Here is a 72,089-nt window from a genome sequence, read left to right as displayed (position 1 = left end):
CTCCAATTCATGGGAAGCCACTTCAGAGGAAAACCAGGGTCATCCAAGAACATCTTAGGAAACGTGCAGGTTAGACATCGAGAGAGAGAGTAGAGAACCCCTATTCAGCATGGCCAGAGAGACCATGAACAGAGCAACAACTTGTCCTATTGGAAAGGAGCATCTGGTTGATGCCCCAGTTGACGGCTACATCCGGGATGGCATATCAGTATCATTCCAAGAGCCGTTGTGATTTGTAGTGGCCCTTGGAACACACCTTGAGAAGGATTCAGAATCCCAAGTAGTTGACATATTCCAGAGCTTTCTTTCTTAGTTTTACTCTGACTTTGAAGAGCTCTTCCTTAGCAGTCTGGATGTCACTTCTCTTTCGTACGAGTCTTTCTGGAGATGTGCTGAGTATCTTCTTTGTCCTGTTCCTCTAAGAAGTGGCGTGTCAAGAGGACAGAGGGTGGTCTCTGGAGTTGGGGTGGACCTGGCTTTGAAGCCCAAGTGTCTCACTCAACCAGCTGGGTGACTCAGAGACCTGGTCTCCTTTCTCTGAACCTCAGTTTCTTCATGTGTGAAACAAAGAGAATAATGTCTACCTGAGATGCATGATGGAAGGATCAAATTTAATACATACAATGGATCCAAGATGGTGCTCACTTTGCATTTTGGGGAAAATCTTGAAACATTTCTCACTCTGGATACTCCAGTCCCCAAGATCACAGACCACTTTCTGTTTGTACAGCTTCATTCATTCAGCCATTCATGCACAACTGCAAGGGATGGCTGTATTGGTGAATCACATTGTCCTCATCTTGGCATTCAGATCAAGTACGAGGCCACCCTTGTTGACATTCCTGAGTTTAATTTCGTTCTTTGCTCGGGTTCCTTCCAGCTAGGTTCTTGGGCCTTTACACCATCTTCTTTTAAAGTGGTGCATGTTTGGTTATGATAAATGAATTCACGGCCCTTCAAGGGCAGATCTAGGCATTGACACTGAAAGTAACCCAAAGCCAAGCGTGAAATTACACTCAGGAATGTCAAGAAGGATGCTTTTGCACCTGCATCTGAATGTCAAGGTGAGGACAACGTTTTTTTGTATCAGGTCATAGCTGGCAAGGAGTATAGAATGCAGAGAGAGCAAGGGGGTCATTTGAAATTGCTATCCTTTTCAGATTTTATGTCCCCATCTGGATTGTCCTGCTGAGAAGTAGGCTGGACACTCAGACCTGGAAACCCATGCCAGACAGCTAAGTCCTAGCGGTCAGCTCTTAATGGTGTTTGGCAACACTGGGCCCCTTTGGGCCGAGGGTTTGGTGCCAAGAGTTATTGTGATTTACTCCCCTAACCTCTTTGGGTGCAAAATGGTTTTGATTAGATGCATACCATGTTTATTAAGCCTTGCACAAGGCAGGCTGGGGCTCCGCTAGGCTGCCATAAAAGGGAGAGAGATTTACATGGCTCCCTGCAGGATTCGTTTAATCTCTTGGGGATTTACTGACCTTCAATTAGAACTGTTAAGTACTGTTTACACGGTCTCTAATTCATACAAGACCAATGGAAGGTTGAATTTTACTTTCATTAAGGACCTATGAATCAGGAAAACAAAAAAATAAAACGTCTTTGCCAAGCAAGATGTGATTTGGATAAAAACAAAAAATGGAAAACAAACGCCATTAGGATTTGAAAGCCTTCGTTTGTCATCATTTAGGAGTGGCCTGATACTAAAGAGTTGATACAGTTTTAGGATGAGTTAAAAAAAAAAAAAAACCTGATTTGAGATTATTTGCACGAGGATTAGCTGTACAGTTTTAAATCTCTTTTTTACAGAGAGCTGGGAAGAGATAGATCCTTGAATTCTTTTCTATTTTTCAAAAACCAGGATTCCCTTTAATTTACCAGAAGGGAGAGTGCAATTTATCCTTCATAGGGGCCAATTCTGCACACAGAAATTGCTTTTAGCTGTGCCTGCAACTGCAGTACATGGACTCCCATTGGGTATATATAGGATACCAGGGCTAAATACAACCGTGAAACATCATCGATGTACATTATTCAAGGATTTGGGGGAAAACACATTTTAAAAGATGTTGGGGAAAAAACACGACAGCGTTGCGTCAGAAGTCACACACTCAAATGCCCACCTGGGACAGGCAGTGTGAGAGCGAGTGAATTAGCCTCACTGGGCACTAGTGAGATAAAGTGACGAACTCATACTCCATCTAAAGAGACACCCAGTGCTCAGCTCCAGGCTCAGTAAATACTGTTGGACGAATTGCTGGAAGGTGTTCACTCTTCCTCCTGGCTTTGGGACTCATTCCTGAAGGAGAACCCTATGCAAAATGTTCAGAACCACAGCCTCCTGCCAGGAGAAGTGATTTTAAACCCTTTGATATGTCCTGGGCATTGCTTCCAATTTCTGCCTTGGAAACAGAACCCTTAAGCTATGACAGCCTCGGGTTTTGCAAAACAAATTCAGCAACAGGGTAGCATGATAATCACCATAGTCACAGCCAGCAATGATCTTGTCTGCATCGTGTCACTGAAAGCCCCCACTGTCCCGTACTGGGGGTGTGATTATCCTTGATTGACAGATGGGGAAATGGAGGCTCAGCAAGGTGGAGTCCCATGCTCAGGTCACATAGCCAGGAAGTAACAAACGAAGGCTCACACTCATAGCCCAGAGCCCGTGTTCTTGGCCATGCAGAGAAGGGGTGGAATTCGAGTGCTTCTCTTTATCATACAACGTCGTATCCGTTTAGAGTGGAAGCTGGGAGTGGATCTCTGTACCTCCACGCACACATCTATCCATGGTGTCTCCTCCTGTGGAATGAGTTATTCCCTGAAAGATGTGGAGTTTGGGGACCAGTAATGGAGAAAGAGCCCGAGGAATCATAACAGCATTTTCTACTCCCCGAGAACCACTGGTGAGGCTGACATGAATCTCCTTTTCTCACTTTCCAGAGAACAGAAGAATTTCACGTTGGTTGAAACGATGAGTTGGATCAACAGCCACTTTGGTGACCTGGGGATGAGTTTAACACTTGCCCAGAAAAATTAGAGGGTATTTGACTGAGAAACTCCCACACGTCTACCCTCGGTGGCTTAAAATCTCTGTCTTCGATTGGATTTTTCCAGAAGTAACTAGAATTTGAGGATAGATAGTTTAATGGGGAAGTGATTCCAGGAAGTACTGGTGGAGAAATAAGGAAATGAAAAGAGTATATTAATAAATGAGTTACAACCATGAGGTTGGGTTGCCCGATAAAATAAAAGACATCCAGTTACATTTGAATTTCGGATAAACAAGTAATTTTTTAGTGTAAGTATGTCTCATACAATACATGAGACATACCTATGTTGTTATTCATTGCTTATCTGAAATTTGAAGTTAACTGGGCTTGCTGTGTTTTATTTGCTGAATCTGGCGGCCCTGCACTAGAGACTTTTGGGAGATGATGGAGAACATACTTCAGAGCTGTCCCACCTGAGCAGCAGGGAAGCAGGAACATTTGTCCTCTATCTTACATGCGTCATCGGTTGAGGGCTACTCCTGGGCTCCTCAACTCCCTGGCACTTCTGGCCTGCCCTGCACAAGGCTGAACTTGCTCCTTGGGGTAGAGAAAGCCCCAGACAGGAAGACATAGGCGCTTGCACCCCTGAGATGAGGGGGAGGGGAACGAGGTGCTTAGGCTACAGAATTTAAGGAGGCACTCACTCTCAGGGTCATGCAAAGGTAGAGTCAGCGTCATTCCCCTCTCCTTGGCCTGGCATTGGCCTGTAGTACGAGGCCTTTGGCAACATGGAAACCTTGAGTAGTGAGAGGTTGGGGCAAGACATTAACAGCATCTGCTCTGGTCTTCCGTGAGCCTACAGACGAGGACTGCAGCATAAAGGACGCCAGGTAGGAAATTCTGTTGCCTTCCCAGAGTTTTAAGGATCTGGGATCCCAAAATTTTCCTTTGGCTCAGGGATCCCAAAATTTACAGAGTGCCTATTTCACGCATGAAAAGGAAAATACTCTGGCCTTTGCCACTGGGTTCCCAGGTCTCTCTGCTTTTTACTTATTTATTCATCATTCATGTTAACTTTCTGTGGTCCAGTTTTACCTAGCACGTCGCATCTCTTCTGTAATGATCATGTAACGATTGTCTAGTCCAGGAGGTGGAAGTGTAAGCCTTTTGGAGGAGCCCATTTTTTTCTTGGAAGAGCTGATACACAGGAGATCAAGCTGAACTGACAAAGAAGAATATGAAGAAGGAAGGCTTGCCCAACCTCAGCGACCAGAGATTCCCTTCGTCTGCCCTCTCTGATGGCAATATGGTGTATGGCGACAGGAAATAAGACCTCTTCTCCACTCCCTTCTTTCTCGAGCCCTGCTGTTCACCTATTAACGTGTACTGAGTATCTGCTCAGTTCTGGATGCTGCACTTGGTCATTTTATCCACAGCAGAGGTGTCAGCCTATTTTAGGCTGTTTTCTATTTTCTATATTTCTATCTAAGTGTTTCTATGGCCTGTTTTCAATTCTCAGGAGAAAGTGCAGTTTCCTTGAGTAGGTTTTCTGTCATCCTACACTGTCAACAAATTCTTCATGTTTCAAGCCCTCCTATACCTTACATAGCTCTATTTACTTATACTGTGTTATGTATATGGTATAGTGGTTTCCAGCATGAACTTTAGACAGAAATGGGTGTGAATCCTGCCCCCAGCCGTTGCTAGATGTGAGATCTAGAAACTGGGCAGAGCATTTAAACTTTCTGTACTCTGTTGCATGCCTATAGAGTGGGGATGAGAATGGTATTTATCATATAGGGCTGTATAAGAGTCAGAAGACGCCAAGTCATGCTACAGTAATTACCAATCTCTCAATCTCAATGGCTTGAAACAACACAGGTTTGTTTCTTACTCATGCAACATGTTGTTTGCACACCAGCAGGGGCTCCTTTTCTATCATCCTCACCCTTGGACTAAGTGTAACCAAAGAACATTGACAAACACAGAAGATATTTCCACATAAATTGGATTAATGAGTTAGCTCAACACCCATTGTGTTGACCTGATAGTGAGTTTAGCTCATTTCTAGATAATTCTAAATGGGATTCGCAAGATCTAACCTCAATGGATTAAGATTGCTATTTCAGAGTGGGTAATGCCCAAAGCAACTGGGATTGGAGTGCAAGTAGTTTTTTGGGGAAGTGATTCCAGGAAGCACAGGTAGAGAAGCAAGAAAATGAGCAAGGAAGGGAGAGGAGCCAGTACGGGGCATGTGAGTGGGCAAGGATGAAGCTCTGGGCAATTGGGCTCAATCCCAATGGTGACCAAGGCCCCACCAACTGGAGTGACACTTTTCATGGTGGCAAGGGGAAGATCATATGCATCAGGACCATGCACTGGCAATTAAATACTCCAGTCAGGCAGTGACAGGATCATCTTCTCCCACACTCACTTGGCCAGAATGAGTCACACGGCCCAACCCAAATGCGAGAGACAGGGAAGTGCAATTGACCAAGGGCAGAAGGAGAACCAGGCATATTATTGAAGAACACTTACGTCTGTCACAGTTTGTGAGATTCAGGGACATAATATCTGCAAAGCATATAGTATAGAAACTGGCATAGAGTGAATGCACAATAAATGTTGGTTGCTCTTTTAATTATGATGATGTCTTCCCCACTAGATTATGAACAACGTAAGGGGAGGGACTTTGTTTTCTAATAATACTAATATTTATTGTTGAATACTTTTCATGTACTGGGCACTTTGCCAAATAGCGCCCTCATAACAACTGCATGAGGTAGGTAACTATTATTTCCAATCCTATTTTACAGATGGGGAAACCAAGTCTTAGTGGGATTAAGTGAGCTGCTCAGGCTCAGGTAGCAAGTAAGCGGCAGCACAAGGATTCAAAGCCATGGCAAAGCTCATGCCTTTGGCATCATACTCTAGTGCCTCCTATCTTTGTGCTGCCAGCATCTAACACAGTCCTTAAGCAGAGACTCCATGAATATTTGCAGAATTGACTGGAGTAACTTTTTTTAACCTTATAAGTGCATCAAAGACCTTCCACCTACTCCTTCCTTTAGCATGCATTCTCCCCAAAGATGGCAAAGTGCCCAATCGTTCTACACTCTTGGCCAAAACAACCTTCCTCCTGCCATTTAATTAACCTACGTGATTCCGAGATCTGGCATTCCTCATTATCGGTCCTTTGCCTCCTCTTCTTTTCCTGTCAAACCCAGAGATTTCTTTGGTGCCCTGGTATTATAATGCAGGACACATCTATGGGTACCAGGACTCTTGATGTAAAAGTTGGGCAGAATGTTCTAGAACTTTCCAAGGCTATTAGAATAACATCTGTAAAGTTTTAAGCGTTTACTGTCACCTAAAATTGCCACTCCTTTAGGATTCTAATCTTTTTCCTATTCTAGCCATGTTAAAAAAGAAATGGAATTTCATTTTGGGGGCCCTCTGGGAATCTGACAACCTCTCCTTCCTTTTATTCAGTTAAAGGCTGAAAATATCAGCTGGCTCTTATCTGACTCCTTGTCTATTAACATTATGTTCTGAGGAAAGCCCCCTCCTATTCTGCAGTTTTTTTTTTTTTTTTACTTATTTTGGTGGTGGTGGGGGTCATGGTAGACAAATAAAAATAATTCTGAGGTTATCTGAGAGCTGACATTCCGCACAATAGCAATAAGAATGTTTTCCAAATTTAAAACTCTGATGGAGGAAGTGGGTTACAATAGGAGCAACCTTTGACCCTGATCAGTCATAATGGTTTCCTGGATTCAGGGATATTATGGGCTGGAGCCAAAGGTTTCAGCAGAGAGAGCACAAGATGTGTTAAACTTAGAACACAATGTGCGAGTTCCGGGTGGGGATGTTGGAAGAACATCTTTCTTTATTTCCGGTGAAAACGATTCCTTTCCAAACAAGGACTAGGATCCTTCTCACTGTCTGGAGAGTACCTGTGTATTTGTTCTGCTGCTGATTTGAAGAGGAATTTTGCATTCTTTGAGATATTGATGAATCTAAAAATCTTTATTCTAGAGATCATTTCTAGGGATTATTCACCTCCAAAATATTTATTGAGTGACTGCTGTGTGCCAGACACTGTTCTAGATATCAGGATATAGCAACAACAACAACAAAAATCAGCCCAAAAGCCCTATCTTTGTGAAGCTTCACTCAGCAGCACAGTTCTTCAACCTTGATACTACTGACATTTGGGGCTGGAAAGTTCATTGTTGTGGGGGCTGTCCTGTGAATTATAGGATGTTTAGCACCATCCCTGACCTCAACCCACTAGAAGCTGATAACACTCCTCCCTGGTTGTGATAATCAAAAATATCACCAGATGATGCTACATGTCCGGGGGGGCAAAAATCACCCTTGGTTGAGAACCATTATCCTATAGGAGGGAGACAGACCATAAACTATGAACTAATAAACAGGTAAATAGGCAAATTACACAGTCTTTTGGAGGTCAGTAAAGAAATGCAGTAGGCTAAGGAGGATTGAGTCTCGGCAGTGGGGTGGGGACACGAGCTTGCTGTAATTTAAATGATGTAGTTGGGGAAGAAGTCCTTATTGAGAAGGTGACATTTGACAAAGACTTGAAGGAAGCAAAGAGGTGAGCCATATGGCCATGGAGGAAGAATATTCTAGAAGGAGGGAACAGCTGGTGCAAATGCCCTGAGCATGCATGGTGGTCTCAGAATTACCAAGAGGGTCAGTATGGCTGGAATGGAGGGAGCTAGGGGAGAGTGCTCACAGAGGAGACAGAGAGATGAAGGGAGGAGGTTCAGAACATGCAAGATAGAGCTTTGTGGCCATTGTCTGATTTTGAACAGAGGCATGATAGGATCTGTCTTTTTTTTTTTTTAACAGGACCACTCTGGCTGCTGCTGGGTTGAGGACAGGCTGTAGGGGAGCAGGAAAGAAGTAAGCCATAGCAAATCAAACTTGGACTCCAGGCGACTTAAAGAGGACAGTCTCATTTTGGGCCTGGCCAGACATCTATAGGCTTCTACAGACATCTTCTTCCCTTACATTGAAGACGCATACACAGTGGTCAGTTGTAGCTGCCCATCGAGGGAACCTGGAGCTTGCATTTGCCTTATTTCCCTTGAGAGCTTTTCTTGTTGGACTCTTCCCCAGATGACGTCCTAATTTTCATTTTGGAACCATCATGTTCTAAGTGGCAGACCAGAGGCCCAGGTAATTATAATAGTTAATAACATATGATAGAAACAATGAGCTAACAGTTCCCAGGCACTTATTATTTGCCAGATGCTGTGCTATACTCCTGTTATGCACATCTCATTGAATTCTGGCCACACCTGGGAGGTGGGGTACTCATCTCACTGTTTCCCCCACAGTTCAGATGAGGAAACTGAGGCTTAGAGTGTTTAAGTGACTTGCCCAAAGTTGCAAAGCCTTAAACATCATTGACTGGTGTGTGAGAGGGATGCAGCTGGCTGATGTGGAAGGCTGAAGCCTCATGATTGCCAGGGGTCCCAGCTCCACGTTCAAAACCATCCCCTGCCTATCCCGGGACTCATCATGGAGATGTTAGAGAGAAGTGACAGAGGAAAATGTGAAAACCCCTCTCCCAAAACTCTAAATCTTGTCAGTCAGAACCAGACATGGTGAGCTGTGGGGATAAGGCAGCTTAGCGCTAACTCTCCCTCAACCCCGTTTGGTGGGTGGGGCTGGAGAGCGCTGGAATTAATAGCTTAGGCTCTGGCATCTACAGACTCAGGTTCAAATCCCAACTCTACCACTTTGGAGCTTTGTGATCTGGGTCAGTTCCTTCACCTCTCTGAGCTTCAATTTCCTCATCTCTAAGACTGGAATAATAACAGTATCATAAATGCTGTTGGTGCCCCACCTGCATCTCCTTGCCCCCTCCTACCCCCAAGCCATCTACAGTTTAGGTGGGCAATTCCCAATATGCTGATGTTCAGTCCCTCTGCCCAAGAGCTTTCCCTGATAGCAGGCATGTGCTCATCCCAGGACAGGGTAGATCAGAAGTACCAGGCAGTTGATACCCTCAGGGATAACCTCAACCAACGAGGAATGAGATGTGATGGATGAAGAGACTACTCCTTCACTGGGACAATGTGAGGAGCACTCGCACAGCCCCTCAGGCTGGTCCACAGCTCGATTCTGCCCCAGTTACCCTCAGCATTAACTGCTCACGAATGCACCCTTTGTTTCTGCTTTCCTCCCTGTCTCTCTCCGCCTCCCCGTGCTTCCTGGAATCACTTCTTAAATGAACTATTTGCACCTAAATCCTCCTCTCAGGATCTGTTTGGGGGAGAAAACCAGACCTCCTTAAGATTGTTGTGATGGGTATGAGAAAGTGAATGTCAAGTTCTTAGTATATTGTCAGATACGTAGTAAACACTAAAAAAAATGCCAGCTATGATGATGATGATGATGATGGCAATGAAGGTGATGAGGATGATGAAGGCAATGAAGATGAGGAGGAAGAGGAGTAGGAGTAAGAAGAAGAAGGAGAAGGAGAAAGAGAAGGAGAAGAAGGAAGCGATGGAGAAGAAGATGATGATGATGATGATGACCATGACGAAACTAAGGCCCAGAAGGGAAGAGACAAGTGGCGACTTGTGGACGAACAGGTTAACAGGCGATGGAGAGCTAGAGCAGCTGCTCACCCAGATCCATAATGGAGCCATCCCCTGACCACGTTTTCCCCACCACCTGAGTTCAGGGAGATTCCTCCCCATGGTCAGTGTTCTCCGGGAGACGACCTGTCCCCTATTCCTCCTGAGTAGTTGACAGTCAGTGAGTCAGTGAGTTCTTGCCAAGCACCAATTCTGTATAAGACGTGATGGGACAGACCAAGAATTATAAAATGTGGGCCTTGTCTAAGCTCTTCCTTCATAAGGAAAAGCCAAATCTCCTTCTGCTCTCAAAGGTTCTTGCTATTTCGCTCTTGGACTTCACTTCAGATCCCGCCACTGGACAGATGGACACACAGCCTCGGGACCAGTCTGAATGTACTGTCTTGAGCCTGTTATTCAGCTTCCTGTGTGGGGTGGTTTATTTCCTGTCTTGATCATTTACTTCAGGACTCCCTGTTCTTAGATCAAAAGCCGTGGAAGTTTCCCAGTCAACAAACGCCATTCACGATTTCCAACTGCAGAAAGTGTGCTGAATTCAACTCCAATACTCGCCTGGCCACTGGTGAAGGGATTGAAGTCATTTCTTTAGAAGGATAGCAGAGCAATGTTAGCATCTGCCTGATGAGCTCTAGAAGGTCAGAGCTAGGACGTACCTTAGCAGTCTTCTCTTCTGACCTTCCCTCATTTTACAGTAGGAGAATCAAGGCACAGAGAGGTTAAGTTACCAGAAGATGCCACACAGCTAGAGGGTAACATAGCCCAGAATAAAGCTCACTTCTCTGGACTCTCACTCCATTGTTTTTCTTGCTCTATTATTACCCAGCTCTTGTAAATCAAGTTGCCAGAAATGCACCAGGAGCATCTTTTGGTCGAGGACAAATCTTTTCGTGAGGCAAACAGTTGCTTCCTCATTCAGCTCTTTCGTAAGTCTTGGTTTTCATTTATCAAGTTAAAAAAAAAAATCAGAACAACTCTATGCTTTAAAATAATGAAACTGTAAAGAATTTCTATTTAACTTCAATGTCACGAAAGCATGAAAAACTACATGTTGAAATGAAAGGCAGATTTTCCATTCTAAATAAAATGTAATTCAGCTAATTGATTCGATTGAATCTATGCATTCTGAAACTTTATTTATTCTAAGCACAATGGCCAACCTGCTGAGCTATGCCAGGAGGAAGGAAAGACAAAGAGAAGAGAGAAACTATAGGGAAGAGAGAGAGAGAAAAAATTAGAGCATAAATATATCAAAACTCTCCTCTTTCAGACACTAGAGAGAGCTCACAGAGAATTCAAAAACCCACATTTTTGGCACCCACCTGAACCTCAAAATTTTTCATTTAGGTTTGTTTATTTATATCTTACCTTATTCCTCCAAAAAAGAAACAGTGCCCTTCAGACAAGATTATGAATACACAGCACTTATCCATCATTTATCACGTGCCAAGGACTGAATGTACATTATCCCATTCAATTTGTTTACCATGGTAACTCTAGGAGGCAGGTATTCTCATTCTCATTTGTAGTTGAAATGGTGGCCCCCGAAAAAGATATCTCCACCTGGAATCTGTGAATGTGAGCTTATTTGGGGAAAGAATCTTTGCAAATATAATAAGTTCAGGTCCTGAAAGGAGATCTTCTTGGATTATCTGGGTGGGCCCTAAATCTAACAATGAGCGCCCTTCATGAGAAGAGAAGATGCGGACATGGAGGTGAAGGTCGTGAGAAGATGGAGGCAGAGGTTGGGGTGATGTGATTACAAAAGGAATGCCAAGGATCGCCGGTGGCCACAAGAAGCTAGGAGAGAGGCATGGAACAGGGTCTTCCTCAGAGCCTCCAGAAGGAACAGCCCTCCTGACACCTTGATTTAGGACTTCTGTCCTCCAGAACTGAGAGAGAATAGATTTCTGTTGTTTTAAGCCTCCCAGTTTGTGGAAATTTGTTACATCAGCCCTCGGGTACGAATACACCGTTTTATAGCCTAAAGTACCAGGACCCAGAGAGGTTTAATCACTTTTCCAACCATACACTCCAAAGTTCTGTAGCTGAGACTAAACTTCACAAATTCATAGCTGATCCCAACACTAGGCTGGATTTTTAAAAACAGTATAAAATGCATAAAGAGATGCATGAAAAGGTGTTCCCCAAATACTAGTGGTAGCGCTCTTAACATGCTGGGGTTTCAGGTGACTTCGACTTTCTTCCATTATTCTTTTCCACACTGTTCAAATTTTCTACTATAAACAATAGTGACTACATAATTTAAAGAAAAAAATTAAAGGAATTTTTCTTGGAGGTGACGCACAACAACAGAGAGTGTTAACTGTAAAAGGTAGCACAGAAATGTAGTAAATAATTACTACAATTGTGTGTATGGGTCCTTACTGCAACCTCATGAGGTAGGTCTGGATATACGCCCATTTTACAGATGGGAAGTCTGAGTCTCAGAGTCAGGAAGTACTGCAGCCAATGCTTTTAAGTCTCCTTTAAAGAGTATTTCCTTCTCCTCACCATCCCTTTGGACCTTTCTTGGGTCTAAATTATAAGCCCTATCAGAAGCACACGTTTTTGCTCTTTCTCAGACTAGTTAATATTCAGGTCACCAAAGTGCTCCCAAGTTATGGAGGGACAGAGGGACAGAAGATGTCTTCTTTTTTCTTTATTTCCCAACCCATTCACTCTTTCTGAGTGGAAAACTTGGAAGTTCCCTAGTGCTAAAGACTCTAGTCTGGGTATAAAGAGAGAAGACAAAACCTGAGATCCAATTTCCACTCTTTGCAGAGAACCTAGAGGAAGCCTTGTTCTCTGAAACTCGTGAAGGAATGCGGGTTTATTTTACTGACAAGTTTAAACCAATTGTCAGCAATTTAAAGCTATAGTCTAGATGTTAGTAGCTTGGGACTGGCTTCTCTACAGCCATATTTTAGCCAAGAATCTAGAGGGTTGAATCTCTTATTTTTTAATTTTCGGTTTGTCTTGGCTCAGTCACATGTGAACTCTGAAGGTTCTAGAACACCAACTGCAGAGAACTGGACTCGGAGAACACCTCAGCCATAACCACCGCTCTCTGAAATCTCACTCTGCGCCCGGCGCTTGGCCATACACTTGACAGGCATCATCTCACGGAGGCCTTTGAATAAACCTAAGTGATAAGCACTATCATCTCCAATTTCCAGACAAGAGAGCTGGATCTTAGTGGGTCAAGGAGCTTGGATGTGGCGGAACCTGAGCCAGAAATATCTGTCCTATCTGTTCTATGGAGCTGCCCCTCCACACCTGCACATTCAGAGCCACGTGAAGATGAATTAGAATCACACAGATGACATGTTCCTCTTAAATATCCAGCAGCTGTGGGCTTCAGAATCTCCGTTATGCCCAAAGGCATTGGCAATGTCCTGGGAAAAATAGTTCAAGAAAAAGTAACAAAGGCTAATGGTATTAATAATCCATGTCAAGACTGAGTGCTTTGTGGACCCCAGGCTACTCCTCATAAGGGTATGACCTTGAAAAAGTGGTTTCCCTCCCTGGGCCTCAGTTCCCCATTGATACTTGAGAGGATTGTTCTAGAATCACCTGGAGAATCTTTTACAAAATATAATTTTCAAGATTTGTGTTTAACTTCTAAATCCAAATCTCCTGGGGAGAGCCTCACTCATTAATTACTTAATTAATTTAGTTGATATTTATTGATATTTACTGGGTACTTGGCTGCTGGAGATGAAATGATGTATTTGTCGGGGTTCCATCAGGAAACAAAATAGCCCACTCTGATTAGGATAATTCAAGGAGTTTCATAAAGGGGCTAAGACAAGGATGTGATGGGATATAGACGAAGCACAAAGAATAGTGCAGTACCTGGGAGCTACAACATTGGGGCCTTCACAATCTCTACACCTGAAGGAAGAGGGGAGTGTTACCTGAATCTGGGGAGAGATATGGAGAGAAGGCCTCCTTGGAAGAACTGTGACCTTCATCTAGAATGGGTTTTCTCAGCCTTGACACTGTTGACATTTGGGACTGGATAATTCTCTGTGGAGGGGGCTGTTCTGTGCACTGTAGGATGCATAGCAGCATCTCAGCCTCCACCACAGGATGCCAGCAGCATCCTCCAGACACCGCCAAGTGTCCCTTCGGGGCAACATTGCTCCCAGTTAAGGACCACTGAGGTAGACGTGCAGTCAGTGTGTAGCGACCTCACGGAACAGAGGTCTAATCTCCCTAATGTCCCACTCCCCTTTCCTTTCTGTCTCCCACCAGGGCTTCCCATTGGCCAAAACTCAACCAGAAGCCAGAAGGCCAGGAAACTGATGCTCCAACAAGGCAGCTCTGAGGCCGAGAGCAGGGCGTAGAATGGTGGACAGCGGGTGGAAAGGCCAACAGACAGAGCGCAAGAGGAAATCCAATGGGTAAGACCCATCTCCTTCAGGAGTTTACAGTCTAGTGGTGATGGGGCTGCAGGAAGAGGCAGAGAATAAACAGATACGGACAAAGGGTAATGTCTGAGCATGATTAGTAATACGAAGACAGACAAAAAAGCAGCCATGCAACAGTGAATGGCTGAGCACTCTGAAGAGGTGACGATTAAGCTAAGATAGGAACGATATGACGGGGCCAGCCTTGTAAATACTGGGGGACAGGGATACTCCAGGCCAAGGGAACAGCATGTGCAAATGTCCTAAAATCTGCATTTATTCATTTATTGGTTTGTTTTTGCAGGATTTTATTGGGATGTGATTTATACACAGTAAAATATGAAGCTGTTAAGTGGACTGGTTGAGGGATTTTTATAACCATATTTGCTCCTGTAACCACCATCCAGATTAAGATATAGAGCATTTCTGTCTCCCCAAAAGGTTCCCTTATGCCTCAAACCATGTCCCATTATCCTATCCTGCCACTGCTCTGATTTTCTTGCCATAGATGAGTGTTGCCTGTCTTTGAACTTCATATAAATGGAATCATACAGTAGGTACTTCCCTGTGCTTGACTTTCACTCCACATGAGGTCTGCACAATTCATTTGTGTTGTTGAACATATCAGGAGTTTGTTTCTTTTCATTGCTGAATAGTATTCCATTGTATGGACGTACCACAGTGTGTTTATCCATTCTCCACTGGAAGGATGTTTGGGTTGGTTCCGGTTTTGGGCTATTACGTATAAAGCTGATGTGAACATTTGCTTGCAAATCTTTTTGTGGACATCTGCCTTCATTTCTCTTGGATGCAATTTTTGAGTCCTAAGATGGATGTGTCTTTATTAGCAATTACCAAACAGTTTTCCGTTAGATTCTGATGTGAAGTTAGGCTGGGAAACCACAGGATTAAAGGCTTTCCAATGCCCCTTCCAGCTTGGAAATCCTAACATTCCATAGCAATTTCCCATCATTGCTCCCAGTCTCCGCAAGCACGTGGACCTGTTTCTTGGTCCATCACAGGCTCATCCCTCTCCCTTATCCCCCCAGGTGGCCTGTACCCTGGAGACAGCTCTACTTGTGCTGGGTACCTGGGAAACCTTTCCCTGCCCGGCCCAGCCTCCTACCTCCTCTGGGGGTGTGCGTATTAAATCCTGGTGCAGCGGCTAATTCTTTGCAGCTTGCAAGTTGCTTCCTCCATTTGAGCAGACAGGAGGGCGCCCTGACACAGTTAAACATCACAAGCTTTGATAACCTGGCTTTCTGATTTATGATGGTCCAGGTCTCCACGTTCCCCTAATGAGGGGAACTCGGAGTGTCAACCTGTTTATTAAATGCTCAGAACCATGTGTGAGCCGGGCCGAGGTAAGAAGTCAATCATATTTTCATTTATTCTGCGTGTCCCCCTCCCGCTCGTTCAGTCCTGTCTCCCTGAGACTGTCAGCCTGCCAAGCTCTTTCTTTTCATCTCCAGGGGGAGGACTTTAGGAGAGATCATTTGCGGAGACGGTCGGGGTCTGCAATGTTTGTACTTTCCTACTGATTTCATAGGTGTTTGGAAGTTAATGATACTCAACACCTCATGATTCTTTCTTATATGTCAAACAAAGACATGAAAGGGAAAGTGGCCAGAGGCGAGAGGCGGGGGGCACTGGGCGAGGAGACAGAAATGTATCGATAGCTTTCTCTTTCCATCACCCTGACCCTGGAGAGATTGGTGAGTCTTAATGCAAATGGAAGACGGATTAATATTCCTGAAGTTGTGGGGGCTAATGAGGTCTTAATTCATCCCCTTTAACTCCCTTTGAAATAAAACAAAAAGCACAAATCAAAATAACGGATGGCCCAGCTGCCTCATTCTCCCATTCTTCTCACCCCTTTGCCTTTCCAGCTTGGTCACTGTCACTTTCTTAATCTCAGGAGAGTCCACCCCCGATTCCTTTCAAGCAGCATCAGCTCTGTCTCTTAGGTTTGGTCTTCTGGACATGGCATAAATATCTCTGCCTGTTTGAGGCCCCTGGCTGGATTCTGTCCTTGGACGTGGCTGGGGGAGGGCGCCGAGCAGACCACTCTGAAGAGCTCTAGAAGCTCTTCTTCTAGAGCTCTAGAAGCTCTAGAAGCAGCCTCGAGACCCCTGACGAGTCTGAACTCCACGTTTGACTGGGGAACCTGGAGGCTTGAGTACCTTTCAGCGGAGGCGCTGGTTTCTGTTGTTGTTCTGTCCGCGCTCTCTTTTGATAAATGGCCTCCTTCATTTAATGACACCCTTTGCTTCACTTACCTTTAGGAGTAAACTCAGAAACAGTTTGATCTCTCCCCACTCTTATTCAAGTCTTATATCTATGTCTTGCCCAGTGCCTGGCTTAGAATAGATGCTACGTAAATGTTTGTGGATTGAATGAGCAAGGGGATGGATGAGTGAAAAGAACAACCCAATTGCACATTGCACAGTCTTTAACTTAAGTTTGGTCTTGATTTGATTTTATATAAAGTGTGCAAATATAGTCTGGCCAGTGGCAACGTGGAATAGTTGAACACCTGTGGCAGAGATGCGTGGCCACTTAAACATGTCCATTTCCTCTTGCTTCGTTAGTAGAACCTCCATGTTTAACTGGGCACTGGGATGCCTGGAATAAAGACTCCATTTCCCAGCCTCCCTTGCAGTGTGGTCACGTTGGTTCTGGCCGTTGAGATTTGAGTGGTAACGTTGTGTGATTAATGTCCTTAAAAGATAGCTGGAACAAGCCTTTTGCCTCTTCTCTTCCTCCTTTCGTATGGCTGGAATGCAGACAATGAGGGTTGGAGCTCAAGCAACCATCTTGGACTATGAGGCAGGAAGCTAAAAAAAGTGGAACAATAAAAGAAAAGCACCTGGGGTCCCTGTTGATTGTAAAACTGCCAAATCAACCTGGACTGCTTGCCTCTGGACTAAATTAAGTGACAGAGAAGCAAATTTCTGGTTTGCTTAAGCCAATATTTTGGGTTTTTTACCACATGCAACAAAACCTAATTCTACAGGCTTCAACATGGTTTTGAGGATCTGGAACTTCACTCATTGATATTGTCAGCTGCTATAGGCTAAAGCACCTTAAAGCTAAGACACTCAGAATGTAGTGGCCACAGGAAAAATGGCCCACAGTCTGCTGACTGAGAAACAAATTATGGTCAATTAAAGAGAAATTAGTTTGAACCTTCAAAAGAACAGAAATGGTTGACACTAGTTTTTGAAAAATACATCAAAGAACAACAAAAAATGCTATATGCCTGAAATCTAGGATTGATTGATAAGCAAGTAATTATAGGGGGCATACCAGGATCAGCATAAGTATGAAGCACCTAGCACAGTACTCGGCCTGATGCAGTCATGTGGCAAATGTCAGTTTCCTTCAATCCAATCTCCCGCACCTTCAGCATCGGTGGCTTTGTAAAGTGAGCAGAAACCAGGCCTGGCAGGGCTTATAATGCAAAGCTAAAGAGCTTGGCTGCTATCCTGAAGCCGATAGAGAGACCCAAAGAGGGCTTACGATTTTAATTTTAGATTACATTTAGAAAGATCTCTGGCTATAAGGTCTCTATTGCAACGACTCAGCTCAACTATTGTGGTGTGAAAGCCGCCATAGACAATATGTAAATGAATGAACGTGGCTGTGTTCCAATAAAACTTTATTTACACAAACTGGCAGTGGATTGGATCGGCCCACTGGTTGTAGTCTGCTGACTCTGGTCTAGGTAATTACGTGAGTCGTAAAAATAAAGTGTAATAAATCGGACACATACAGGGTGCAAGGAAACACGGACCACTTTAAGAGGGTGGTCAGAGAGGCCCCACCCGGGGGAAGTGGCATTTACTGAGATCCCAGAGTTGAGTCACTGCTAATCTGACAAAAAGTAGTGGCAGGGTGTTCCAGCCCCAGGGAAGAGAGGGCGCGTGCCCCCAGGGAGCTGCCGTGGTCTATGCGGCTACAGCGTAAAGTGCTGGGGGCTCCCAAGGCAAATGGGAACAGACAGTTCTAGACTGGGAAGCCATTTGGGAACACCGGGCCTGGTGGAGCAATGGTGCTCGGAGGCCGAGAGCATGTCTCTGGAACTGCATTTGCCTCTCAAGATAGAATCCAGGGCAGGGCACTAACGAAGAGTGAAGTGGGAATGGTGGCTTCCGGCTGGGGTGCCTGCTCCCTCCCGTAGACACCCCGAAGCAGGCGGCACTTGACTGCTGGACAGGAAGGCTGTCGGTTTCTGACGGATCAAGGGAGCCAGAAGGACACTGTCACTCTGATCTCCGGGACTGAACCCTACACGCCTCCTCCCCAGAGGCCCCTGCGCAGGGGGCAGGTCACTTCCACCCATCCTGAGGCTTCTCTCTATTTTAGGATGGAAATAGACTCTGCCCTCGGAGTGCTATCCCTTTGCAGCTTGGTTTCAGGGAGAATAGAATGCATAAACCATTCACCTCCCTTTTCCTTATCTGCTCCTCTGTCTCATCTTTTTGGTATGGTCAAGATTTCATCCAGAAACGTAGGATCTCCTGGTTGAGTCTTCTCACTCTGCTCGCACCTGTTTGTCCCAGCCACGTAGGAGAAGAAAGATTGAGTGAGATTTTGGAATCCTGCGTCTAGCCCTCCTCCTCTTGTCAACCAGGAGCCTGCTGTTGTCTCCCATAATAATAGTAGCTTGCATACGTGTGATGTGGGTAACGGCAAGTTTGCCCCCAAACCCACTTCTTGTTCTTTCCGTTCTGTGCTGCGCTCCGTATCACAGGGAACTCTGCTTCCCAACCTGCCGGAAAGGGTTGGCTAATGGGAGGAATACCGACAGATGGGAGAGTGAGAGAATGGGACAAGCTAGGATGTTTCTACTCTTCTCTCTGCTTCTGGGGGCATGTCCTGCAGCTGCTGTCTCTTCTCCCTGACTCCATAGAGCTCCTTCCTCTATTATCTCAGCTCCACGGGTAGACCCCACCAAGGATCCAGCATCTCCTGGATGCGCCAGCTTCCGGCTCTCGCAAAACTGTCTTCTCTTGTTGTCCCTCCAGCTCAAGGGAATGGCAGCTCCCTGCTCTTGCCAACCTCTGGGTTGCTTTCCCAGTTCCTGTCGGCTTCTCAGCCTTTGCATCATCCGGTAGTCAATTCCCTCTATTAAATTCCCTCTTTTTGAAAGACCTTTCGTGGTTTCTGTTTCCTAATTGGATCCTGACAGATACGTAGAGCATCTCACAATTGAAAGAAGCTCTCTGTTCCATGATATTTTGATTTTTATGTGCACGACCTCAGGGAAGAACTCAAGGCAGGCACTACCGCACTTCACGCAAATGATAAAATGATAGAGGGTGAAATATATCGCCTAAAGTCCTGGATTAAGGCAGCATGACGTGGGGGAGGCAGGTGCACCATCTTTTGCACCCCAGCTTCACTGACTATCTGTAAGGAAGGCTTCACTTCTCTGAGCCTCCATTTCTTCATCTCTAAATTGATAATAATAGGGCTGTTGTGAAGATTTAAAAAGATGTTCTATAAAACACTTAGCACCATCTGATATGTGGTAGAAGCTCAAAAATGTTATCAGTTACAGTAGAAACTCTCTCCTCTCCTCTGGTTAATCCATTCAACCAGTAACTGGCCTTCTCCATTCCCTCCGTAAATGTACTAACTGTTATGCAAGGCTTGTTGGCGTGCTCGCAGGTCTGAGATGCTGTGTGTTTCTGCCTTCATCACTCGAGGTACATATTGACTAAACATCAGTCACGTTGGACCCCAGACCTGTTTGACTCAGTTATACTTGTTCTCAAAACAAGAAGCTCATGATGCTTAAGCTTCAGGATCCCTCAACCGCACAAGCTCCCTCCAAGGCCCTGGGAGAAGACCTAGCAACGTGTTCGCAAGGTCTTGATTTATTTTTAAATTTTTTACATTAGTAAACTCTATTTTTAAGAACAGTTTTAGGTTCACTGCAAAATTGAGCAGAAAGTACAGAGATTTCCCATATATCTCCTGCCCCTAAACATACCCAGTCTCCCCCACTATCATCATCCCCCACCAGAGTGGTATTTTTGTTACAATCAGTGAACCTATGTTGATGCGTCATTAACACCCAAAGTCCATAGTTTACATTCTTGTTCACTCTTGGTGCTGTACATTCTGCGGGTTTGGACAAATGTATAATGACACATATTCATCATAGTAGTGTCATACAGAATAATTTCCCTGCCCTAAAACTCCTCTGTGCCCCGCCTATTCATCCCTCCCTTCCCCATAACCCTTGGGAACCGCTGATCCTTTCGCTGTCTCCATAGTTTTGCCTTTTCCAGAAAGTCATATAGTTGGACTCATATGGTATGTAGCACTTCTAATTGGCTTCTTTCACTCAGTAATAAGCATTTTAGGTTCCTCCGTGCCTTTTCATAGCTTGATAGCTCATTTCTTTTTAGCACTGAGTAATATTCCATTGTCTGGATGGACCACAGTTTATTTATCCATCTACCTACTGAGGGACATCTCGGATGCTTCCAAGTTTTGGCCATTATGAATAAAGCTGCTATAAACATCCATGTGCAGATTTTTGTGAGGACATAAGTGCTCAATTCATTTGGGTAAATACCAAGGAGTATAATTGCTGGGCTGTCTGATAAGAGTATGCTTAGTTTTGTAAGAAACCTCCAAACTGTCTCCCAAGGTGGCTGTACCTCTTTGCATTCCCACCAGTAGTGAATGCGAGTTCCTGTTGCTCTATATCCCCACCAGCGTTTGATGTAGTGAGTTTTTTGGATTTTGGCCATTCTAATTGATGTATAGTGGTACCTCATTGTTGCTTTAATATGCAATTATCTAATGATATATGATGTTGAGCATCTTTTCATATGCCTGTTTGCCATCTGTGTATCTTTGATGAGGCATCTTTTCAGGTCTTTCGCCAATTTTTTAATTGGATTGTTCATTTTCTTATTGTTGAATTTTAAGTGTTCTTTGTATATTTTGGACAACAGTCCTTTATCAGATATGTCTCATGATGTTTTAAAAACACTTTCAAAAGTAAAATAATTCAATGGGAGTTGATTTAAACCACTGTCTATTTCCACTCCCCCCAAATGTTGGAGGTCACTGAAGTGACTGCTAAGGGGAAGTGATTTAGGATATATCTAGACTGGATTAAATGGGCTATATTTGTGTGATTTGAAGTCATTTCTATGTGAAGGTATGTCTAACCATCCAATGTAGAAATGGCTTCCAGAAAGTTCCTACCGCCCACTATGCCTACTCACTGATGTTTTGACCTACAGGTGCAGTAACAGAGAGCATATTGCAATATGAATATGTTCTATGGTGCCTGGTACCGGAGGTATGTGGGCAGTGGAGGAGAAAGAGGGTTTGAAATATACAGAGTCAGGAGCTAGTCTATGGAAAATTCTCTCAATCAGCAGATGAATAAAACTGTGAGCAGAGGATTCCGTTAGAGCGACAACTGGTCAAAACAGAAGTTCTTTCCTATCACAAATATGCTTGAAAGTGCAGCTTTAACAGGTACATATATCCCAACTTTTTCCTTTATTTGATGGAAATCATGTAAAATAGAATTTGTCAATTTCTCTCCTTCTAGAGCACATCTTGCAGCAGTACTACAAACGGTGAGAAGTTGCATATTTTACACATTCCAAATATTTAAAAAAATTGACCAATCCTGCTAAAGAAAATTCTGAATTATCCTTCTAATCTTTCCATAGACGATATCATTACAAAATTATTGTCATATAAAGAAGTGATTAAGAGTTTGTGGCCAGAAGTTGTAGGATAAAAATACTTTAGTCACATGAGAAGTAGTTAATTAATAAAAATATGATGATCTCTTTCTCTGGCTTTTGTGATATTTGTGGTCTTTTCACTTTTTTTAAAAGTGGAAACTTGTGATTTCTCCTCTCATTCTAAATAAGTATCTATTTTTGTGCCTAATTTTATATTTTTAATTTTGTTTTCTTTTCCTTCAAAAGGGCTGCCAAATTCTATAAGCTTCAGATCCCACAAAAGCAGGACCTACCCCTTCTTATTATTGTAATTTACAATTTAATAAAAGTTCATGGAAGCCAGTGAAAAATGAGTGTGGAAAGAAAGAATTGCAACCATAAAAATAAAATTGCACGCTTTGGAAAAATCTGATTGGATTCGAGTTACTAAAAACAATGCAGTTGAATTAAGCACGGGTGAGAAAATAAGAGATTGAGAGAATATATTCATGATAATCTAGAAAGATTCTTCCCTTAGATGGTTTTGCGAGGATTTTAATTTCTCACTCCATGCCAAAGAAGCTGAAACTGACCCTGCAATAAGACCCTGTGGATGTGTTTTACAGAAGATGGCGAGCAGAATTCTGACTGCATGCGAGGCTGTGTGCTGCCTGGGGGGCGAGAAGGGGCCACATGTGCTAATTTACTTCCCAACAGAAGGCATCAGGCTGTCTCCAACAGTTGTCCAGAGGTGGCAACTGATGGAAAATCTAATTGCCATTTTTTTCTGATCCGCCTACTTCACTTTACAGATGGGTAAACTGAGGCCCAGAGAAATGTAGTGTATTTCCCAGGGCGACACAGTCATGGAGCGGCAGAGCCAAGGCCCCTGATCTCCAGACGGGTCATCTTGCTGTCTTTCCACTACCCTGGGCTAGCGCATGTGCTGGGAGAGGCAGTTGGCAAAGGGAGAGGGCAGGCGGGAATTCCAAGCTCCCACAGGCTTAACTTGTTGGGGCGTTGGTGATGTCATAATCGAGGAGGAAATGAGGGGGTCTCAGAAACCCCCAATGCCCTCTGATTGCTTCCCAGCCAAATCCCCTCCCTGTCCTCTCGCGGAAGCTGTGGTCTGAGCCTGAGGTAGAAGGCGAGAATCGAGATGAGGAACCCAAAGTGGCTCCCTCCACCAGCCCCACCCCTTCCCCAAATATCCCCACACGTTCTTGATATAGAACACAGTGTAAAACAAACACAAAAATTGAAAAAACGGTCTGGGCCCGGTTGCCGTGGTCACCACCTCTGGTCTGGGATGCTGGAATCTCCAGCCAGGAAAGAATCAGGAGGATGTATTGCGACCCTGTTGGAGGACGTGCCCTCTCCCGGGTGAGAGAGGGTTCCCGCTGTTCCACGCCCACGATTAGGAATAGCCTCAGTCCACCAGCGAGAACAGGCAGGCAAGGGAGTGGGGTTGTCACACTCAGGGCTGTGGAGCCTCGGGCTGGGTGGGGATCCGTGGCGGCCTGGACAGGGAATAGAACTCTCTATTGCTCCCTTGTGAAGCTGACAGGCCCGGGTTCAAAGGTCAGAGGGCAACTGGCAGCAGCCCCCTTCCTTCCTCCCTCCCTCTCGTGGACACTGGGACCAGGTCTGCCTAGGGAACCTTGGTTTTCTTTGTGGAAACTTTGGCTACAGCTGCTAACGGGGATTGACATTCTTCGAGCCGTCTTGCATAAAACCCCCAGCTCTTTAAAATCCCCAGTTAAGCCGGAGTCTCGGAGTCTCGGTTGTTAGGCTGGGTTTGGGGCGTGGGCCCCTCCCTCCCCACTTCTGCCCAGTCTGAGGACACTGTACAGAGGCCTTGCTAGGAGGCACAGATGCTGGGCTGGGGCCTGCCCCTGGACTCCCCGCTCTAACTATACACATGAAAGTGAGGTGTGCGTTAGCCGACACCCAGAGCATCTGAAAGGTGGAGTCAAGAGCCACGCCACTCCTGTGTCATGGGAGTCACACAGAGGAGGCCTTTAATGGCCCATTTACAAGAGATGAAATTCCTCAGCGGTAGGAACTTGGATGCAGCGTGGAGAAGCTGCGTTTTAAAGGCTTCAGGGGAAGAGATACAAAGTTAAAGATTTACAAGCCACTGCCTTCCGGCAGCTTCCTTGAAAAATTCCTTGCACGTAGCGAGTGCTCCACAAATATTTGTGAAATAAATGAATGAGTGGAATATGACTTTCCCCATCAATGCTTTCTGGAACTGATGGTCCGGTTGATTATATAATGTGTCCTGCAGGGGGGCAAGGCAGGCAGGCAGGTGGGCACCAGAATGGAAAGGACGATTCAGAACACACCCCAATGCTGTTCTTTCTCTGCTCCCAAACTCCCATGTTGCAGAATATCCTTTAGAACAGGGCTTGAAATTCCCAGACCTACAGGGTCTAGCTGGGTGGCATACATGAGCAAGGTGGCCGGGACAGGGGCTGGATGGGACTCTGGTGATCTGAAGAGCCCATGTTACTTCCAAAGGGGACAGCCACTGGCCAGGTCCACTAACTGTTGCCGTGCAAAGTTTTAGGTCAGCACAGTCAGATCTTCAGGCTTTTCAAGACCTACCAGATTTCGCCTTTTTAAACGTGAAATCTACTTTTAAAAATATGAGCAACTAATTCAAATTTTTAAGAACACCACGTGGCCAAACAAAACCCCTTCGAGGGCCTCATCCAGACCTCGGGATGTCAATCAGTGAACTTGGATTTAACATTTTGTTCCACCCACTCGTCAACTATTTGTTGGGAGACGTGCTCAACCTGGGTCACAGAGGGAGAGCAGGGCGTGGTAAGTGGGCAGCGGCAGGGCAAAGCCGGCATGCCAGGAGGGGGGCACAGCCCCTGCAAAGGCATGGAGGGGAGAAAAAGCGGGATGCACTTGGGAAAGGAGGGCTTGGCTGGGACCTAGCGCATGGTTGTGCCTGTCTAGGGGTTGGGGACAGGTGGGTGAGGTGACATGAGCCATTGGAGTGGTGACAACTCTGGTGGTGGCATGGGGGGTGTCGTTGCTTGCAAAGGGGCCGTTTTACACTCAGTTATCAACCATGAGAAGAGTGGGTTGACTTGGCTGATGACTGCAGAGAGGATTTGGAGCCTCTCCTAAAACACGACGCTGGACAGGGCTTCCTGAAGATCTGGCTCTGGAGCCAGACTCCCATGGTTCAAATCCTGGCTGCCCCACTTATGAACTGTAAGACCTAAACTACTTATCTTCTCTGTACCTCAGTTTCCTTGTCTGCAAAATGGGGCTAATCATCGCACATTGGATTTGAGGATTGAGGGAGCTGACTCATGTAACGGGCATGGAACGATGCTTGGTGCGTGGGGAGCACTCAAAAAATGCCCCCTCTTTCTGTTATGATCTCTCTTTTCCTTCTCACCCAAAGACGGCCGGACACGTCGGCGATGTCGGGTACCGGCCCTGGGAAACCGCAGCCCGTGAGTCAGGGGTTTAAAAGCTCTTTTCCAGAGCTGAAGGTTCTGATTTCTCAGCTGTGCCGAGAGGAAATAAAACCCTGCTCTTCTAAATGGACTGGGAGGGGGATGAAATTACGACGGAGTCGGGCTGGAGCTGTCGTGTAGGGCTCTCACAAAGAGACCAACCATCAATCACGCACAATGACTCTGACCTTGGGTGAACTACAGTCTCTAGAACATGGAAGATTTCACTCCCGGGGGCCCAGAGACACAAAGACGTCCGCTCACCATTACAGCACACACAGCCAGGTCCAGAGGGGCCTTGGGTCCACCGTGCTGTGTCTCAGCTTGGGAATCTCCCTCTTACAGACCCAAATCTCCTTTCAGAGGGAGCAGGTAGAGCAGGTGAAAATAAAGACAGAAGTAGAATCAAAGGCAATTTGTCTTTTCCAAAGTGTGTGACTTCGGACAGGTGACTTCTCTCTCGTAGCCTCAGTGTTGTCATCTTTAAATTGGGGTGAATGACGTCTGTCTCACCAGTTAATTGTGTGAATTGAGAGATGCTAAGGGTGGTGCTGATGTGAATATCCCATTGCACAGAGGAACCCAAAGGCTCACAGAGCTGAAGTCACTTGTGCATGGTCAGGTTCCAGGATGCTTCATCCGGGGTCTGATGCACAGTCACGGCTCAACAGCTGACTCCTATTGTTCCTCCCAGAGAATTGGCCTCTAGCGGCAGCCCCACCCCAGCCCGGAACTGTGGCAGATGCCTTCAGACCCTATCATGGTGGGGGGCAGGATTTTAATTGACAGGTTTCCTTCCTCCTTCCCTCCCACTCTCCTTCCTCCCTCTCTCACGTCCTCTTCCATCCTCTCCTTCTTCCCTTCCCACCTTCCTCCATCCCTCTGCCTTCCTCCATCCCACCCTCCCTTCCTCCATCCCTCCCTGCCTTCCTCCATCCCTCCCTGCCTTCCTCCATCCCTCCCTGCCTTCCTCCATCCCTCTCTCCCCTCCTCCCTTCTTCCATCCCTCCCTCCCTTCCTCCATCCCTCACTCCCTTCCTCCATCCCTCCCTGCCTTCCTCCATCCTTCCCTCCCTCCCTCCCTCCCTCCATCCCTCCCTCCCTTCTTCCATCCCTCCCTGCCTTCCTCCATCCCTCCCTGACTTCCTCCATCCCTCCCTGCCTTCCTCCATCCCTCTCTCCCTCCCTTCCTCCATCCCTCTCTCCCTCCCTTCTTCCATCCCTCCCTGCCTTCCTCCATCCCTCTCTCCCTCCCTTCTTCCATCCCTCCCTGCCTTCCTCCATCCCTCCCTGCCTTCCTCCATCCCTCCCTGCCTTCCTCCATCCCTCCCTGCCTTCCTCCATCCCTCCCTGCCTTCCTCCATCCCTCTCTCCCTCCCTTCTTCCATCCCTCCCTGCCTTCCTCCATCCCTCTCTCCCTCCCTTCCTCCATCCCTCCCTGCCTTCCTCCATCCCTCACTCCCTTCCTCCATCCCTCACTCCCTTCCTCCATCCCTCACTCCCTTCCTCCATCCCTCACTCCCTTCCTCCATCCCTCCCTGCCTTCCTCCATCCCTCCCTGCCTTCCTCCATCCCTCCCTCCCTTCCCCTATCTCTTCCTTCCTCCTTCCCTCTCTCCATCCCTTCCTCTTCTCCTTCCATACACAGACTCTTAATGAGCACCTGGTACAAGCCAGGCATTGTGCCTGAACGCCGTGTAACACATGAGTGTATCTTCCTTCGTGTCACGCCCATTGCACATACACAGTAGGCATTTAGTATGCTGCCTGTGGGAACGATCATTGGACTAATTAATTCACCAAAGGCCTTTCATGTTTCAATTCTTATTTTTTTAAACAAGGTAAAATGAAGCATTTCCCCCCTGCTAAAATATATTATACACGGACACAGTGGAAAATTGAACCATGCAGAAAAGTACTGAGAAGAATATAATAATCATTAATACCACTGCCACTAAATTAAACCACCGTTCACATTTTGCTGAATTTCCTTCCAGTCTCTTTCCAATGCTCAGACATATATTTATTTTGTGTAATTGAACTCATACTGGGTATATATGCGTGTGTTATGCTTTTATAACAAAGGTACTTTCTCATTAAATAAATGCAATGTTCCATTAAACATTCATGTCTTCATTCATTCAATCAACACACATTTTGGAACATGTACCATGTGCTAGGAATTGTCCTAGGTGCTGGGGACACAGCAGTGAAAAACGTGGACCAAAACACCTGCCCTCTCTGATCTTATGTTCTAGGTCAGGGAAATGGTACACGAAACAAATACATAAAATATGAATGTGTGAGATGGTAATAAATGCTATGGAGAAAAATAAAGTTGGAGAGAGGATAGCGTGTGTGTGTGTGTGTGTGTGTGTGTGTGTGTGTGTGTGTTTTGTTTTAGTTTTAAATAGGAGGGTTGGGGAAGGCCTTACTGAGAAACTGACATCTGGGCTGAGAACTGAAGGAAGTGAGCAAAAAGAACCTCCAGAAAGAGGGAACTACAGGGGCAAAGGCCCTGGGGTGGGCATGTATGGGTGCATTTGAGGAACCTTGTGGAAGCCATTGTGGCAGGAAGAGAGTGAATGAGGGATAACCTACCAGATCCCCTGGGGCCCCTTTTGTCAGTTGAGTATGCCCATCTCCCACCTGCTGTGTGTATTGTTGCTAACTGTTCATACTTCCACTCCTTCAAAGAATTGCTTTTGGGCAAATGGGGACACCTTGCCTGAAAGTGCCTGAGGGTTTAGTGCTCCCTTCCAGGGCAGACCATAGCCAATGACTGGCCGGTGCTGGAGTATGAAAGCCAAGCCTCCTTTCTCAAGGTGAGACAACTCAGCAAAGCAGTTAACCCTCCAGAGCTCCCCATGGGATCAGGCTGAGTCTACATGTCACCTGAAACCACATCCTTGCTTGGCTTCCTCCACTTCCCTGTCTTGTTTCTCCCACTGGCATAGGTTTCACTGGAGATCACTCCTGATAAATCACTTGTGTCCGAATCCTTGTCTCAGGCTCTGCTTCTGGGGAATCTGAGCTGACCTAAGACAGGGCCACCTTGTCCTATGTACACTCAACCACCATGGAGTCTACATGTTCACAATGATGGCAACATGCCACCTATTTGTTTCTTTATTCTATTAACTTGCCTCAAAACCAGTGTGTTCTGATATAACATGGACTCATGCAGCTGATTTCCACCTTTAAATGGCACCCAGAAGTATAATAATGCCCTTTATAAATGCAGAAAGTGTATGTTTAAGCACCAGAAAATGTGGGTTTGAATCCTGGCTTCCCTACATTGCTGACTATACACCCTGGGCAGTTCCATAACCTCTTGGAGCCTTGATGTTCTCAGCTGTGAAATGGGAGCAATAGTAAAGCATATCCCAAGTCAAACACATCAAAAGCACCTCATAACTGTGGACAGTTCTTATGCACCGTAATTATGGCAGTTAGAGATCATAATTGGAGAGTACCGATCTGAGTTTTTGTCAGATCCCCGACATGTGGTTCTTGATAGGCTCTTCAGCCCTTTTAGTTTCATCCATGAAGAATCTCTTTCCAATTCATATGTTTCACCAAAACTTTAGGTTTGAGGTCACTCAGACCTTTATTCGATGGCTTCAGGTCAACGTTACCACCAGGTGGTAGTGTGGTCATGTGTCCTAAGCAAGATGATCTGTCCCCCATCTTCCAAAGCCACCATAAAGGTTCTGTGATATATCCCATTCCTTACACTCCTGCGATCTGTAAAAACACAATCAAGTCATGTAGAATTCTCCAATGAAAACTGTAGATTTGCCAAGGTATTTTTAAAAATGCATTTGCAGAGTGACTTAGCAAAACTGCCCAAACAACTGCAACCAGACTCTCTTGGAGCAAAACCAATAAAAATCTCAACCAGGTGATAAATTGTGGAATGAAAAGATTGGGAGGAAGTTTCCCCAGATGAGTTTTGAGGAAGCTTTAGTGTAGGAAATGGATAGAATCTAGAATGCTGTGTCCTTACTGAAGCAATATTGTGTCACTTATGCTTGGAATTCCATTCCATGCAGAATCTGGCCTACATACAGTAGGTGCTCAATAAATGTTCATGGAATCAGTCAATTAATTAATCAACTCATGCACACATGAGTGAATGATCGAGGACAGTAATGGCAGAATGCATTTTCTCTGTGGGATGTATATAGAGAAACTCATCTGAAACAGACATGTCCTTTAGCTTTTGGGGAAATTGGGTTGGGTGGAACAAGCAACGTAAAAGGGGTTGAGATGCCCAAAGATCTGTGAACTTCCCTTTAGAGCTGCAACTGTTGAGGAAGGAAATTGTTCAGAAAACTCTGCTGAAACTGTTAGGGACTTGCAAGTCCCCTAAATAAAATCAATCTCTACTCCACCATGGTGTCAAGGAACGGGGAAGACCTTGAAGCCATGATTTCCTTTCCTCCAAGACACCAATTTCCCTCTGCCAGTCCACACTATCCGTTGAATGATCTTGCCTAGACAGATTCACAAATCTAATTCCCTGTAGCAAGTCTGAGACCAGGCCAAGCCTGTAAAAATCACTTTGCTAAAGTGTCCTGGATGACACAAGTGAGATAAACCGAGAGCAGACAGATAATTTGTTGTGTTCTCCTTGGCTTGAAGCATGTTTAGGGTGTCTTTCCGCCTATTTTCCGGCTATCAGTAAAGCGGAGGCCAAGATTTTCCCAAAGTCTGGAAGCACACTCGAACACATTGAGGCTACCTGAAGTTGAGATTCCGGGGGGCTGAGCCTGAGGAGAGGAAGGAGGAACTTCTCTCTTGGGTTTGTATGAACCAGGAATGCAAATGACTGCAAAAATAGGAAACCTGACTCCAGCAGCTTAAATCACCCACGTAACAAGAAGGCTGTTAGCAGGTGGTTGTAGCATTGGCTCCATGAGCCAACAGGATTCTCTTGGGAGCTGCTGTGGTTCTCCTGGGCTTTCCCTCATGGCCGCAGCATGGTCACTTTCTGCATTCCTGAAGGGGAAGGAGAAAGGAGACACTGGGAAAGACCATGCTAGTTACAGCTATCTCTTTTTATCAAATGATAGCATTTCCAAAATTCTCCCCAGCAGACTTTCATTTATGTTTCCGACTAGTCCCATAGCTGCAAGGGAGGCTGACAAGGTGTGTATCTAGTTCTCTAGCCTCTATAGTGGGAAGTAGCTAAGAAGAAGAGAGTAGGAATAATCTTGGATTTCTAGTCAACAGTATTGGCCCAGTTTCTACAGCCCACCTTCCAAGTTCCCATTTCCTATCTGGGCACACGCATCTCACCCAGTAATTTACATCCAGAATGTCCACATAAATGAGAAGACGCCCCCCACTTTCTATCACAACCAACTCCATCCATACAAGAGAGGCCCAAAGACAAGAGCGAATATCTGCTAAGGACTTATGTGCCAGGCACTGTGTGTTTCCCATTCATTAATTTTTAAAATCCTTACAATGATCCCTTGCAGTGGTTACTATTAAATCACTCCCAATTTACAGAAGAGGAAACTAAGGCTCAGAGTTGTCAAGAGACTTGTCTAGCTAAAAAGAGGCACATTGGGGATTTGAACATAGGCAATGCCATGCTCTGAGCTGCTACAGGCATGTGCTTAGCTGGGTTCATTCCAGGCGGCCCTCCATCCTATAGGAAGCAGCCAGGGACCACTTCCCCTCTTAATGCAGACGTGCCTGGGGTCCCTACACCCCGCCCCACTTTCTGGATCTGTTGATGCTATTCTTCTAGGCCGGCAGTAAAATGACATTTATGAGGATTTTTCCCTTTGATGTGAGAGTGTTTGCGCACTTTGCTTTAAAGCAAGGGAAAAAACAAGAGCCCAGGCAGATAAATAACCGCAGCCTTGGAGAACGGGCATGACGTGCGCGGACGCAGTCTCCACGCCGTCACATGGAGGCATCGTAGACGGAAAGATCTTTATTGGTCTGCTTTCAAGTGACTCTCCTTATTAACTCCTTTCCCTCGCTTCCATTCCTTTTACTTACAAAGAAACTGGCTAGTTGGTTCTTTTCTTCTTTTTTCTTTTCTCTTCTTTTCTTTCTCTCTCTCGCTTTCTTTCCTTCTCTCCTTCTCTCCTCTCTTTCTCTCTTTCTTTTTCTTTCCTTCTTTTTTTTTTTCCAGTTCTTCTTTTTGGTTAATGTTTCCTTTATCTTCCCTATGTTTTCTTTGGGGTTGGAGAACATTCTTCCCACTTTTAGGGTTACAGTGTTTGTGATGAAGATTTGGAATGAGCTAGAACTTTGGAATACTGCTGCTGCCACTTACTAGCTGTTTGACCTCAGGCCAGCTGCAACTTCTCTGAATCTCAGTTTCCTCCTCTATAAACTGGGATACAATAACACCTACCTCCAGGATTGTTGAGGGGAGAGAATATGTTGAATTTAATGAGAAAAGGGAATTTGCTGTGTCTACTCTCTCTAGGTTAAGCTAAAAATCTCATTGGTTCTCCCTCAGATTTTGATATGTTAACTTATATACTGAAATTATCTTATCCTATCCTGTCCTGTGCTGTCCTTCCATCCATCCATCCATCCTCCACCCATCCTCCATCTATCCATCCATCCATCCACTAATCCATCCATCAATCCATCCATCATCCATCCATCATCCATCCATCCATCCATCATCCATCCATCCATCCTCCATCCATCATCCATCCATCCATCCATCATCCATCCATCCATTCTCCATCCATCTTCCAACCATCCATCCATACTCTACGATCCACCTATCCATCCATCCTCCAACCATTCTCCATCTGTCTTCCATCCATCCATCCACCTATCTATGCATCTATGTCTCTATCTAGCTGACATGTGCCCAAAATATACCACTTACCCCTTTCATTGCTGTCACCTGAGCAAGTCACCACCATTTTCCCCCTGGATTATTCTAATGGCCTCCTAAGTAAACTTTGTGCTTCCATCTCTGTTCCTCTTCCATTCTTTTATCAACATAAAGGCCAGATTTATTCTGTTATAACATAAAATCATGTCATTTTCTGCTCCATACCTTTCAGTGGTTCCCCTTTCACCCACCGTAAAAGTCAATTTTTATTACGATGCAATACCTTATATCTCAGACCTTATCTCAGACTTCTGTCTCTCTGCTCCAGCCACATTGGCCTCCTTGTGGCTCCTCAAACTCTCAAGGCACAGTCGTGCCTTGAGAAATTTGCACTTGCTATTCCTTTGTCTAGAATGCTCTTATGTCATATTTCCTTAGAGATTCCCCACTCCCTTCAGGTCTTTGCTCAAATGTCCCCTCCCCAGGGAGATCTTCTCTGATGGTCCTATTTAATATTGCCACTCCTTCCCTACCTCCAATATTTCGTATGTCCCTTCCTTAGCCTCTTTACTTCCTCTTTAGCGCTTATTACCATCTAACGTACTACGTATTTTGTTTATTGTCTCTCTCTTCCACTAGAACATAAACTCTATGAAGGCAGGAGTTACAGCTCAGGAGTTACTGGATAGATGGATGGATGGATGAATAATGGATGGATGGATGGATGGACGATAAATAGATGGATGAGTGATGGACAGATGGTTGGAGGATGAAGGACGGATGGATGGATGGATGGATGGAGGATGGATAGATGGTTGAACATCTTGAGACATAAAAAAATGGGACTTGTGTCTGTTTTTTTCTTTGCCACATTCCTTTGCTTACATTACCAGTACCTTAAAAGTGCTCGGCACATAGTAGGTCCTCAAAAACTGTTGAATAACATGTCTGTGTGTGTGTAACAGCCACTATCACACAACAGTGGAGGAAGTGACTTTTCCCAAGGGCAGTTTTATAATATGTATCAAAAGTCTTTACTATATGTATCCACTTGGGGACAGCAACACCAGTTTTTCAGATGTATCCTAAGAAAATCTTCATAGATGTTTCTGATAATTTAGCTCTAAAGATGTTTATCCATGCATTATTTAGAATGGTAAAAAAACAAAAGCCGAGAAAGAACTAGAAAACAACTGAAGTGTCCAACAATTGCAGAATGGTTAAATAAAGAGTTCCATATGTAGGCATTAATGCAATGCTCTAGAAGTCTATCAACTGACATAGACTGTCCTCATCAGATTAAAAAGCACACAAATGCATGGAAAGATGCCTAGAAGACAAGATAACAAAATATGAACAGTAATCTATCTTGCAGAACAGGTAATTTTTATCTATTTGTGTTGTTTTATAATTTTTTGTAATAAACTCACATAGGTTTTATCATTTTAAAATTAAAGTTTTCCAAAAGCAAACTGAAATAAAAGAATCATTTTTAAAAATGACCTCAGGTGACCGAGGGCCACACTAGGTCTATGAAGCTTAGAAAAGTGATCATAATAGACATTGAAGGCCAAAGGATTTGCATTTTACTAGCTTCCCATCCTACCTACTAACCCAATGTTTGTTCTTCCTGCTTGCTCGTGTATGAGTCTCCAGAGGTTCAAATGAAGTAAAAGGTGAGGGCAATTCATGTAGTTCACTCAGACAAATCAACTTTCGAGGAGAAAGAAAAAAACATCCATTTGTACTTGTCTGACCATAAATGACTCAGGTTGAAGGTTTCCATGGATATGGTTCACCCCACGGCCACTCCTGTCTTCACTAGGCTGGTTCAGGTTTCAAGGAGACTCAGGAGCAGTGAATGCTGGGTAAAGTCTTTCAAGTATTCTGAGTCCCCAAAATAACTCCTTTTTAATTCCATGGAGTGGAGATGGGGATGGTGTAGAGCAGGGATCAGCAAATGTTTTCTGTAAAGGGCTACATAGTAAATATTTTTGATTTTGTGGGAGATAAGGTCTCTGTCATAACAACTTAGTGTTGTTATGATAACGCGAAAGCAACCACAGACAATATGTAAATGAATGGGTGTAGCTGAGTTCTGATCAGACTTTATCTATGGACACTAAAATTTGAATTTCATATAATTATCACCTGCCACAAAATATTCTTCTGATTTTTTTCAATCATTTAAAATGTAAAACCATTCTTAGCTCATGGGCCATACGAAAGCCAGTGGTGGGCTGGACTGGGTCTGTGGGCCACAGTTTGCCGACCGCTGGTGTAAGGAATAGAAAGGAGATTTATGCTATTAGAATTATTATTTTTTTAATGATGCGGAAATATTGACTTCTTTTACCTAAAATAAATAGCTATATGCTTTTTGTAATGCAGAGTACCAGATGCCATGAAAATGTATATTTTTCTGATGCACAATATGTAATTTTGAAACTGGCTACGATGCCGTGTCAGATCAATTGATAACTGCAATGTATAAAACATATGAAACTAATTCCAGGAAATACCTTATATTTATGTCCTTAGGTCTGAATTTCTGAGCTCTCTGTGTTTAGGGATGGAATTTGGTTTATTCAATAAGTAGCAGGTTATATATCTTGATGGCCACATTAGCTCAATATTTCCTTTCCCTTCTGGAGCAGGTAAGCCTTGCAGACTGTTTTAGTTTATAGCAATTATATTTGCTTATCGCTATGAAACAGAATTTCATTTGAAGCCAGCTATTAATGTCTAAAATGCACTTCCAGGAAATAATTTTGAGCATTTTATTTATTAAAAAGAGCTCGATGTTTGTTCAAAGGCACTGATGTAATTTATAAAGTTCGATATTAGATATTTTATGAGGTAATATAAAAATGCCATTTTCTGAGACCCCCGTCGCTTAATTGTACTGTGTTACATTCAATGTCAGAATAAGGTGCTGTGTGGTATTTGGCTTTTATGCCACTAATCAGTAAGTTTATTAAAGAAACAAACAAACAAACAAAGAACCTTCTACTTTTCCCAACCATGAACTCTTCTGATTTGTGGATTTGCTATTATGAAACATCTTCAAAGGTATACAAATGAAGCTACTTTAGTTAAACACTTTTAATGGCTCATCTTTATGGAAAAAGAAGAAATTTGGGAACCTATGAAAAAGTGGGACATAAACCGCTATAAGAGACCCTGTCAGTACCCCACCCATATCCCCCCGACACTCACTATTCCAGTATGTTCTTGTGGCGCCAAATGCAAGCACCCCACACTCTCCACCTGAGGGCTCTCTCTTGGCTTCAGCGAGGGGCAGGCTAGAAATGTTGGGGGGTTAATACCCCAGGAGCACCCCTCTACCATTGATGGAGGGTGTTGGAGAAGAAATACCCCAGTTTCTTCACCCCTCAGGCAACATAACTCCGAAGCCCGTTCCATACAGTTCCCCAGAGCTCCTCATAGGATGGAGTTCCCAGTTGGTCCCCATGAGGATCTGCTCCATAATGCAGTGTATCGGTTATCCATTGCTGTGGAACAAATTATCCCCAAACATAGTAACCTAAAGCAACAGATGTCTATTATTTCACAGTTTCTGTGGTGCAGGATTTCTGACACGGCTTAGTCGGGCGGATCTGGCTCAAGTTATCTGATGAGGGTGCAGTCAAGATGTTGTCCATGACTGCGGTCATCTGAAGCTTGACTGGGGCTGGAGGATCTGCTTCCAAGCTTGCCCCCATGGCGGTTGGCAGGTGGCCTCAGTGGCTCACCAGTTGGGTTTTTCCATAGGACAGCTCAAGTGTCTCCTGACACAGTTGCTGGATTTCCCAACAGTGAGCAATCCAAGAGGGAGGAGACCAAGACGGAAGCTGAAGGGCCTCAGGTGAATTAGTCTCAGAAGTCACACACTATCCCTTTGGCTTTATTCTGTCCATTAGAAGCGAGTCTCTAGCCTGCCCATTTTTAGGAGAAGTAGGCTTCACTATCTGCACCTTAAATTGAGTTCTTTCCCTTTGCTGTCACTTCTGAACTTCTCTACTGGTGCTTCCCAGAATCACCCCAACCCCCAGATAAACCATCTTTATCTCAGGGTCTGCTTCAAACAGCTAACAGCACCACCACCACCAGCAACGACAGAAACTATCACTTATTGAGTCCTTCTTATGTGCCAGGCATGGAATAAGTCATCAAAAAAACACTTTATTGGGGCCGGCCCAGTAGCGTAGTGGTTAAGTGCACGCACTCCACTTTGGCCACCCGGGGTTCACAGGTTTGGATCCCGGGCGCACACCAACACACCGCTTGTCAAGCCATGTTGTGGCGGCGTCCCATATAAAGTAGAGGAAGATGGGCACGGATGTTAACCCAGGGCCAATCTTCCTCAGCAGAAAGAGGAGGATTGGCATGGATGTTAGCTCTGGGCTGATCTTCCTCACACACAAAAAAAACAAACAAAAAAACACTTTATTTATTTTTCATGGTAATAAAGTATTTTTGTCTTTATTTTGTAAGTCAAACTCACAAAGATTAAATAACTTGTTACTCAAGGCATTCAGCTAGCAAGTGGCAAAGCCTGGCCTTTATTCAAGTATTCAGTCATTGTCAGTCACGTTCTGGGTACTAGGGATAAAACACGTTATACGAACATTGTTCCTGCCCTCCAGCCACTTACAGTCTGGAGGGAGAGGCAATAAATAAGTTATCAAACAAATAAATAAGGTGTTACAAATTGCACCAAGTGCTATCATGAAAGGAAAAGACTGAGGCTGTGAAGCTAACTGGCAGATCTATTTTACCTGGGAGGTCCAGGAAGGCTTCCTGGAGGTGGTGATATTTACTCTGATGCCTGAAGGATGACAAGGAGCTAAAAGTTGAAGAGTGTTGGGAAAAGTGTTCCACGAAGAAGGAACCACATGTTCCCTTAAATCCAGACTCTGCAACCTCCCATCTGGCCCAAGTGAGGACTACCAGGTCACGGAGGATCCCTAGGAGAAGCTGAAAGCTCAGGGCAGTCTCTGAGAGTGACCTGAGATGGTCCTTCCCACACCTCATCACCTAACTTGTCACAGGGGCCAGGGTGACATGTCCCCCAACCCAGGATGACATTTTTGATGCAGAAGGCAGTTTGGGGTTGGACCACGAGCCACTCTGAGGGTAGAAGCTGCCCTGGGGGAGCGCAGGGCTGTTCCATCCATGGAAAGGATGGAGCAGCAGATACAAAGCACTACTTGTGTCCCAAGTGTTCTTCTAGGCACCGTCACGAACGCACACCCTGGGTAATCCTTGTCACTACCCCCCAGGAAGGTTGCATGTGCCTCTCTTTCCAAGGAAGAAACGGCAGCTCAGAGAGCTTACGCCACTTAACCAAGGTCACACAGGAGATAAGTTAACTGACCCTGAAGCATCTGCCATTTCTGCCACGTGGCCTGATGCTCTTCCTAGAATAAGATGACAGCTGTCCACAGAAACTAACCATTTGTCCTTCCTCCCAGCCGGGGACATTCTTGTCCTCTGTGTTAGTGAGGGTAGACTAGTCGCCAAAGCAACAACACCAAGATCTCCAGAATGTCTGTGGCTTGACCTCAAGCAAATCTGTTTCTTGCTCATTTCTGCCAGAGTTGGCTGCAGGGGTGGGGGTGGGAGGTACCCTCCGTCTGGGACTCTGACTCCTCTTATGTCTTAGCTTCCTCTCCACCCCAAGACAAACGGGCAGTGAGGGAAGAGGGTGAGGATCCTGAGAGGTTTCTGTAAGGCCAGCCAGGCTTGGGAGTGGCACACCTCACAGCTGCTCGGGTTCATGGGCCGGAATTCAACCACGTGGCCCCGCCCAACTGCAAGGGAGGCTGGGAAATGTGATCTAGTTGGGTACCCAGGAGGAGGACGCAAGTGGATTTAGGGAGAAGCCAGCCTGCCTCTGCTCCATCTTCCAACCATTCCCAAAGAAATGGCAATAACTGAAAATAGCCTTCTTAATTGAAACACTTTGCCACGTTCTGTTTCCTTTTAGTCTTAGAACATTCTAAGACAGTAACAAGCAAATGCATAGGCGCTGGTTATGATCACTCTAGTAACTTAATTAAACCTCGCAGCAACTCTATTAGCGGGTACTACTGCTATTGTCTGCATTTTAGAGATGACGACACCGAGGCACAGAGAGGTTTGGTCACTTGCTCAAATCACACAGCTCGTCAGTGGCGGAGCCGGGATTCGAACCCAGGCTGTCTAGCTCCGAGGACCATGCTTTTCTCCCCCACCTTCTACTGCCTCTGAAAGCAGAGACTGCATCACCACCATTGTGCAGACAAGGAAACTGAAGCCCAGAGAGATTGAACTTCTTGCTTAGGGGCTCCCAACCAGAGCCTGGATTTGAACCCAGATGGGTGTGCTTTCTAAGCCGAGCCCGAGGGTGACGCCCAGGACGGGACTGGCCTTGTTTTGATCCCCCGTTAGAGGAGTGAATGTCACCGTGCTGTCCAGTGTGATAAAATCTCGGAGGCCGCCAGAGCCGCGGGAGGCGCTGCCCAGACCCCCCTTCCCTTTCCTAATGAGCCCGGAGACGCCGGCAGGCCGGCGGGCGGCAGCCAATGGACAATTAGCGGAGAGGGCCGTCCCGCATGGGCTGGGCTCTGCATCGGGGCCCTAAGTGTCTGCTTATTAGATCACAGCTGCCCCCGGACCCGCGCACAGCCCTTGGCCGGGCGGCCCCCTGGGACGCAGCTCGCAGCCCACAGCAGCCGGGGAAACACAGGCGGGGAAAGATAGGAAGGCATTCCGGCCCAGCACAAAGGCGGGCGTCGGCAGGGCAGCGGGCCGGCGGGCACATTCCTCTGCTCCACAACAAAGAGGACCGGGAGCTCCTCCCGTGCCGGACGCCGGGCCAGGCCTCTCACGCCCCTGAGCCTCAGTCTCCTCCTCTGCGCAATGGGGATGGTTCCAGGGTCTGACCCACCAGCTTTAAAGGAAATGATGTGCATCAAGGGCTTAGAATGTCGCCTGGCAGAGAGTAAGGGCCCCACCGATGTTAGCAGCTGCTGATTAAGATGCAGATTCTTGGGCCCACATCTACAGAATTGGGAGCTAAAGCCAAGGAATCTGCATTTACAGATGCTGCAGCTGGACCTGATGCACGGTAAAGGTGAAAAAGTAATGCTCTTGAATAGGAGTCAGCATACTTTTTTTCTCTAAAAGGTCAGATAGTCAGTATTCTCAGCTTTGCTGGGCACAAAGTCCCAGCCTCTCCTCTGCTGTTACAAGGAGAAAGCAGCCCTCGACAATATGTAAATGAATGAGCCGGGCGGTGTTCCAAGACAACTTTATTTGTGAACACTGAATTTTAAATTTCGTATCCTTTTCACACGTCGTGAAATAATTTTCTTTTTAAATTTGTTTCTCCACCATTTAAAATATCAAAATCATTCTTAACTCACAGGTCATATAGAGAGAGGCAGGATGCCAGGTTCGGCCCCGGGGGCCACGGTTTGCTGGCCCCTGCTCTGGAACGGCACTGTTGCCCAGAAATATAATGTGAGCCACCTCGGTAATTCTAAATTTTTCTAGTCACATTTAAAGACAAAGCAAAAAAACAGAAAAACAGATGAAATTATTTTTAATAATATATCTTATTTAACCTAGAATATACAAAATATTATTGTTTTAACAGGTAATCAATATAAAAGTATGAATGAGGTATTTTACATTTTTTGTACCAGCACTTAATAAGTCTCATGAGCTAGTGGCCCCCTTCCTGGGCCTCCCAGCTCTGGATGGTGTGGTTTCTGTCTGCTGTCATACAAGACTGTGCAGTGGCTCGGCCAACCTTCCATTTCACAGCATGGAGAAGCTGCCCCCAGAGAGGAAAAGTGGCTTGTCTGAGGTCACACAGCAAGTCAGGCGGCGTGAAGTGCTTGCTGTGATTTCTCGGAGGTCCAGGGTCTCTGTTGGGTAGAGATAGAGGAGACCAGCCTGTGAAGCACCTACTAGGAGCCAGGGGCTGTGTAAATGCCCTAAAAATTCTAGGAGGGTGTGTGATGATGGGCTGTGCATTACAGACAGGGAGACTGAGGCTCAGAGAGGTGGGGTCACACCCCCAGCGTCATTCCACTGGTTAAGAGGCAGGCGGAGGCTTCGAGCAGGGAGGGCCCATTGCCTGCTCTCATCCGCCACGCTGTGTGGCTGCTTGGGTGACGTGGGTGGGGCCGTTAGAGTGACCATTTATCCATCAGCTCCTACCTTCCAGACATGGTGCTGCGTCTTTATCCACAAGAGGGGTAGGAATCCCAGGCCTCTCTTCCATCACCTGGCCACAAATGGCTCTGTCCTTCCCCTGGTGGGACCCAATATCACACCTTCCCAATCCCTGAAACCCTCCCCCATCCCGACACCTGATCTGCCCTCAGTAAATTCTCACTAAGCTTCAGCCTCCTTTGCTCTCTTGCTTTAACTGAAATCTGGTTCCTTTGAATCCTGCTTCCTCTGCCCTGTCAAACGATGGGGGCTTTCTCTCCCTTGCCTGCTGACTACTGGGCCTGGGGGCTGGGCTGGGTGACCACTGTCCCTGCCTCCTCCTGAAAGCTGCCCCCTTTGAAGCCCATGTCCTGGGACCCCTTCACGCTCCTTCTGGTTGCTACCATTTACTCTCCTTGGTCCGTCCTCTTTGTGCCGGGAGGCTCCCTGCTCACTTGTGCTCACTTCGGTGTCCTGTCTCTGCCAGTCCTGGATGATCTCAGTACCCACGTTGACAAGGTCCCCCGCCCGCTGCTCGAGTTCCCTGGCCTCCTCTGCTGCGAGGCCTCCTCCCCCATCCTGCCCCACCACTCCCACTGGTGCTCACACCCCAATTTGCTCTTACCCAAAACCGCAACCCCCAGAATCTCAATTCCTGAAGACTGCTCGTCTTCCCAGCATCCCCCTCTGCAGTGCCACCTCCAACCATTCCTGAGCCCCCAGGAATCCACAGGGGGTTCCCTCCACGGATGCCACTTCCTCACCTCCTCCCTTCCACCTCAAGTAGCTGAGGTTCTGAGACCCGGCATTATAACCCGCCGGGGTTACCCCCTGCCGTGCTTGCCCTCCCCGCCTCCTTATAGATCCCTGGAGAAAACCTAACCCATCCACCTGCCCCACTCCTCCGCCCTGGGCTGGAGAACAACCGGGAGGGAGAGTCTGGTGTGTCCACTCGGCCAGGCTAGAGAACCCTGTGATTCAGTCACACACTATGTGGGTGCTGCTGTGAGGATATTCTGTAGACGTGGCTAACATCTACAATCCCTTGACTTTAATTAAAGATTACCTTCTGTAATGTGGGTGGGCCTACAACCAGTTGAAAGGCCTTAAGAGCAAAAACTGAGGTTTCTGGAGAAGAAGAAATTCTGTCCCCGGACTACAGCGTCAGCTCCTGCCTGAGTTCCAGTCTGCCCTGCGGATTTCAGACTTGCCAGTCCCCGCCACTGGTGAGGCAGCTCCTTAAAATAAATCTCCTATTGGTTCTGTTTCTCTGGAGAGCCCTGACTGATACAACAACACTCCCCCATGTGGATTTTCTTATTTCCCTTCCTGACCATCACCTCCAGAGAGCCGTCAGCGAGCCCAGCAGTCCGGCCACTTTCCCTCAGTCTCCCTCCCCTCCTGCTGTCCCCGTCTTGGGTCTCCAGCGGCTCCTTCCCCATTCTTTCCTGACCACCCTGAACACAATAACCCCCCAAACCCCATCAGGTTCAGAATCCCCTTACCCTGCTTTATTTTGCTCTGTGCCACTCAGCCTCATTGAACATCCTAGATCTGGACTTATTATTTTGTTTCGTGTCTGTTTCTCCCGTTAGATGGTAAGTTCCACTGAGGCAGGGACTTGGTTTCATTCACAGCCTAGTCGTGCAGGTGCAGAGGCATTCAACAAACCATTATGGAATGAATTACCAAGTACGTTAGCTCATGGAAGCCTCCCCTTTTCCCTAAGAAGTGGACACTTTATTAACCTCCATTTTATAGATGAGGAAACTGAGGCTCAGAGACAGTACAGTCATTTGTCCAAGTCTGCAGAGCGAGGAGGTAGCAGACCAGGGTGTGAACTCAGACCTGTCTGTCGTCCCTGGCTGAGCTCCACTGTTCTCCGCTGTCAGCCTGGCATGCCTGCTGTGAACTGTGGAAAATGGTTGTCCACTCAGCTGGGATAGAGCCGCTGGCTGCACCGCCGTGAGAGCTGGGGCCGCAGACAAACGCTGCAGCTCATGGCTGGGTGACCTCGGCCGAGCACCTGCTTTGGTAAGCCTCAGTTTCCCCATCCAAATGATGATCATGACAGCTTTGTCACAAATTTCCGCTTTTGCTCAATCTACTGAAACCAGCCGCCTTCCCCAAAGCCGCATTCTGGACTCCTCTCTCCTAAGACTGCCTTTTCCCCTTCCTCATGAGCGCCTGTCCTAGTCCCCTCAGGGTCATGAACGGCCTCACTCTGGGCCCCATCTGCCTCTGGCTAACAGGTCCCAGGAGGGGAACGACTCCTCCCTTCCCTGGTAACCATGCCATCACCCGTCACCTCCTGAATGTCAAGTCCCAGAGCCCCCCAAATCCTCCAGCGTGCGGTTTCACCCTCCCCGCCACAGCCGCTACCTGCCGAGTGCCTCACTGGTTAAGGATGTGGCTGCTGGCTCTGCCACACACCGGCCGCTGTGTGCCCACACACGGTCTCCTGTCCCAGAGCCTCGGTTTGCCCATCTGTAAAGTGTGCATAACGGTGCTTCTCTCATGGGGTTTGTGTGAGAACTAGAAACAGATGGGAGAGCACGGACTGAGCATCGTCCACGGCACAGGGCACAGACTTGTGCCCAGACTCGGGCACTTTCTCTTTAAGTCTTAGAGTCAGACAGACCTGACTTTGAACCCCAGCTCCGCCTTCTCTTAGCTGTGTGGCTTTGGGCAGACAACATAATCTCTCTGAGCTCATTTTCTCTTCCGTCAAATTGGGTAAAATGCCATTTCCCATGAGCTGTCATGAGGATTATCTGAGATAGTATCTGTGGCAGAGAATGCTTCAGTGCTCATAATGGCCTTGTTTTTCTTTCAGGACACACATCTGGACTACATTTCCCAGCCTCCCTTGCACTTAGAGAGGGTCATGTGATGGAGTTCTGACCAATGGCAGGGGAGCTTGGCCTCTTAAAAGCTCCTACCCAGTCCTCCACACCTTTTCTTCCCTCACCTGTCAGCTAGCTGCAAAAATCCAGGGATTCTGATGGCCTGGAGCCGTGATTCTCAAAGTGTGATCCCTGGACCCGCAGCACCCACATCTCCTTGGAACTTGTTAGAGATGCAAACTTGGGGGACCCACTCCAGATCTACTGAATCAGAAACTCTGGGGGTGAAGCACAGAGATCTGTGCTTTAAAAAGCCCTCCAGGGGATTCTGCTGTGCCCTTCCATTTGAGAACCACTGCTCTAGAAGGTGGCAAAGACACAAGTGAGAAGGAGCCTGACTCCCTGATGAAGTAGTGCACGCTCCTGCTGGCCCACAGTTAAGCCACTGAATTTGGGGATTGCTTGTTACAGCAGCTGGCCTGCGCTGACTAATACAGTATTGGTAGTAACTGGCATAGACTCCAGACTGAAAAGTGGAGCCTGTTATGACAGTCATTATCACAGCTCTTGCATCTTTTCTCAAGGGTTCAGAATGGGAGTTTTGGGGGAATATTGAGGGCCTAGGCTTCAATGGCAAGGATGGAGCAAGGAGCCGTGCAAGGAGCCAGGACATCGCATCATTTGCAAGTTGGCCAGTAAAACACCCTGGATTTGGGAATGAACTTCTGTCTGCGTGGCGGAGGCTAGGGCTGGGTGGCGGAGGGCTGTTGCCCGCAGTGACCTCCCCAGGCAAGGCAGCAGGAAGCCGGAGACAGGCATCAGCCCAGCATCCTCCAATTAGCCGCCATCCCTGACCCCATCAGGGCTGGAGGAAGTCCTGGCGCTTTCCGGCACTCAGGCCCACCTGCCTGGAGGGCTGGCGGGCTTAGCAGCTGGGGTGGCCGCACCTGAAGGTCCCGGCCTAACAGAGCCCCACTTATTCCAGAGATCTGCAAAGGGTTAGTGGGTGCAGGGCCAGGCGGCAGGGAGGAAGTGTCAGGGCGCCATCACATGGGGTCAGGCTGACCTCTCGGCCTGGCCTCGGGGGCAGACATGCCACGTGCGGGCCAGGCCAGACCTTGATCCCTGGGAGTTCTAGGCAAAGAACTGCTCTAGCAGTCGGGAAATATCCACTTCCCGGGAGCTCCAGGCTGTCTGTACAGCTATAGGGAAGGATGCTGGGTCCCCGCGGCTACCTTTTCTTTGGGTGGGGTGGGTTAGATGGCAACTGCAGTCTACAACAATGCTGTAGGCCACCGGGACACCTGGGACGGTCCACGCGACTCTCCGCTCTCCTGACGGCATCATGGAACACATTTATGGACCACATACTGATGCCCAGAATGATGCTAAGTGCTCCTGGGCATTGTCACATTCACGACTCAGGACGTCTCCCCATTTTACAGATGGGCAGATAGATGCACAGTCCCTCTGGCTGTTGTGGGGAGAATGCACGGAGAGAATGCAGGCTCTGGGATGGGTCTGGTACCCACATCTAGTTAAGGAAGCAGGGCCGGTGTCAGGAGGCTGCTGCAGACATCCAGGTGAGACAGGGCATTGCTTTCCACTGGGAGAGTGAGGTGAGAGTCAGCAAGACAAGCAGAGTGAGTGCTGGTTAGGAACCACGCTGTGCAGGGCGGGATGATGGATCCAGTGGGGGGAAGGTGAAGAAAAACAAGGAATTCAGGTCGCCTCGGTTTTTCTGCTTGTATATTCATCCAAAAAAACATCACTGAGCCCCACTCTTCGTGGGACTCTGTAGGATAGTGAGATAGAAAAGCCTTCTTTTCAAACATTGTATAGTTTGACATAAAAATTAAGAAAAGGTCTCAATTTACGGAAGAGGGCAAAGCAGAAGGGGAAAGTCCTAGTCAAAGAGTTTTCCCAAAATATTCTGAAAACTAGTGATTAAAAAAAAGCTGTTTTTGTGTTTGTAGTTCAGATGCCTGGGGCTGAACCCAGAATTTGTCCCATACTTGCTGTGTGACCTTAGACAAGTCACTGTACCTCTCTGAGCCTCAGTGTCCTCATCTGTAATTGGAGGCATATCTTCTTCTCGGGAGTATTGTGAGAAGTAAGACTTATGCCCCAGGATGCCCCAAAGGGTGGAATATGTATCTAGGTGATTTAAAAACATATATATACATGTTTTTAGTTTTATTAGTATATATATGGTAATAATTTATATATTTATACTAATATATATATTTATACTAATGTGTTTCTTAGAAAAAATGAAAGTAAAACGAGCATTATGATTTCCCAGAAGCTACTGGTTAAAGTGAGGTTAAGAAAAAAAAAATGATACAACTAATAGTCCAGGTGGTACATGAATACTGTGAACATGGGTAGGTGGGTCCGCGGCCGGCTGAGGTTTGGGAAGCGTCCAGAGAGTGGATGCAAATGTGTTCAGCAGCTCTGGGGCACAGCGGGCGCCACAGAAATGCCGGTTGAATGGGTGTCTTTGGAGAAAGTGCCGGCAGAGGGGCTGCGGCTGCTTTTCAGCTGGTTCCTGCAATATCTCTGCCCTGGGCCCTCTCCCTGCCTCACCCCTCCCCTCCATCCAGCCTTTACAAGTTTCTGAAGACTGTTCTGCCCCCATCAGGGCTCTGGGCAGTTCCCCGAAGAAGATTAAACGAGATGAATATTTCATGGCCGTTGACTGACAGCTGCCGAGGACCTGTTGTGGGTCTGGCGCCCACATCTAGTTAAGGAAGGGGGGCAGGCAGGCAGGGGAGGTGGGGAGGAAGAGCCCACAGACTGAGCCATTGATCCGCTGGGCCCAATCTTCACTGATGAAACGCTCTGCTCCCAGCTCCCCAGGCAAAGGCAGCAAGTAATGGGCTTTAAGAGGCACAGGGACCAGTGGCAGCCGGGCCACCCAGCCCCCCTGGGGCCCACAGAGGCTCCACCAGGCCCCCAAAGACCCATTTCCCCGTCTCCAGCTGTGGCCCCCGCCATCCTCACGGTGCCAGCCCAGTCATCCTAACGAGCTCAACTCAGGGTTTCTGACGCCTCCAACTCCTCACCCCATTAAGGCCTGACGCCAAGCTCCCTTTGTCAGGGGACCCAGACGACAGGGTGGCGAGGCGCCTGCCGGCCTGGGGACTCTGAGGAGTGGGTGAAGACCCCAGGTAGCCTCAGAGTGACCCCCTGGAGACGGCTGTGACACCATGGAATTCTCCCTCCCATCTGCTCCTGGGATGACGAGACGGGGTGGAAACAGTTTGGCTGGCGAGGCTGAAATGGGGATTTATTGTCCTTCTTACGCCAGCTGTTCCTATAGCCAGAGCTGCCGAGACCACTTAACCCCACTTCTCTCCAACAGAGATCGCCTTCCTGTATCTCACTCTAGTGGGGAGAAAAAGAATTTGTTTGATACTCTAGGCTTTACAATTATTCAGCAACAATAAAAAGCAAGCAGTGGCATCATCGTTTGGGGATTAAGAGGGTGACCGGTGTGTTACTTGCTTATTGCTGCTGTAACAATTCACCACAAACTTAGTGGCTTAAAACAACACCCATTTATTATTTTATAGCTCTAGAGGACAAAAGTCCAAAATGGGTCTCACTGGACTGAAATCAAGGTGTTGGCAGGGCTGCATTCCTTCTGGAGGCTCTGGGGGGTGGAATCCACTCCTTGCCTTTTCTCGCTTCTAGGGGCAGCTTGCGTTCCTTGGCTTGTGGCCTCTTGCTCCGTCCTCGAGGCTGGCAGCATAGCATCTTCAGATCTCTCTGATTCTGCTTCCATTGCCACACCTCCTTCTCTGACTCTTTTAAGGACCCTTGTGATTACATTGGGATAATTCAGGATAATCTCCCCATCTCAAGGTCCTTAACTTAATCACATCTGCAAAGTCCCTTTTGCCAGGTAACCTAACGTATTGACAGGTTGCAAAGATTAAGACACAGATATTTTGGGGGGGCCGTGATTCTGCGTATGGTTGAACTTTCTAGGTGCCAACCCTGTCTCTGTTATTGGCTGACTCTGACCTTAGGCAAGAACTCCATCTCTCTGAGGTTCCCTTCCTCTGCCAACCGGGAGCTGTAAGAGATGGCTTCTTGGTGACTGGCAGATGAAGCAGTACATACGAAGGATCTGGCCTTGTAAGCGACCTGCTTCTCGATGAGTATTTATTATTTGGTGGGCGCTGGTAACTGAAGCTAATCAAGGCAGCCGCTCTCTGCCCTGGAGTGGAGGTGCTGATTTGCAGTCTGATTAAGTAAGCTTTCTAATTTTCAAATTTCAGCCATGCAAGCTCTTGTCCACAAAGATCAGGAGAGTTCATGGGCATTGCTCAGGCTGAAGGGCAGACAGGGGACCTGTGGCCTGCTACCTCCCCATCCCCACCCCCACGCCCTCCCGAAGCCCTCAGTGGCAATTTGAAACCACAGGTCTAGAGAGCAGTGAATTTTCTGAGGCTCAGCTTTCCCGTGTATAAAATGGGCACAATGCAGCCTTTTTTGCAGGATAGCTGGGGGAGCAAGAAATGAACCCTGCAGAGTGCCTGAGAGAGAGCCAGCACGTAATGTCTGGGCTTGGGCACTGTTGGTGACTCTTCGAGGATTCTGACCTTCTGCTCTGATCCCAACTCCACGTCTTGCAAGTTTTCTTCAAGCCTGGAGTGAATAGATGGGCTGTGGAGGCTGCAGGCTAAGGGCAGGGAACCAAAAATCTGAGTTTTTCCTCTCAAACTCCAGCTGGGCTTGTTTTAACATCCCTTAAGGCCTGCCTCCTCCGGAAACCATCCTAGCTTTGTGTCATGGCACAATAGATGCCACTCCCACATCCATGAACCTGGGACAAAGGAAAAGACAGGCCTGGAGAGAGAAGTACTTATCTTCCTTGAGGAGTAGGTCTTGGGTTCAACATTAGAGGGCGCAGGGTTTCCCTCACTCAGCCCTGGAGGAGCGACATGAATGAAAATGAGGGTATGGCTCTCCTCCATCTCTACCTCAAAGAGGCCCTTGGGTCACCACCTTTCAGGGTGGCTCGGGGGAAACAGCTTTGGACTGAGAGACTGGCTGCCTGCATGCAAGTCTCTGCTCTGGACTCCTTTGGCTGTGTGTCCTTGGGCAAATAACATCCCCTCTCTGAGCCTGAGTTTCCTGTTGCAATAGGTTGTGAAGATTCCCTGGGATCATGAATGTAAGGGCTTAGTTCAGGGTCTGGTCTCCATCATATGTGTTCAATAATGATAAGCGATTACTTTTTACTATTATTAGCCAGCAATTAATTTTATTATTATTAGCCATTGAACAGAGGGAGCATAAAAAGGAAAAATGACTCTAAACTGCATTCAGTGCTGAAAAAATACCAGGGCTTCTTTTCAATGTGCCTTGCGTGGAGAGAGCAAACACCCCGAATTGCATAGAGAGGAGAGGACTCTCATCTTTTGCATCTCTGACTCTTCCAGAATCTCCTGAATCTTCAAGTTGGAGACTCTTCCTTAAGGAGGCACAAAAGGAGAAGGCAGGTCCCAGCTCCAGTCTTGCCCTTCTTGTAAGACCATCTGTCTCCGGCTTCTCTGTGCTGCTGATGGGGGCCAGGGACCATTTGCGCATGCTTGTCTCTGTCCCTAAGCTATTGCCTGTGCCCAGGTGACTCCTGACATCAGTGGTACTCCCAGACATTAAAAGATAGTGAAGAAGGAAAGGAGGAAGATACAGAATTGGGGCAGCCTGTAAGTTATGGGGATAACATCACCTGTTTAATGTTAATTAGGGTTTTTAACAACCATTGCTGTGCCATTAACTCACAATAGCAATCTTGGGGGCATGCCAGCACGCTCCAGCAGACTCGCCTGGGCAGCCAGTCAGTGCTGGGTGTGCAAAGTGGACACAGATTGCAGACTGATTGCGAGCTGGCACTGCCTGGGCCGGGTGCAGGCCGCCAGGGGGTGGGGGGAGAGGGTACCGGAGGAGAAGGCATTTCACTAAGTGGATATTTATATCTGGGCTCTTGGAATAAATGATCCACAGAGAGGGCAGGAGGGGTGAGGTCGCTGGAGGTTGGCCAAGCCTGGGGTGCTGGTGCTTGCCAAGCTGCAATCTCAGTGGCTCGGTCCACTCTGGGATCCTGGCTGCTGAGTTGTGGGGACGACGGGAGAAGCCTGCTGGGGTGTGAGGCGGTGGCCATTTCTCTTCTCGGCTCTTACGCTCCTCATGTGGACCTTGAGTCAGTTACTCTCTGTGACCTTCATTTTCCTTCATGGCCAAGTGGCATAATGGTCCAACAGATAGTAAGCATCGTAATGATAGTTTCCATGTCTTTGTATTCACCAACTGTGGTGGCCGACCTCCAAGATGTTCCACAATGATCCCATCTTTGGAATTTGTGCCCTTGTGTGCCCATACAGAACAGGGCTGACCCGGATCACAAGAGGATATTGTGAAAAGCACGTCGGTGGCTACTACTGAGGCTGGGTCATGAAAGACACTGTGGCTTCCACCTTGCCCTCTCTTGATGTCTTGCTCTGTGGAGGACTCAGCTGCCGTATTGTGAGGACACTCAAGCAGACCTATGGAGAGATCCACTTGTGAAGAACTGAGGCCTCGTGCCATCAGCCAGGATCAACTTACCAACCATGGAGGTGGGCTACCTTGTAAGCCAATCCTTCAGCTCCAATCAAACCCTCTGATGACTGTGGCTCCCGTTGACATCTTGACTGCAACCTCATGAAAGATCCTGAGCCAGAATCACTCAGCTAATCCTCTCTTGGGCTCCTGGTCCACAGAGACTGTATGAAATAATGAATGGCTATTGTTGTTTTAAATCACCATGTCTTGCGGTTATCAGTTATGCACCAACAGATAACACATTCACCAACATATCGTTAGCTCTTAGCCCAATGTCTGGCACATGGTGGACATCTAATAAATAGCTGATTGTGAATGAATATACAGGACTACTTCATAAGGTTGCTTTGCGGGTTAAATAAAATAATCTACAGAAGTCCTTAGCATAGTACCTGGCACAGGGCAAGAGCTCAGTAAACAACTACCATTGGATTCATCGTCATCTTCATCATTACCAGTATTATTAGTCCATGTTTGTTTAGGGCTGGAGATGGGCAGTATCTCGGGGCATGGGACTCCCAAAGAGCAATGTTTGAGGAGGAAGAATAAAGAGAGAAGCAGAATATGAGAATGGGAGAGCAGATGAGAGAAAAAGAGTAAGACAGACTGATCAAAAAGAGAGGAAACTAAAAGAGTAGCATCTGTCAATGGCCCTTGGAGTGGTGAAACGTGGCTTGGTGTCCTGGCCCTGCCTTAACCACGGCAAGTCAGTGAGCAAGTCCCGTGGCCTCTCTGGACTTTGGTTTCATCCCTGTTAAATGAAATTGCTATCTTCTGTCCATCCTCCTGGGGTACCATAGTAGAAAGAAGAGTTAGGAGAGTCAGGATCTGGTTCCTGGTTTAGGCAAGTCACATCTCCCTGGGAACCTATTTAGCATATTATGAAATGCAGGATTTGGACTAGACAAGCAAGGAGGGTCCTTCCAGCTCCGGTATCCAATGGTGAACCGGTTTTTGCACATGGCATTCCTGTGGGGACTCAATAAGGAGAATTTGCTTGGGCAGGGGCCAGTTAGAGAGGAAACAGGCAGAGGGAAGTCTCAACACAATGTCTGGGTGCCGCTCAGGGCCTGAAGTCCCTACTAGTGTGCTGAGACCCCCATACTGGAAGCTAAGAAGGGGGACATATTCAGCTAGAAACATTTTGTTGGCCATGCTTGCTGCATATGGCTAGATTCAGTTCTAATTCATGAGTTCCCATGCTACACTGGTCATTAAAGATCTTGCTTAGCATTTCTGCCAAGAAGGGGAAGTTTAGCAGAGATTTTCTCTCCCCTCCACTTCTCTCTGGCTTCTCCATCCCTTGCTGATGTAGCGAGCTCTACACATTTAGAATTCATTGACTTAAGAAGTGGTTGTTGAGTGCCTACTCTGTGCTGGACCCTGGGAATTTAATGGCGACCAGGATAGGCATGATAGTGCTCTCATGAAGCCCAAAGTTTGGCAGGGAAGGGTTTTCAGGTATAATGAATGTTGTGAATGGTGATGTTATGGGAGTTATCCACCCACGCACCCATGTAGCCAGCCATCCAGCCATCTATCCATGCATCCATTCACCCATCCATTCATTCATTTATTTAGAATGACTGCATAATAATGGCCATCAGGGGATCTGAAAGTTGGGGGTCAGGAAAAGTCTTCCAGGGGAGGAGGTGTTGAATATCCAGGCCCTGGCATTTGGAGGAAGGTCTGTGTGCCAAAGGTGGCCTCCTCCAGAGAGTCACCCCACCAGTGATTTATGGTCCAGGACAAGACAGCATTATGGCACATCCTCAAGTAGCTCGGGTGAGGTGTCCCAGGTCCAGTGAAACTCAAGTTCAGTGAGCTGATGGCTCAGTGAGAATCTGGACTACTTCAGATGCACAAGACAAAATCCCATCAGATGGGCCTGGACCCCAAAGGAGATTTATTGACACACGTATCTGGGAGTCCAGAGGTGGGGCTGACCTCAGAAGCTGCAGAGAATCACATGATGGCACACATTCTCACCCTCTTCCTGTCTCTCCTTATCTCCAGGGTTGGCTTTTTCTGTGTTTGCCCTCTTGTCTCCATCAGAAGATGGGCATCCTGCCTGTCCTTGGACCACACAGCCAAGAAGAGAGGATAATGGCTGCAGGCAGTCCAGGCTTCATACACCCCAGCCTACCTGGCCAAAGCACACACAAAATCCCAGGGAAGGACTCTCATTGGCCTGACTTGAGTCATCGTCCAATCACGGGCCAGGGGGGGGTGGCACCATCAGACCCACTGGAGTGGGTGAGGAGAAGCAGCCCCAAAGACAGGGAGGTTTTCACCCTAATAACAGGGGAAGTGATGCTGAACTGAGAAAACAACCCCTGTCCACTCTACCTGAAACCACCATGCTTAAGACTCACTCTAGTAATAAGACTCACTCTAGTAATAATACTCACTCTAGTAATAATACTTGGCTAAGGAACATACTTACTTTAACTCTCTCTGAAATCAAAACTCCTGATGATCTGGCTGGGTTAAAATGTCATTGCTGTGTTTGAAGTGTGTGTGTGTGTGTGTGTGTGTTCATTTTCTGCTTAAGACAGATGTCCTAAGGAGGAAAATTATTTTTATTTTTTTTAATCGAGATATAATTGACATACAACATTATATTAATTTCAGGTGTACAACATAATGATTCAATATTTGTATATATTGCAAAACGATCACCACAATAAATCTGGTTAATATCCGTCACCATACATAGTTACAAATTTTTGTTTCTGGTGGAAAATTATTTCTTAAGCTGGGTGATGGCTGTGTGGGTACTTCCCAAACTGGAATGTGCACACCACTTATCTAAGGGTCTTGGTAAAAATGCAGATTCTGATCCAGCAGGTCTGGGGTGGGACCTAAGATTCTGCGTTTCTAACAAGCCACCAGGTGATACCCGTATTGCCAGCCCACGGACCACGCTTTGCATAGTAAGGCTTTATATTAATCTAATTTTTGGACTGGGGAGGAGGAATAAGAGGAAATATGACTGTTTTAATAGAATCAAGTCAAAAGACAATCTCAGACTTGATAAAAAATCTAGATCATCATTTTTCTCTCCAGAAGCTCTCGTCCAGGTTTTGATGGGCAGCGAGCTGACACTGCCCATCTGCTTGACTATGTCAAAACCCCGCCCCTCCCACGGGCATCTAATCTGTTGACTCTGGATGAATTTGAGAGCATGGCTATCAAGTGGCCCCAAGAAAGAGTTAAACCCTCCGGGAAGCAGAGTCCTGCAGGCCCAGGCAAATGCAGCAGTGGTTGACCTGGCTCTAAGGGTTAATACTATTTTGTTTTCCAGGACTATTTGTTCTATCAGGTTAGAGCAGGCAAGAGGTCATGGGGGTCGGGGGGCCCCCCTCACTACTGCCCTCTCTCCCCTTCCCCTTGTCTCCTCCATTTGCAGCCTCACTGCCTCCTTTAATGGGATGACCCAGACACCGCGCCTTCCTCGGGATTTTTCTGCCAGCACCCTCAGACGTGGTGCAGCCGACGCCAGCCCTCTCTCCCGGCCTCCGAGGGAGGCGCCCATCTAAAAGGCACTTTGTGTGAGGGGAAACCGTCCGTGGCAATTTGTGCTGCGGTTTCTCTGGACAGGAGCGGGCCAGAAAGGGGTCCTTTGTCCTCCCTCGCCCTGTCTCTCCCTCTTCAGCCTCTCTCTTTGTCTTTTTGTTTCAAATGCTATCTCCTCTCTCTTCCTTCTTCCAGTCTTCATTTTTCCCTCTTTTGTCTCCCTTATTTGTGTGTGCCTATATTCTCTCCTTCTCTCTTGTTTTCCTCTCTTCTTCCTTAATTTTTAAAAATTTTGTACTCATGAAATTGGACTTCAAATCAGCCTTCCAATCCGGGCTCTGCCCCTGGGCAAATTAGAAGGTGACTCCGGGAGAGTTCTTTACCCTCTGAGCCTCGGGTTCTTCGTTACAAAGCAAAGTGAATAATCTCAACTTTATTGGCTCAGTGCTGAGAGTTAACCTGAAGACACATGTAAATTCCAGGGTCCTGTGTACAGTGAGTGCCCAATAAATGTTAGTCTTCTCATGTCCTTAAGCTTTTTCTCTTCCTTTTCTTCCTTTATTTGTGTTTCTTTAAATAACTTTCTTTCACATTTCTGGAATATTCTTTATAGGTGGAAAATCTCTGTGCAGAAAGCATGGCGGTATGATGGCAAGGACCCGGGCCTGCCTTTTAATAGCTGTGTTACCTTGGGCAGGTTACTGAAATTCTCTAAACTTTACTTTCCTCCTCTGCAAAATGGGGATAAGAGTTCTTCCCGCCTAGGGCAGTGGTGATGAGTAAGGGAGATAATGTGAACTATGCACTTACCATGGAGCCTGATGATTACTTAGCCTCTCTCCTGCCACTTACTCCCTCTATAGCCAGGCCTTAGTTCCACTGCCACACAATGCACCATCAGTGGTCATATGGACAAGTTAACCTGTTAGTATTAATCCCTCTGCTGAGCCATTCATTTATCCATCCACCACCCACCTACCCATCTATCCATCCACCCATCCATCTACCCATCTACCCATCTATCCATCCATCATCCAGCCTTCCATGCATCCATCCAACCATGCATCATCTATTTATTCATCCATCCACCCACCCAGCCATCTAGCCAGCCATCTATCCATGCATCCATCCACCCATCCATTCATTCATTTATTCAGAATGGCTGCATAATAAATAATATTGGCCTCACTCATGCCTTATCATAAAATTCTGTTTGGTAGCTACAAAAATAGAATAAAGAAGTAAAAGCAACAACAATAACAACGTGATTTTGGAGCTATAAGGTCCTTCCATCCAGTCCCCTCATTGGGCGGGTAGAGAGGAGAGAAGGGGCTTTGATCCTGAAGATAGGACACCTGTGGCTGGGTAGCTCAGTGTTTTTCAAACCGACTTCCCCGAATCCAAGGGTTCTGTGTCTGTGCCAAAGGGGTTACTGGGGGAGGGGCTGCCACTTCAAAAAGAGCAGCTCCCCATCTTATCTGCCTTTCATATTGGTCTCTGTTTAGGATTTGATTTAAGAAAAATTGAAGTATTGAAGAAAAAGAAAGTATTCGGCCGCTAAGCACAATTTTTTTAAAGCACACATTTTAGATACTAAAGAAAACTTCAGAAAGAGTTGTCTTCTACCTTGGTAACCATGGAGTGGAGAGGTAATCCCTCATTCATATAGATTTTGTGGAGTCCTTATTATAAGCCAGGCGTGTGCTAGCAATTAAATGGATGATCTCATTTACTCCAATAACAAGTCTGTGGAGTTGGTGGATCATTATCTCCGTTTTTCGGATGAGAAAGCTGAGGCTCAGAGACATCAAGGTACTCATCCAAAGTTGCACAGCAGCTAGAGTGGTGGAGCTCAGATTGGAACCCGGGAATTATCACCAAAATGCATCCTGCCTGCAAGGTGTGTGATGGCTGAAGAGGCATCCGAGAAGATACAGCAGTAGGGCTTGTGTTCTTACCTCTTCCTCGGTCAGTTCTTCATTTCCTCTCAGATTTTGCAATGAGCAGCAGAGGGGATTATGGGGCTCAAATATCCAACAATCTGAAAACACACATTCTTGGATTTAAAAAAAATTGAGGCTAGTGCTTTTCAAATTGATCCCCTCAGCGCCTGAGGATTCCCTGAGATTCTTCAGAGGCCTCCATGGACAGGATCAGAGGTCACCATTTTAACCTAGACGTTCAACAGATCTGCCTCCATGTCCAGGCCTGGCCAGGCACCACTTGCATGACCCTGTGGAAGTGACTTTCCTTCTTGGAGACTCACCTTCCTCGTCTGTAAGAGGAAAATAGAAATAATACCTAAGTCATGAGGTGACTCTGAGAGCTAAGTGAGAAAAATGTGTCTAGAATGTTCGATCGAGTGCCTGGCATATAGCGACCACTCAAAAATGTTAGCTATCATCAACAGCATCATCATTTGTGGCTCCATACGAGAGTTGACGTGACCAAGTAGCACTAAACCTAAAGAAACTGTTTCAAAACCAAAGACCTAAGTCAACTTGTGTAATCTTCGAGCTTGGGTGGGAGGAAGAAGGTGATCAGCAGCCCTTCCCACACAAGGATTACCTTTCCACAACTTGTTTACAGGTCTTAGAATGACTTACGAGAGTCCCTCTGGTGCTGACGGCCGTCTCTGGGACGGACTTATAACATTTCACAGCTGAAGGATGGAACTGGGTTGGAGTCTTGCTGCCGTTCCTTGTGGAGATGATGTGGAAGCAGAAAATGTGGGTTCTTATCTTTGCTTCCCTGATTAAGAAGAGCGTGTGTGTGCGTGAGACAGAGAGAGCGCGAGAACTCGAACAAGCTGTCAAACCTCCCCGAGCATTATTCCCTTCCCTGTAAAATGAGGCGAATACTTCCACGCATGGCTCCATCACAGGAGCTAAAGAAAGGATAAAATTAGAAAAGGCAACATTTGTTGGGGGACTGCTACATCCCGGCCAGCTACTTTCTCATGTGTTCTCTCTCTTCGTCCATCACCCTCCATGAAATAGATATTATTACCCCAAATTTCGTGATGAGGAAACAGAGGCTCTCACAGGTGCTGTAGTTTGCCTCAGGACAGGCAGTTAGAGAGTATTATCCATCTGTCCACTCCCCGACTATTTATTTAATGCTAGACTCTGGAATTTACAGCCCTGTGTGTTTTAACTTAGGTCCCCAAACAATTCAGGGAGAAACCAAAACATTAGTTTGAGACGGGAATGTACTTCCACGTTTGTGTTGTCTTGTTAGATTACTATTATTAGTAGTAGTAATAGTAATAAGAGTACAGCAGTGTTTCTTTCAAGGCTAGAGGTGAGTGAAGATCTCCTTGGGCTTGTTTTTAGTATTAAATTTTACCACTATTACTGCTCTAAATAACCAGCACTATTTATTGAGCACCAAGACATATCAGTTCTTGATCCTAGAGCTTTCCATGCTCATCTCACAAACACCCTCTGCATAAGGCACTATTTTATCTTCATCTTCCAGATGAAGAGACTTGAGGCAGTCAGGTAACAAGGATTTTTGGAGGACCTGCTAGGGGCTGTCTGCTGTTCCAGGCACTAAGGGTACAGTGGTGACAAGAACAGAGCCTCCATCATCCAGGAGCTTGGTTCTATTTGGTGGATGGGTGGAGACAGATTAGGAAGACATAAATGAATGAGATAATTTCCAGCACTGGTAAGTGCTGAAGAAGAATAAATAGGGTAATGAGATAGAGGGTGGATGGTCAGGGAGGAAGGTGTCTCTGAGGAAGTGACATTTGAGTCAAATCTGAATGATGAGAAGGAGACAACCAGAGATAAAAGCATGCTAAGCAGAAGGGGCTGCACATACCAACGCTCTGGGGCAGGCACAGGATACATAGAGGTGGGTTAAGGGATTTAGACCCCACAAGCCATTCTCAGAATTTGAGCCCCTGGCTGGCCCCAGAACCAACATCCTGAATCATCCTCTTCTCCTGCCTCCCTGGACGCTCCATCAACTGGTGAAGGCTAGAGCTGAACTGTGGTCTTGCTGGGTATTTGCAGGAAGAATTGTCTGGATCTGTCATTTCCCAGGAAGCAAGCACGACCCAGAGGATGCCTGTCTCAAGAGAGCTACAAAACCAGACCTTAGCTTTTGGTCGGCCAAAGAGTAAAACTCCACTAAGAGACTCACGGTCACGTCCACTGTAGAGTCAGCAAAGTCGCCCCACCTGGGGCGGCTGCTCAATGTCATGTTTGTGCTCACCAAGAAGTGCCAGCAAGACCTGTGCATCTACTATGCTCCAGGCGGGGGGCGAGGGGGTGGAGTCAGGAGTGGCATAAGCCAGGGCTTCTCAAACTTCCCTGTGAACGGCACCTCCCCGGGTGGGTGTGAAAATGCGGATCTGATTCAGCCGGTCTGGGGCAGGGTCCCAGGTTCTGCATTTCTCAGAAGCTCCCAGATGAACCCAGGTGCTGCTCCACGGAGCATGCTTTGGGTACCAAGAATATATCACACTGAATATTCCAGAACAAAGAAAGATGATGACAAAGCAGTGACTGTGACAGCCACTGCTTGTAGAGCATTAACTACTCACTACTCAAAGGTGTCATTTCATTTTGCCCTCACAACCTCCCCATGGGTCAGGCATTGTCATTATCCCCTTTTACAGATGAGGAAACTGAGGCACTAGGAGGTGAAGCATCTTGCCCAACGGCACTGAACCGAGTGGTGGACCCCAGGCTGTCCTGCCTCAACGTGCAGCTCACCACTGCATCTCTCGTTCCCCCTCCCCTTCCACCTGGAGGATGGAGTTTGGAAGTGGGTTGGAAGCTGCTCTCCAAAACTGGCAATTGGAGTAACAGACGGTCTCATTTTAAGCAGAAGTGCACTCAGAATTTTCAGGCTCACGTGTCAGGTGGGAATGTTTTGGGGCGTTAGTTGCCAAGACGAAGGGTCTACCCCTTATAAGGAAGCACCCACGATTGTCTTTTGGAGGGATTTTGGGTGTCAAAAGGGTCCTACCCACTGGCTCTGTCTTTTGGGAATCTTGAGGTTCTAGGCTAACCCAGTTCTCCAAAACCCAGTGGTCTGGGTGATGAGAAGAAATGTTTTTGGAGCCACATGGCCCGCTGGGGTTCTTGTTCAGTTCTGCTGCTCCAGCCATGGTGAGCCGAGTGACAGTTCTGACCCTCAAGGGGCACACTTGCTAGTGAAAAGAGCCAGGTAATTAAAAAAATAACTCTGATAAAGGGTAGTGGGGTAAGCACAGGGTCCTCCAGAGCACACAGTGGGGGACCTAACCCGGGTGGGGGTTGCTGAGAGGGTTCCACTGATGAGCAACGCCCTCCCTGCCCAGAGGGCTCCAGGATGTTGGCCCTCCCACTCATCCTCCCTGCTCCTCTCCATCAGCTACCGCTGGTCCAGGGTCAGCGCGTGTAGCTACATCTGCCACTTTTCCAAGGCAGAACATAATAATAAAACATCAATAGAGGTTGCCCCACTGCCTCCCAACCATGGGCACAGTTTCCGACCCAGAAAAACACAGCTCCAGAGGAAACTCAGAAGCAGTAAGGATTCCCCTCTCCGCCCCCTCCTTCCTCCGACAACCGCTGCCCCCCCTTGGCCCCTCCCCATCCTTCCTCCCTCCTGCCCCCCAGGAGACTGGAGGAACTTGGCAAGCCATCTCGTCGCCAATCAATCTGTGGTGTAACAATTAGCACTTAGGCACCACTCTTGCTAAACACACGCTTAGAAAACACTTAAAAAAAAAAAAAGGAAGAAGAGTCATGGGGAGGAGAAACTGGATGGTGGGGGGATGTTAGGCAGCGGAGCCAGGAGGAGGCGGGGGAGGAAACAGATCAATGCACTGCGGAATGGAAGGCATCTAATACCCTATTATTGACGAGGCCAAAGCACTTTGAGGCGTGTTTCCACCGTGAGCAATTAGTCTGCAAGACCGCAGGAGTTAAGCTAACACTCGCGGCCCCCCCATCCTCCCTTCCTCCCCTGGAGAAGCTGGATGACACTTTCCTTTGGTAGCGAGCCCCCGCAGCAGTGGCGCCAGCCTGCAGCCATAATGGGGCCCATCCGAAGAAGGCCAAATGCTCCAGCCTCCCAGAAGGCCCCCCTCCCGCCCCCACCTGCCCCAGCCCCCTCCCCAGCCTCCCCCACCCCGCTCCTGGTAACAGAATCCAGTCGACACAGAGTCTGTCTGCGCGCCAGCGAGCTGCCTAAATTGATTGTAATGGTTTTATCACGCGCAGGGAGGGCTGGCTGTTTTCTCGCCTCTGCTGTCGGCTGTCGTAGGCGCTCAGGCAGGAGGAAGTGAGTCCACTTCAGGAGCAGTGGATCGGATGAAAGGCAACTTTTGTTTGTTGGCGAGAGACTCGCAGCCTCCGCCGCCGCCTGTCTCCAGCCCTGCTCAAGGCTGCTGCGTCTCTCTTGGCCTCGTCGCTTGTGGTGCTCACAAGAGGGCACTCAGCAAACCCCCAACCAACAGCGGGGACCATGGGGGCTCCTTCCTGGAGCCAGTTCTGGGTGCATCTGGCAGGGCTGGAGTGTTTGGGTGAGAGAGGTTCAGTAGCAGAGTTAACGAAGACGACGATATTGATCAGTAATAATAACGGGGAAGATGATGATGATGGCTAGCTAGCATTTTTAAGTGTTTATCAGGAGTCAGTTACGGCGTTTACGCATATTATGGACATTTCTTTGAATTCTCACAGCAGCCCTATGAGGGAGGCATTATTTTCCCCATTTTACAGATAGAGAAACTGAGGCACAGAGAGGGGATGAGACTCCGTCAAGGCTACACAGTAAACAGCTGGAAGAATAAGGAGCTGGAACCCAGTCCTGCTGATTCCTGATCTGGTTCATTGTCCATACACAGCATGGTTTCCTTGACTCGGGTGAGATGAGAAAGAGAGGGTCATCAGACCTCAAATACCAGGTGTTCTCCAGGTATGGGGGAAACCGGGAGCTTCGAATGATTCAGGTTTAAGGGGATCTAGACTGAGCCCCCCAAATACAACCAAAGTGACAAAAATAAATGAACCAAAAAGTAAAGAAAAAAGAAAAATTAAAAGAAATTTTAAAAAAGCAAAAAGAAAACCAAAGTGAAATGCCCTATGGTCCAGCCTCACCCACATGCTTACCAAGCTCTTTCTCACCACCTTGCCTCTGTTCTCTCTGTTCCCTCCACCTGGAATTCCCAATTCTACCCCAGATATGCCTGGAGGATACCTAGAAAGTCTTCAAACTTGACCTCTTTGAGGAAGCGTCTCGTGCTTTCTTCCCAACCCTCGCACCCCTCCCAGATTTCTGCCATAGCCCCAGCAACACTTCTTTCCTCTGCATTTTCTTATTATTTATCTTCCTAATGTTAACAACTATTTGTTGGGCTCATACAGTGTGCCGGTCTCCATGTTAGACTGAAAGCTCGCTGGGCAGTGTCTTATTTATCTTCATACCCATAGTGCTTGGCACACAGTAGGAACTCAGTAAAGGTCAGTGGCATGCATGATGCCCAGATCTTGGGCCGGTCCCTCCTTTTTGCAAATAAAGTTTTTTCGGCGCACAGCCACACCCACTCACTCATGTATTGTTGGTGTCTGCTTTCATGCTGTACTGGCAGAGTTGAATCCTTGTGACAGAGACCATATGTCCTACAAGCCTGAAAGTTTACTATCTGGCTCTTTAATAAAAAGTTTGCTGACCCCTGACTAAGAGGATAATCAGATAACTTTTAAAATTTTCCATTTTGTTTTCTGCGTGCAGCCAGCATATGTTTGTTGATTAGCTAACCATGCAGTTTCTCCACTCTGATAGATTGACTGGATAAATGGCTCTGATTTTCATGCTGCCCTGTGGCCATACCCTTTGGTAGTGTCCTCCCACGTTGTTTGTGGCTTTGATCATGTGACTTGTTTTTGCCAATGGGCCGGTAATAAACTCCATGCAAACAGAGACTTGAAAAAGTGATATTTTCTGAGGGCCGTCACCATGACAACACTCCCAGGCCAGCCTGCTGGAGGCGTTTGAGCTGTCCCAGCTGAGGCCATCCTAGACCAGCCAGCCCCCAGCCAACCCGCCCCCTGACCACAGACACATGAGTGAGACTGCTGTGCCCAGCCCAGAGCAGCAGAACTAGGGAACTTATAGACTCAAGTGATAAATGGTTGTTGCTTTGAGCCACCAAGTTTTGAGTTAGTTTGTTACACAGCAGTAACTGACATGCTTATACCCAGGGGTGTACAATTCATGTCCTCAAACTAGGTGTTATGATGAATCACACCAATCTACCACCTACAAAAATGGCCCAGGCGTGCACCATGAGGACGAGGGTGACTGTGTGTTTTGGGGGTGGGTAAGGATGGGCTATAATCTATTCTTGCATCTATCTCTTTTCTTTGCTTTAGGGACACTTCTCTATTTGGGAAAAGTGTGCATAATCATTAAAAGGAGGTGAAATGACGGTTTCTGGTCATGTCAGAGAGTGATCATATGTTTTGGAGGAAGGACCAAGACAAAGCAATTGGATGCCATGGCTTTGGGGATTATCTGTGGGTTTCACTGCTGAGGGCATCCCTTATCTGCACAAATAACCAAACCATGAAATTAGGTCTCTGCTGGGCTCGCTTACAACATTGTAGACCATGGGTCTATAAAAACTATAAGAACACGCAATTCTTTAATTTCAAAGTCTGCACTAGAACCAGCAAATACATGGAGTTTTCTGTGTCCTTAAAGAGTTCTTTCCTCCTCTTCTCCCATCTCCTCGCACATTTGCTCTGTCTTTATCTCCTATCTCGTATTCTCATGCGTCCACGCGTTTCTACTCTGAGTTTGGGGTACGGTATCGGCTGTGTACCCAGCACAGAAGGAGGAGCCCTGGGAAACAACTGAAGACAACCTCATAATCCCCAGCTCAAGGTGCCAGCCTCGCTTTTCACAAGAACATTCAATAGCTCCCATTAACCCGTTGGCATTGGTGGGGATTCCTTGCCCGGCATTCTGGATGAAATCTTTGTCTAGAATCCAGCCACAAGCTGTAGGGATGGTATGAAGACCCTAGGGGTCCAGCCCCCAGGAAAAGAGAATGTGACCAAGGTCAGAATGGAGAGATGCACAGCCGATGGGATGGGAGAAAAAAGCCAGGGCTCCTGCCCCACCCCTAAGCAGGACCTAGGTCTGGGGTTGTGGGGTTGTAGGTAGTAAAGAACAGCTCCCTTTCTCCAGGAGGAAAGTGGGAAGGATAGGCTTCAATAATCTCAAGGGTCCATGTGCTTTACAATTCTAGTGTGGGAGGATTCAAAGTCAGTGCACTGTAATGGCGGATGGGGAAGCCAAACAACATGTGAATTGAAGAAGTGGGAATGGATGTGTGTGCACCTGGCAAGTGAAGGTGGGTCGCTCCTGCCTGAGTTAGTAGAGGCGTCACTCTCTGAGAGAGACATTGGGGGCAGAGCTGTCTCAGGAGCAGGGCTTGGGTAGAGGGAAGAGTGAAGAATACTGGTGGATGGGCTTGGGTGAGCTGCATACCAATGTCTCCAACCCGGCTCCCCCCATAACAGCTTCAACAGCAGCGGGGTTCTATTTGAACCGAAATGGACCCAGAGACTGACTTAAGGAATGAACTTGTGAGCTCCTTCCACCCCATGAAACTCCCAGGCATTGTAGGACTGGATTGATGAGCGTGTGTGTGAGTTTCCTAGGGCTGCCATGGCAAAGTACCACACACTGCATGGATGAAAACAGCAGAAGTTTACTCTCTTACAGTGCTGGAGGGTAGATGTCCCCAAGTCAAGGTGTCAGCACGGCCATGCTCCCTCTGAAGATTCTAGGGGAGAATCTTCCCTGTGCCTTTCTCTTAGCACCTGCCAGTTGCAGGCAATCCTTGGCATTCCTTGGCTTGTAGACACTTCACTCCAATCTCTGCCTCTCTCGTCACATGGTGTCTCCCTGTGTGTCTTCACAATGTCTTCCCCCTGTGCAAGTCTGTCTCTGTTTTTTCTCCTTTTCTCAAAAGGACACCAGTCACACAGGATTAGGGCCCACCCTAATGACTTCGTCTTAACTTGATTACATCTGCAAAGACTTTGTTTCCAAATAAGGCCATATTCACAGGTATAGGGGTTAGGACTATCTTTTCTGGGAGGGACACAATTCAACCATAAAAGCGCGGAAGAAATAAGTTCGTCATGGAAGACATGTATGCACGGGCTCCTGATGAGGACTAAACAGATTTAAAGTGTCTCGTGCTACATTCCATGGCTTACCTCTGAATTCAGCTGCAGCCGTAAGGGAGAGTTCCCCGCAAGCTCAGACTCAAACAAATTGGCAGCATGCAGCCCAAGCTGCAGGGGCTTCACAGCTTCCTGTGGCCCCAGGGAGTAGCCCCAAAGCCAAGGGGAGTGGACATCCCTGGGAGCGACCCTCAACCAATGGGAGGGTCCAGTGCTGAGGACAAACGCCGCACCTTGATCCTCTGGAGGGACACCTCTGACATGCGGAGTCCATACACACCTCAGAGGTTCAGTGGAATTGAAATCCCATTGCCTACAGCAGCCACCTCAATGATACACCTTGACTTGGCTTTTCCTTCTTCCCTGTATCATTGTCTTCACCACTTGCACCCAAGTCCTGGGATCACCTTGACCTCCTCCATCCCCACTTGGCTTCCACCCCACTTCCACTGCCAGGAAAACTACCTGTTTCCAAGTCCTTGTGTCAGCCTCAACTTCTGGTAGATTCCAGACAAACTGAGACAGAGAGACATGGGAAACGGAGAGGAGCAGGGATGTTTTCCCCATCTAGGGCCTCGCTCCGATCCCTTACAGAATGACGATAATCTTCCATGTGTGAGACACTCTACTAAGCATAATACATACATCACCCACCCTCTTAATCCTACTGGGGAGAGTTGAATTGTGTCTCCCAAAAGATATGTCCACAGTCTAACCTTTGGAATCTGTAAATATGAGCTTATTTGGAAAACGAGTCTTTACAGACATAATTAAGCTAAGGGTCTGGAGGTGAGAGCATACTGTTTTATCCAGGTGGGCCCTAGTTCTGATGAATGACAGGTGTCCTTAGAAGAGACACACAAAGGAGGGACACATACAGAGGAGGGGGGCGATGTAAGATGGCAGCAGAGATTGGAGTGATGTTCATATAAACCAAGGAACACCGAGGGTTGCTGGCACCCACCAGAATGCAGGAGAGAGCCGGGGATCTCCCTCACAGCCCTCAGAGGGAACCAATCCTGCCGACACCTTGATCTCAGACATCTGGCCTCCAGAACTGTGAGAGGATAAATGTCTCTTGTTTGAAGCCACCCGTTTGTGGTGATGTATTACAATAGTCCCAGGACACTAGCACTCCCACACCATTCTCTAAGTTAGTTATTACCGTATTAATGTTCCACTTTAAACGTGTGAAAACGGAGGTTCAGAGAGTTTAACTCACATGTCTAAATGGCTGGTAAGAGTAAAACCTGGATTTAAATCTAGCTCTGGGTAGCTCAAAAGCCTTGTTAATTCTTCTAGATCTCCTTCCTCGGAGAAGTTGATGAATTTCCTTTGGTTCAGGGAGGGTTGAGGCCAAATGGAAGCTGCTCTTGTCATGGAGATTTTGGTGTGACTTGAGGCCCAAGCCATTTAGCTTTAGGGTCCAGGTGACAAAGGGCATGACGGAGAAGGTCATGAATGGATTTCCCAAACGAGGCCTCCCTCTGGGCTCTCGAGCAGTCAGTGGGGAAGACAGTGGCACAGGGGGTGATTCGGAGGGTCTGCGATCTCACAGGCAGGGGCCCTGAGCCAGAAATATGTGGGTATTTGAGTGAATGTAACCTTATTAGGATCTGGGGGCAGAGAGGCCCGGGGAGGCTTGGCATTATTCTTGCCAGCCCATATGGCGCGCCTGTGTTGTACAAAGTTCTCTGAAGTCATACTTTAGAGGAAAAGGTCACTGAGAGAGTGGGGGGAGGGCTGGGCAGTGAGGTAAGCTTTGAGGTGACGAGAGTCCAGGAAGGAAGTGGGCACAGCTCCGGATTAGAACTTGGAAATAAAGTGTAATTTCAGCTTCTCGTGGATAGTCACTTGGCCCTGAACAACAGTGACCCTGCTGTCACGTGGTCTCCGGCCAAGCCAGCTGGACTTGTGGGGCAGAGACTCCCCACTGCGTCTCCACAATGGCCTGAGCAAGAATAAAGGGGATTGAGTAAAGGAAAAGTCTAGATTAGTTGGAAGGGAAGTCTGCCTCAAAGTTGGTGTGAGTAAATGGACTATCAGACTTCTAAGTGGAAAGATGGGACCTCAGTCCCCAAATTCTAGGCTCCATGGATCCATTAAGTGAGTTCTATACCAAGTATGGCCAGCCTGGTGGTCTAGTGGTTAAGATTTGGCGCTGTCACTGCTGCGGCCCGGGTTCGTTTCCCCATCAGGGAACCACACCACCCATCTGTCAGTTGTCACACTGTGGAGGCTGCATGTTGCTGGGATGCTGAAGGCTATGCCACCAGTATTTCAAATACCAGTAAGGTCACCCATGGGGGACAGGTTTCAGCGGAGCTTCCAGACTAAGACAGACTAGGAGGAAGGGCCTGGCCACACACTTCTGAAAAAAATTGGCCATGAAAACCCTGTAACTAGTGGTGGAGCATCATCTGATAAGAGCTGGAAGGTGAGAGGATGGTGCAAAGACTGGGCAGGGTTCCACTCTGCTGTCTACAGGGTTACGAGGAGTCTGAATCCGATGTACCTAGTGTGGTGCCTGCTGCTAAGAGTCTTTTCAAATAAGAGAAATAGCATGTTTTTTGAGATGTTTGTAATTTGGCAGAAGAAATAAAAATGGCATATGAAAATATTGGGAGAAACCTGCACAAGTGTGCATAATCAAGAACTGAGTGATGTGTTTCAAACTCTACTGTCCAAGGAAAATGAGAGAGATGGTGAGAAGGTAGACAAATTGGTTGCAAAGAAGAGACACATCCGATTAACTGAAGCCCTAGCTGTCAAATAGACATCAACCTTGTTATCTCTCCTTCCATTGCCCACGGCAGACAGCACTAATCTATCACGCTACTTTTTCCTTCCAAGTCCTGTTAAGGTCTCATTTCTGAAGACATTGAAGTAGGCAGGCACTACAACAGGTGGTGTGAGAGGTGAACTCTCCTGATCCTCCTACTCTTAGGAGATGAGGATTTGTTTTGCAGAAATGCAGGGAAGTGTAGAAGCACAGGAAATTGTGCAGCCATAGACACACTTGTATTTAGTCCTTCTAAGACCAGAATAGAGAGCAGACCTCCTGGATAACTGGACCAATGATTCATTTCCATTCTGAATCCAGCAATAGTCCTAGTAATCTCCATTTCCTCTGCATCTCCTATTCATACACAGAGAAAGAATCCAATTGGGATAATTTGTCACCAGCGTGTATGATGTGCCTTCTTAGGACAGAGACTGTCTCCAAGACAACTTATGGATGGCTGACTCCTATTAGGAAGAGGCTTTTCTCAATTGCTTTCAGCTGGAATGGCTACTCTTTAATCCCGGGGTCAGCAAACTTTCTGTAAAGGGCCAGAGAGAAAATATCTAAGGCTCTGTGGGCCGTACGGTCTCTGTCACGACTCCTCAGCTCCACCGCCGGAGCGTAAAGCAGCCAAAGACACCACGTAGACAAATGACGCTGCTGTGTTTCCATACAATGTTATTTACAAAAGCAAGTGCCTGCAGCCCACAGTTTCCAACCCCTGCTTTAACAAATCAGGGGCAGCAGGATCACAGAGCACAACAGTGACATCTTTATGCAGAAGGAACTGTGTCCTTCTCGGAAGAAAACCGTGTGCTTTGCAGATGGTGAGTGTTTCACGGACTCTCCAGGGCTGAGCTGAAGTCAGGAGCTGCAGCTACGCTTCTCACGTGCAGGTTCTAAAAGATCTTGGTGGTTTTCAGCGAACCAAATTGCATCATATTTGACATTATTTTTCTGGAGTCTTCTTCCTACACCCATGTCCCTTTTGTATATAACAGGGATGGAAAATATGTGCATGCCTGCTGTAATTCCCCATTGCCTGACCCATGGCAGACATCACTAATGGATCACAGTGTTCTTTTTCACTGAGTCCATGTGTGGCTCAGAATCCTTCTTAACATAAATCAGTTACAACTAATTACGCAGAGGTGGCCCTCCAAATGAAACCTGTTTGCTATGACGGTAAGAAGAAGAGAGTTGACACAGAGGAATAACAAAAAGTTTTAAGACGAGACAAGTCCAAAATGGCATTCAAACTATGATTCCCAACACCTCCATACCCCTGGGCTAAAATCCTGTTTTAATGGTCTTACAGTAGACAAACCCCAAGGCAGAGTGAAAACATCTTCTCGCCAAGTTGTTCAGCATCTTTCTGGTTGAAGCAGATGTTCTCACTCTTGTCATTTTCGAAGGCCCCGGGAAGCTGGGTTCCAGCTGCTTCCTGGGGGAGCCTTTGCGTGGAGTCTGGCAAGTCTTTCCAGCTGAGCCGGGAGGAACATTTCAGCTCAGACATTTGTGACCCTTTACAAAGCTCCAGAGTAGGAAGCCAGATCTGGCAATATATCCACTGCTCCCACGCATCGGGCCCAGAGCCCGGGTGGGCAGCCCCCGCTGACTTATTCCTGCTGTTGGAACGCCCTCTGCTCGGGGCCCACCCAGGGGAAATGGCACCTTGGAGGAACATGACTCTTAATGTTTCCCCTCTGGTCACCACCTTCCAACTCGCATTGCTCAGAGGAGGAGACATCGGCTTTTAACACCATCCAGCGGCCCTCCTGAAGCATCTTCTCCTGCATTTGATCTCACAAGGTGGGAGAGGTCAGCTCGGGGCCTTGGAGGAGTGAAAGCCTTGTCAACAGGAGGTTCCAGCCGCGTGGGAACGGGATAATCAGAGGCCCGCTGGCAGGGCGGCCAGAGAGCTCACCTGGAAAATATTTCGGGAGAAGCTGTCACAGGCACTCTCAGTGCCGACAAGATGTGTCGGGGAAATCCAGCGAGAGCTTTTAGGGAACAGCCATTTTCTCCCGCGGAATCTTGCTGGCTTTCTAGTTAGGGGCCCAGAGGGAGTTGCTGGCATTGAAGAATGAGCCAGAAGGACTGGAGCAGCGACTGTGGGAAATCAACATCTTTGGGGCTGGAACAAGATCTTATCCTATTCGCTCGCATTCTCCACTCTTTGACTTCAATGGTGCCCGTAGCAAATGATTTGGCATCCGTGTCCTTCATTTGCAAAGATGGTACCGTGGTTAAGAGAGCAGCCTTGGATCCGCACTTCTTGGGATTGAGTCCCAGCCCCACCACTTTCTAGCTGGGTGACTTTTGGCAGGTTACTCAACCTCTCTGTGTCTCAGTTTCTTCATCTGTAAAACGGTGATCACGCTAGTACATACCCTGTAAGGTTGTTACAAAGGTTAAAAGAGTCTTGGGAAAGGGCTTAGAACACATGAGAAGCACTGTGGGATTCATTTGATTTATTTATTTATTTAAGTCAGGTTTATTGAGGCATAATTTATATCCAGTGAAATATACCCTTTCACTGATGAGTCTGATGAGTTCTAAGAAGCAGTTATGATGATGTAACCACACAATCCAGATATAGAACGCTTCATCTCCCCAAAAAGTTCCTTTGTGCTGCTTCCCCCACTTTGGGCTCCAGGCCCCTGGCAACCACTGCTCCGATATCTCTCCCTATAACTTTGTCTTTTCTAGAACATCATTTGGAGGAAATCATCCAGTATGTAGCCCTCTGTGCCCAGTTTCTTTCACTTTGCATAAGGCTTTTGAGGTCCACCCGTGGTGTGTGTATCAGGAGTTTGTCCCTGTTTACGGCTGAGTACTATTCTATTCCGTGGAGCTTCCACACTTTGTTGATCCGTCCATCGGTTGATGGACGTTTGAGCTGTTTCCAGTTTTGGGTGATTATGAATGATGTTGCTGTGAACACTCTCATACCAGTGTTTGGGTGGACATCTGTTTTATTTCTCTTGAGTTAATACCTAAGAGTTATATTGTGAGGTAATGATAAAAGTATGGTTAACTACATAGGAAAATGCCAGACTGTTTCCCAAAGCGGCTGTGCCATTTTGCGTTCTGACCGGCAGTGTATGAGAATTCTGGTTGTTCTAATCCTCACCATTGCTTGATATTGCCAATTTCTTCGTTTTCCTTTTAATTTTGCCTTTTTAGTAAAGGTGCAGTGGTGTTTCGTTGTGGTTTTAATTTGAATTTCCCAAGGGCTGGTAATGATGAGCATCTTTTCATTTGCTTATTTGGCAAACGTGTCTCTTTTTTCGTGAGTTTTTTGGGCTTTTTAGACATGAGGACAGCTACCAACTTCTTTGTTCGCCACTATCATATATATTTATCTGGAATCCTGTTTTGAGTGACAGATGAACCCACATCATTGAAGGGTCCAGGTTGGTGCTGGTTTCAGTCGCTTCAGTTTCTTTCCACCTCTGGGCTCTGCCTTCTGCTGTGTTGGCTTCCTTGCTGGGCTCCACCAGGCAGCCCCTGGTGGCTCCAGAGCCTCTTCCCTTTGAGGAAGGATGGTGTCAGAGCCCCAAGAAGCCCAAACCCAGCAGGAAAGAATGCCTGCTTCTCTCCCAGCGTCCCCAGCGGGAGTTTCTGTAGCTAATTAGGTCCTTTGGTCATCTAAGAGCCAGTCTCTGGGGCCAGGGGGCAGGCATGGAGGCTGACTGGCTAATAGCTAGGTTATATGCCTGTGCCTTGGGCTAATGGGGGGGTGCAAGGCCCCTGGCTTCATGGAATGAGGGTGGGGGACAGCTGGATCCAATGGCACCATCAGACCTGAGCACGTGGGGCCTGGTCCTGCATTTTAGAGGGCTCTTCTCTGTCCCTCTTTGGGTTGTGTCCTTTCCCATGGGAGGGAAAGTCTGTGGGGCCAGGGGGAAGACTCTGTTCTGATGCCTGGAACCCTACATTCCACATTCTACTCGCTCCGGGCCTTCTTCCAGGGTCTGCATAGACCTCCTCCTGCGTCTGCCTCCCCAGCGGACACTGATGCTCCTGGTGTAGAGCTGAGGGGCGGTGGGGTCGGGGGTGGGATATGGATGGGATTTGGACGTACAGACGAGGAGGTCCATGTGTGTGCCCATGGGAGGTTGAGGTGTGGAATAAACTGGGTGGAAAGAGAAGCCGGGTGTGCTGGTGTCCAGAGGCTGGTTTTCCCGACACTCCATCTTCCAATGGAAGCTCCACGAAGCTAAGAATTCTACATTCAGAGTTCTCCTTCTGGACTCAGATTCCTTCGAGTGGCGTAAAAGGCTGACTCTGGTGGGATATGTGCAAGGAACACCTCGTGGGCAGAGCTTACCCACTCTGGACTCAGAGAGGCCAGGAGAAAACTTGGAGCTGCGCACGCGGGGCTTGGTTTGTGCTCCTTCCCCGTTGGTCCTCCAATCCCAAGGTGGGGTTAACTGTGCACGCATTTCACTAGGAGAGATGCCTAGCGGAGGAAGCAGAGAGGGAGCTGGGAGAGTGGGGAGCCGTCACTCTGAGATGCACGTCTGACCCGGAGTGAAGGGGGAAAGAGGGGAGGGCTGGGGGAGGCATCCTAGACCGCTGTGCAGTCTGAGACAGTTTGGCGAGGGCACAAGAACTCCTTCAGCCAAAGTCGGCCGTCGGTGGAGTTCTATGCTCCCCAAAATGAACCTGCCTTAGTGCCTCTGCCATTTCCAGTCACTGGTTGGGCACAGCCTCTGGGAGATGTGACCTGGCTGTCAGAGTGCAGTGCTGGGACCCTTGGTCAACTTCCCTCCTCGTAGTTACAGATCGGCAGGACGCGTTCTCACCCCGAGACCCCACGTGTTACAGGTGGACCTGCCTCGATCCACAGATCAGGGGCAGTTACCGGAAAAGTGGGAAGTGGATGCTGGAGAGTCCTGCAAAGACCACCAGGGACCTAAGGTACTGGGAATGAGCAAAACCAAGACATCTTGGCCTTGGCAGTGTGGCCCTGAGCATCCCCAGCCAGGCAGACCAGAACCGCCAATCACCTTGGCCAATGAAACCAGGGCGGTGCACCCAGTCTCTGGCCTCATCTCCAGTGGAGGTTCGAGTAAGCTCTGAGTCTCTCTAGCAGACGAGTCACCAGGGAATCTTGTTAAAATGCGGGTTCTGAGTCGGCAGGTCTGGAGCAGGGACAAAGGTGCTGTGCTAACCATTATGTTTTCCCTGGAAGACCGTTGTGTGGATCTTTCGCTCATTCTCCCCCAAACATTCCCAAATGGGGTCATTTCTGCAGAGCAGCTGCCAAGTCGGGAACAATGAGGTGACATGAGGGGGTGACACAAATGGAGGCTGATGGCCGACACGTGCTTCCCTCGGCAGGTGTGGGGAAAGCAGGCCCAGCTGAAGGGGAAGCTCTAATTGGCGAGGGAAGTCCCTGGGCTTAAACAGGATGCAGGCAGAAGGCCCCCGCCGGCTCCGCTGCAGCCCTGGGGCTGTGCTTCAAGGAGCGAAGGAACGTGGAGGGAAGTCAAGTCTTTCCTCAGGGCTGAGAAGCCAACCGTGGACTTTCCATTACAGGAGGGCTGTACTGTACGCGGGGGATCCTTCTGGAAAGACGCATGTGCGTTGAATCCTTTTTAAACAGCACCTGCTACTGTATTGTTAATCAGATTTTAAAAATCATCTGTATTCGTCCCCTAGGACTGCTGGAATAAATGACCACAAGCTTGGTGGCTTGGACAGCAGATATTTATTCTCTCACAGTTCTGGAGGTCAGAAATCTGAAATCAGTATCATTGGGCCAAAATCAAGGCGTAGGCAGGGCCCCCTCTGGAGGATCTCCCAGCGTCTGGTGGCCCCCGACATTCCTT

The sequence above is a fragment of the Diceros bicornis genome, chromosome 35, assembly GCF_020826845.1.
Source record: "Diceros bicornis minor isolate mBicDic1 chromosome 35, mDicBic1.mat.cur, whole genome shotgun sequence".
Taxonomy (NCBI): domain Eukaryota; kingdom Metazoa; phylum Chordata; class Mammalia; order Perissodactyla; family Rhinocerotidae; genus Diceros; species Diceros bicornis.
Note: the sequence above shows the minus strand (reverse complement) of the source record.